This window comes from Prinia subflava, chromosome 5 (assembly GCF_021018805.1).
Source record: "Prinia subflava isolate CZ2003 ecotype Zambia chromosome 5, Cam_Psub_1.2, whole genome shotgun sequence".
Classification (NCBI taxonomy): Eukaryota; Metazoa; Chordata; class Aves; order Passeriformes; family Cisticolidae; genus Prinia; species Prinia subflava.
The window spans coordinates 53,510,516-53,571,463 of NC_086251.1; the positions used below are offsets into that span (position 1 = coordinate 53,510,516).

At 46.8% G+C, this 60,948-nt stretch overlaps 2 protein-coding genes across 2 annotated transcripts; both read left to right on the forward strand.

The window, feature by feature from the left end:
• Positions 1–194: 194 nt before the first annotated feature.
• Positions 195–22,412, forward strand: EXOC3L4 (exocyst complex component 3 like 4). Its single transcript, XM_063399425.1, has 12 exons — positions 195–546; positions 2,069–2,459; positions 5,468–6,119; positions 8,670–8,787; positions 9,757–9,882; positions 11,119–11,219; positions 12,582–12,677; positions 14,681–14,795; positions 16,775–16,897; positions 17,161–17,313; positions 18,791–18,912; positions 21,052–22,412. The coding sequence occupies exons 2-12, from the start codon at positions 2,126–2,128 to the stop codon at positions 21,212–21,214; spliced, it is 2,103 nt and encodes a 700-aa protein (XP_063255495.1). The 5' UTR covers positions 195–546; positions 2,069–2,125; the 3' UTR covers positions 21,215–22,412.
• Positions 22,413–35,554: 13,142 nt separating this feature from the next.
• On the forward strand, positions 35,555–53,247 carry TNFAIP2 (TNF alpha induced protein 2). The gene is made up of 12 exons (XM_063399426.1): positions 35,555–35,661; positions 41,323–41,674; positions 43,312–43,939; positions 45,215–45,329; positions 46,583–46,708; positions 47,443–47,543; positions 47,632–47,730; positions 47,921–48,044; positions 49,013–49,135; positions 50,000–50,155; positions 51,225–51,346; positions 51,774–53,247. The coding sequence occupies exons 2-12, from the start codon at positions 41,335–41,337 to the stop codon at positions 51,913–51,915; spliced, it is 2,076 nt and encodes a 691-aa protein (XP_063255496.1). The 5' UTR covers positions 35,555–35,661; positions 41,323–41,334; the 3' UTR covers positions 51,916–53,247.
• Positions 53,248–60,948: the final 7,701 nt, after the last annotated feature.

The window sequence follows — 60,948 nt, forward strand, 5'->3', positions numbered from 1 at the left end:
AGATAAGTGGGGCTTCAGCCCATCAGGACAGGACCTCATCCTGAAATCCTCCTTCTCCTCATTGCCCCAGGCCATCTCAAGGCAGCAGCTCACCCCATCATAGAACCTCTGGTTCAAGGTCCCATCTCACTTGTAGAGTAATAATTAACCTGGAATTTTCTCCCCACCCCTTCTTTTAAATGCTCAGACGCAGTGAAAGTGAAAGAGTGTGAGTCTTTTCCAGAGATCAAACAGGTGAAGGTGCTGGAGCTCTTGGGCAGGAACAGACAGGCCTTTTTTTCTACTTTTAACAGCCATTTTCAGAGGGTGAAGGAGGATGGAGAGCAGCACTGTTCCCAGAGGGAGCCTCTCAGCCAGCACATGTGTGAGGGACAGTGCCCCAGTCAGCTGAGGTGGGTGAGCTGGCCTGGACCTCTGTCCTGCAGAGCTGCTCACCTGCACTGCACTTCTGCACTTCCTGCAGCACGGAGCTGCTCTCAGTTTCTGTGGATCACACCTGTGCTATCCCAGCTTGCTGCGGAGGGGATCACTTCAGTCACTACTGGGGTATGTATTCCTTTCCTTTCTCATGGGCTCACATCTTTTATTACTTTCGCCCCTGGCTCTCTCCACCATGTAGGTCACCCCTTTGACCATTGCTTCTGCTCTGCTCTGTCTGCAGAACCCCCAGGCAGAGTCTGAGGTGAGATCTCAGCCTCCTTTCACTGAAATCCCTGGGCAGTGAGGTGCCTTCCTCTCTCCTCCACCCTCTGTATGGCCTGAGATACGTGAGCTCCTGAGCAAGGCAGTGAATGGGTAAATCCTCCCTCCCATGTGAGTGTGTGAGGCAGGGTCTGAGCCCCACAGCCCAGCAAACCCATGGGAAGATGCCATCCCTGCAGTTCACAGCCTGTGAAATAACCATGCACAAGGGAGCCAAACTCTGACTGAGATCTATTTCCAGAGTCCCAACATGTCTATTGACTGCAATCATTTCTCAGTCACTGGCTTCTGTGGGCTGGGCAAACCCAAGACAGGCAGTTCCTCTGTCACCTCAAGCAATAGCTATTTCTAATAATTTGAACTGTTCACTCAGCTGCCCTAAGCCTGGAGAAATGTGGCATTTTCCATCCTCAGAGCACTGCAATGTACAGTGGTTCCATGAATGGGCTCTATCATCTGGAGGTCTGATGGGAGCCCTTTGCAAGGGAGGGAAGGCAAAACCTCTCTCCTCCCTCTTCCCAAACACCTGGGCCAGCCCTCAGGGTGGGCAAAGGGGAGTTTGTCTGCAGCAGGGCAGGAGCTGAGCAAGTGCAGAGACCGTGACCGTGACTGTGACTGCAGCCCAGCACTGACAGGAGCACTTCTGCTGAAATCTGGAATCCCCTGCAGCTTGTGCAGAGGTTTGTTTGGCCTTGGAGATACCCTCCTTGGCATGTTGGGATGTAGTGCTCTGCAGGATGAGTGATGTGAACCCTTCCTGCCTTGTACTGCCTGCTGTGCTGTAACCATGACAATTCAGAGTGCAGAGATGGCTGTGGCTTTGGTGGAAGGGGCTAGGGCAGAGCTCAGGCACCTGCTGGGAACCACTCACCCCTGGGCCACCTCCAGCAGCAGCAGCTCAGGGCTTGAGCAGGGCAGAAGTAGCAACAAAACCCAAAGTTGCCATATTCACATCAGAAAGTGGAAACAACCCAGTGAGATTCAGGAAGATTATTATTCCTGCATGGCTGGAAATCTACCTAGAAGAATGGAAAATAAAACCATATCTGGTTACCCACTGAAGTGGTATGTTTACACAGATTTCAACATCTCTGACATCTCGTGATTCCTTGGTGCTGAAGAAATAGTTGCCTCTTGCCTGGTTTATGGAGTTAAGAGAAGCTTTCCAGAGCACCAGGTACAGGCCAGCATCTGCTGTCTGTGGGGAGAGAGATTGTTTCAGCAGGTACAAGCTACAACATCTTGCTCTGTCCTTGTATTTAGGCACAGGAAAGGAGTGGGCAAGATTTTGAGTCCAGATCTGACTTTGGAGACATAGTAATACCCTGTTAAGGAATCTCTAATTCTGCTCTTTTATGCATTTCAGTGATTGCCGTCAACCTGTTTGATAAACCTCCTGTTGAAAGACAAGATAAATAGAAATATGGAGTTAGACACAAGGAGTGTGACCTCAGAACCAGCCTCTCCATTGAACAGTCCAGGGGAGGAAAAGATGGAGGTTGCTTGTGAACTGAGCAGCTCAGATTTTCAGAGAAGGGACAGCGGGTTCTTTGAAAGAGGTATTAAAACAATGCTCAGCATCCGGAAATCAAAACAAAGTCTGAAAAAAGAGAAAGGGAAGGAAGATAGTGGCACTTGGAATGCAAAAAGACTTCTGCGAACACTCAGGACCTATGAGGAGAACACATCCCTGGCCTGTAATGGCATGGAGAAGGTTGGTGAGTTATGTGAGCCCATTGAAGCAAAACCTCTTTCAGGTAAGACACAAAACCACCACTGCCATTTTCTTGCAGGATAAATGTAACATTAATTTACAGTGTGCAAGGCTTGGGCCCAACAGAGGTGCTAAAGAACCAGGCATCCTTTCACAAGCAACTGCACCTCTTGCATGCACTCACTGGGTGTGTTGCCTGGCCCAGCCTGGGCAAGGCTCTGTCACTGAACCTTCTGCTCTGTGGCCTCCTCTGCTTTAGTTTAGCCATATCAGCAGCCTACCTGTCAACCTGTCAGTGTGATATTGCCCATCACACCTATCAGTCACCAAACTGCTGAGCACAGGTTGGGAACTGCTGGTCTGACAATACCTACAAGTGCAGTGTGCTATTGTTTGCATTGCCGTCCTGGACAATTTCTGCTCTTCAGCTCTCACACTGATGGTCCTCCAACTGTGCTCTGTGTGCTGCAAGGCCTAGAGGGGAAGAAAAATGGTCTGGAAGCTCCACTTTGGTTCCTAATCTTAGAGATTGTCTTGCAAAGACACATCCACAGATATTTTGCTCTCTTGCATTGACTTTCCACCTGTCCTCACAACAGCAATGCTGCAAGTATTTGCTTTTTGTCTTCCTCAGGCTGGTTACTCTCACGTGTTTTGTCAGCATTTTATAGATAGGTCTCAGACAAATCATAACAATTAGCTTTGGAACAGCTCTCACCTTTCCCCAGGTGTGTGCAGACTGCAATGACTTTGATCATGGTTTGGGCACTGCTGTCCTCCACCTTCTCAAGGCAGAGGTGCTACAATGCATTCACCTGGAGACAGACTGAGGTGAAACAACATGACTTGGCCTTTCCTCAGTCTAAATTTCTAGAAAGAAAGTGTTGGTGCACTGCATAGGGTGCCACAGGGATCAGATGCATGGGCTGACACTGCCTGATACTGCCTGTAATGTGCTCTGCTGTGCTGGGAAGTGATTTACTGCTTTACATTGATGCATTGCGAGCTTGGTAAACTGGATCTGAGCCCATCTCATAGACTTTGGTAATCTGATATCCAAGGGTCATAGATGAGGAGTGGCAGAAAATGTTATCACAAGCTTTCTGATCTCCTGAAAAAAACGAGCTGAGAAATTGCATGAATAAGGTCCATTCTCTGCCCAGTAACTTGTGTTTGGCCTGGACTAGAGCAGCTCTGTTGGAAACACATCCCATCCTGGGATAATATGGCAAGTGATGGAGATTCCACCATGTGCACCATTAAGCTGTATAATAGTTAATTGCCTTTCAATTGTCTTCCTTCAACCACCAGCTGGCTAATCTTGTATTGCTGAATTAAAGATCCATTTAGCACCCAACATCACCTCCCTGAATAATTATCCTAGATGGCGATTAAATGGTGTTTTCTCACTTTGATAAACAGAACAGAATGTATTCCTCTAGCCTCTCACTGGAAGCATTTGTGTAAACACAGGTTTTATATTAATTTATCTAGAAGAGACTAAGTTAATTGGTAGAATTTCCTTCCCTTCTGAGTGCAGAAGCAACTGTAGCACCATATAGGCACTCAAAGATCTATGTATTCTGGGATGCATCAATAGTTTGGTTATTTGGCATATTTTTATCTTCATAGAGATACTCTCATGCTACAGAGATTACTTGGTACCTATGGTATAAAACCTGTGTGCAGAAAACCTAAGGGCAGAAATTATGTGTTATGAACAATTCCTTCTTTGAGTGCTCTCCAATTCTTCCGTATCATTTTGTATGTGTATGTCCCAGAAGCAGTGGCCACACATGCCTAAAGGACACCCTTTCCCTTCCCTTTAATATTTTTCTTAGGCCCACTGTCAGAGTGGGATCTCCTGTTCTGAGCATCTTTACAATGCTGGAGACGGCAAGAGCTTCCCGGGGTCTCTCAAAAGCTAACAGTGCTCTGGGATCTCCTCAACACATGGCAAATACTTCTTATCTTACTGGCAAATAGGCAGTGGTTCTTGCACGAGCAAGACTTTGCAAAACAAATGGGAAACTCTGTAGACCTCAGCCACTTTGGGGGTAGAAGTATTGGGTGACTTCCCCCCAGCCAACATCAGCCAGTTCTGGCAGTGGGTGCCAAAAGCAAAGGAGGTGGAGAATGCCCATGTGAGACCTGAGTACCAGGAGCACCACAAATCCACAGGTTTAGATGCCCCTACAATGCCCACACCTCCCCAAACCACTGAGGGACAGCAGTGCTCAGCACTTGGGAAAAAAGCATCACTGGTGCAAGGCTGTGCTTGGCACCTGACTGTGAGCCTACATACAGGAGGCTCTCTCAGGGCCCTGGTATCTCTGAGTTCATGCTTGTGGGTAGGCTGGGACATGCATAACCATCAAGAGAGAGACCTGACCCAAGAGCTCAGGACAGCCAAAGGGGTCTGTCCTGCTGAGCTCCCTCCCACTACCCCAGGCAGAACCCTGGGCACTCTCCCTGCCCTCTTGGGCAGCACACTGAAATACCCTTTCAGCCAGAGAGGCCTGAGCTGGGCTACACCACCATGGCCAACACAGCAGCAGAGCTGTGCTGAGCACAGTGGTATGCAGGGAAACAAGGACATCCATGCTAAAGGAAATCCTGCTGGTGAGGTATATCCTGAACCATTCCTGCTGCCAGTTCCACCTCATCTCCACACCAGCAGAGGGGCAGAGCCAGAGACACTTTTATGCAGCCTGAGTCTCCCTCAGTGTCCCTTTGTGCAGCCTCACCAGCCATTGCTTGAGGCCCTCCTGCAGGGCTATCAGAAGGTTTCTGGTATTTCCTGTCTCTGCAATCAGCTGTTCAGGGATGTGGCTCAATTTGCAGATTGCTTTCCCACTGTTTTCCTCTCCTGTGTCAAACAGGAGCTGGAGAGATCAAGAAGGCCCAGGGGCAGTCTCAGAGGCACTGATGGGATCTTACTACTCTGAACAGCCTACTGCGAGTCTCCCTGTTGGGCATCTTGTCCTGTTACCAACCTGTCAATAGCCTAATGCCTGCTTTGTCCCAACCCCTTCCCCCCTGTTTCTGCAGTAATGGAAATCAATGAACTTATTCAGAAAAGACAACTTTTGGAAGCATTTGCAAGTATCAAGTTAATGGAAGATGAGACTATCTCTGAATGGGATTCTGAGAAATACAGTGATAACCCCCAGGAGTTTGTACGGAAATCCAAGGATGTGGATTTGCTTTATAACTCCATCACAAATGCAATCTGGTCCATAGTGGAGGGAACACTGGAGGATCCCACTGTACAGCCTACCATGCTGACCTCCATGGTGACTTTAATTGCCCATGAAGAAGCAGCTCATCGCAACACGGACAGTGCTGCTCGTCCTGGGTCAGATTTGCTCGGCAGGCCCAGAAAGTGGAGGGAGCAATGGAGGGAAGCTATCAACGAGAGTGCAAGAAAAAGAGTCCGGAAGGCACCCATGGCATCAAGGGAAGAAGAAACTTCTTGGCTTGATCTCCACTTACATTTCCTCCAGGAACATCTGAGGAAAGATTTACTGAAAATCAAGACATCAGTAAAAAAATGCTATCCAGAGGAGTATCAGGTGTGTGACACATATGTGGAAGCTTTTCACAATGCCATTGCCTCACATTTGCAAGAACTCTCCCGGGAACCACTGGACTTCCACGAGGTCTACACCTTGCTTGACTGGGTGGCCAACACCTACCACAGGTGAGCTGTGTTTGCCACAGTGCCTCTGCCTCTTCCAGGGAGCCATGGGGCTGTGGGGCACTCCAAAAGCACCAAGCCATTCTCAGTTTTCCAAGCAAGCAAGCCAGATGCAGTGACTACAGTGAAGCCAGACAGCAAATCTGTTAATAGCTGGGGACAGTGGTCTGTGGATAAAGCACTTGGTGCTTTTTACAGATCTACATCACCCCATTTCCTCCTCCCTCTCCCACTTGCTGTTCCCACGTGCCAGGAAACTCCTCTCTGCATTTGATAAACCTGCTCTGATAAACCTGCTCCTTTCTGCATGTATTTTGCAATATCCAACAGCTGGTCAGTGACTTTTCCAGGCACAGGCAGGGGCCTGTGGGGGAGGCCTTCTTCCTGTTTAATTAAAATTGTGATGAATTTGGAAATGGGCCACATTAACCCCTATGCATGGGGTCAGAGTCCTCTTAAAGAGGAGCCAAGACATCATCGAGGGTAGACACATGAAAACAAAGGCTCTGTCTCAGGTGTCTGCTGGTTGAATGGGAGGGGTTTAAGACATAGCTCCTTGCAGTTCAGGGGTCTGGAAAATAAGCATGTGAAAACAGTTATGTCAAAGCAAAATTGTGTCTGTCCTAGTGGCTGGCTTCCAGGTATGGCCTGAGCCAGATGTTCAAGGGAGGGACCTACACAAACCCATTGTCAGCCCTCAAATAAAACAAAGAAGGAGTGAAGGCAGGAGTACTAGCACTGAGCCAAACACTGGGTCAAAATGGTCAGAAAGGGGGCAGTGACAGAGCAGAGCAAGCAGCAGCACACTGTTGCCCAGAACACCCCTAGCCTGATGTAGCCTTTGGGTAAGAAATATGTGCCAGTGGTCTTTGTTTTAAACAGCCCTCAACAAGTTTCTTTTATGAACTTATCCAGTTGCTCTTAAAACCCCACCTCGAGTGTGGTGACCATAATGATGTGTGTAATCCTCTCAGCATCACAAATCCCTGCAGATCTCACCTGAAGGGAAATTCCTGCATGGCCCCACCCCAGCACTGCAGGATAGAAATGAGCTTCAGCAGCCAGATTGTGTACCAAAAAAATTGCCCCTGCCATATTTCTCTGAATTGCTGAGAAAGGGTTTATTGAGAGTTTGCAGTTGTTTGAGGCACTGCTTGCAATCACCTGGCTGTTCTGGGCTGTTTTCATTTGATTTTCCCATTCAAAAAAACTTCATTGTCTCTTGGAATAAATAATCAAAAAGGAAGATATTGACTGACCCAAACTCATTATTGATGTTACAATTCAAACAACTTTTAAAAAGAAAAAAAAAAAAGAGGTGGGAATAAGCCCCGTGAGTATACATTTGAGACTGTACTTTAAGTTGTGGTGGAGAGTCTATCTTTAAATTTGTGTTGTCCTTTAGAATGTGCAGCAGGCTCTGGCAGCAGCTGGGTTGTGCAATGCTCCACATGTGGAGATGTTCTTCTCTGGGAAATCTGAACCATGACCACGGAAGCATTGACTCCAGGACACTGTCAGCAGGCTGAACTCATTTTCTGCTGAGCGGTCACTCTGCAGCAGCCTGACCTTGTACATTACAGTCCTCACTTGTATCTGAACCTAACCGTGGGCACAGTGCTGGTGTGGCAATGAGAACCCATTTTGGTGGCTGAAAAATGTGCTGGCTGTGTGTAGGACACTCCAGCTGTGTTCCCAGATTAACAAGATGACAGCTCAAAACTTATGCCCCACCTTCACCAAGTACATGAATATTTTCTTCTTTCTCTTTTCCACCTGCACTGCCCTGCAAGATGCAGTGCCTCCACAGTCTGTGGCCGGTTGCAAGAGTAGCACATTTGATTTTACAGGCTAATAACATTTTTCCTGCCCCAGAGAGAGGAACACAGGCGTTCCCTCCCTTCCCCTGCTTCTGTGCTAATCAGCTGGCCTGATTACATGTCAGTCCAGAGGAAAGTGAGCAGCAAAGTCGTGTGTCAGCTGAGCCCTCTTTGGAGTCAGACTCTGTAGCTGCCCGTCCACCCAGCACTTCCATCTGCAGGGGGGCATGGCTGGTGTCCCAGGCACGGGAGTGCCTCCAGGTCCTGCTCTGCCCCCTCCCCTGGGTCAGGATCATGCACAGAGACAAATCACAGGCTGCCATGAGCTGAGATGTGACACCACAGCGGAGGCAGGGAGATGGGCTGACTCCAAAGCATCGCGCTACTACAGGAATTACCCTGAAAGGCAGTTTGCAAGCTTCTAGTAGAATGAATCAGCTTCATGTTGTTTATTTTAAAAAGTAAAGTCTCATAGCACTTTTCATGTCCAAATAACTCACAAGTCTCATGATTTCTCAAGTGGGCTGGAACTTTAGATCATTTTGGGGTTGGATAATTAGGATTTTGAATAGAAAGGAAAATTTTCTTGTTAAACCTTGAAAACAAGCAGCACAATTTAAGCTTTAAGTATATTTCTCATGGCTTAATAATTATGTAGCTCATGCTGCATGAATATTCCATCAGTTTATTCACACTCTGAGGCATTATAATTTGTTCATTTGATTCTTTCCAGTGAACTCTTTCTGGGTCATCCTGAGCTCAAACCAGAGGTTAAGACAGAAAACTTGTCCTTGCTGTTAAAACCAGCTGATTGGGATAGACTGAAAAATGACTACATTGCTTCTGCAAAGGTAAGAGTTTTGACCTAGTCCCCACAGGCCCCCCAGGGAAGGTAAAGGAGCCTCAGCCTCCCAGACAGAGGTCTTCGATGACTGCATGGTGGTTTCCAGCCCCACCAGGTGCTGAATCCTACTGGCCTCACACAGTGGACAGGCCATTCTAACGTAAAAAATTCCTCAATACCACCTTGTAGACCCAAGCAGAGCCAACAGGACTGTACCAGACCCAGTCACTATGGCAGACACTTTCTGAAAGGTCATAGCTGAGCTTCAGCAGATTGTACACACTGCAAAGTTAGGGGCAAAGGCATTTTAGCAGCTACTGTCACTGTGTGGATCTCCTCCAGCACATCTGGTGTTTGCTATTGGCAGACTTTGGGTACCCCCACTAGAGGACACACTCATGGTCTGTGGCCACTTCCCAGTTGTCTTTCTGCAGTCCTTGTCTGGCACACTGTGTAAGACTTTCCTGGCTCTTTGCTGGGCTCAGACATTTTCCTGCAAATCATTTCTGAATCAGGGCACAGCTCAAGGTGAGCTCAAGGTACCCAGCTGAATGAAATCAGTATTGCTCCACCATGCTGGTGAAAGATCGCTTTGTTTCACCAGCAACAACATTGATTTATCAGCCAGGAGTGAGCAGTGCTGCTGCTTACCTGACTGGCTGTACCCTAGAAGGGACTGGTTTGATCTTTAATCCTGACCCCATGCATTCCATGTGCTGGAGGACTTTGCAATCAAACAAACAGCTGACCCACCGTTTCCCTGCCAGGAGAATGACTCTCCTTTGACTTGCACACACATAGCACAGATCCTGATTTCTCCTGAGGTCTGGAGCAAGGCCTGTGACTCTGCTCACCTTTCCACGCGTGAGTGGTGGCTGCACCCACGTGCTGATGGAGTAGAATGCAGTGAGGTGCTGTATTCGTGTTTGCTTCATTATCCTGAGCTGCATGTTTCCTTCCTATGTTTAACATTTAGGGGAAAATCAAAAGTTATTTTGGAAACATCCTGAGACTAGAGGGCAAGGAGAAGTGGGAGAAGGAAGTTCATTCAGAAGAGATGGAAAACCTCTACCACGCCTCACTCTCTTTTGATATTCAAACGGTATTTAATTAGCTGGGGGAGGGGGGGAGGTCTCTGTGGCTCCAGGGAAACTGGATCATTTCCTTCTGGGGTGGAGGTACCGCCTCCTGGGATAATTTATGTAAGTCACACACTGGCAGAATACATTAGAGCAGAAAATGCCATTTATTACAACTTTTAGCTCTCCCGCTTGCCTCCAAGCTGCAAATTAAACCTGCTGTCAATTGTGTCAGCAACATAATAGGCAACTGATTTTAAAGTCCCTAAACCTCTTTGATTAGGAAGAAGAAAGAGAATTGGAAAAAAGGTGGAGCGAAAAGGTTTCTTTGAAAAAACCTTTGGCTTAAAGAGCAACTTTGTCCCAGGGCTGTGGAAGCTGGGGAAAGGCCGTAGGCAGTGACAGCCACTCCAATTTAAACTGTACAAAAAACAAAAGCCCCTACTAGTTTAGGGACTACAGGGTAATAAAGGCAGGATTAATTCTCATCACTCAATTGGTTGAGTCACTTCAATTAAATAATACTAACAGAAAAAGAGAGGGAGAGAGAGAGAGAGAAAGAAAGAAAATCAAAGAGTTTTGCCTGCTGATGTGACTCTTTTTCCACAGAGGAATAGTACACATTACGTGATCACAGGGAAGGAAGATCTGAATTGATTTAGCAGATGGATAGGATGCCATGGGAAGTACCAGAGTAGGACTGCAACACACCTGAGTCCTGAAGTGTAGCTGGGGTTGTGGGAATGGGAATCTGGGAGGAGTTCCAGTGCAAACAAGAGTTCAGGGTGATGCCTGACCCTCTGTGCTGCCCTGGTGTCACTCCTGATAAGGGAGCTTGTGTGGGCCCTCAGGGATGGGGCTCATAGTCCCCCTTATCATGGGCTCATACACGAGGACAGCTCAGCTCCCCTTGGGCTGGGGGTTGATCCCTCCAGCAATTCCCCCCAAAAGAGGAGGATGACACCAGGACAGCTCGGAGCTCCAGCCAACACCGCCTCCAACCCACACTCAGACAACAGAAGGGCATGAGGCCATTGGGGGTGAATGGTTATATCACAAATCATTTGGTGCTTCTTAGCCTATTCTGCATTATAATTTTTTAAACTGACAGAGACTAATGCAAACCTGGCAATGAGTTGGCTGTTTGTCCCTTTGCTAGGTGAGCCATTCCTACAGACCAAAGCTGCATGAGATCCTTGTGAAGGATGTTTCATCAGTGCTTGTCCCACTCACTGGAGTTTCTTCATTCCCTTTTCTAGATCTTCGGGGAGCATATGAAGTTATCTAGAGATATCAGCAGAAGCCTGGAAACAAAAATGCTTGAGTTGTGCATGGCAGAGCTGCTTGAATTCATACCAAGGTCAGCACTGTTCTGGGCAGAACTTTCTTTCTGAGTCCCACATTGGTAAAAAAAAAAAACAGGGAAAAGACACTGGCACTGAGCAGGCACAAGGCTACCCCTGGGAGAATTAGAGGTCACAATGAGCCCAGTAATAAGCAAGCTGCGAAACAACTTGCAGGGAGTCATACACAGACCCAGATGGGACTCTGTGAGTCCAAAAATCTACTGTCAGAGTTCTGGGAAGTAGCTGCTATCTGGAAAGGGGTAGGACCACTGCGGTCCCATCCACCCAGGACTTTTGTGACATTGGATGCTGGTCACTTGCAGCTTCAGTCATGAGCAAGCAGTGGTTAGGGATCCCTCACACCAAAAGCCTGTTTGCCCAAAGCATCATCTAGGTATCCTGGGATGAGTCCTGCTGGGTGGTTTTCTCTGGCATCCCATGGCTATGGCCATAAAAAAATGGCTGGTGAGACCCTCTCTGCTAAACCCTGGCAAAACACACAGCTGGGCTGCCTCCTGAGTCCATTAAAATTTACCCAGTGTCCAAAGGAAATTGCTGAAATAATGTTTTGCTTTTTTGTTGTTCTTCTTCTTTTCCCTTTTCTTTGTTCTCTTTTTAATTTTTTTTCTTATTTTTTCCTTTTCTTTCTTTCTTTATATTTTTAACTGTGTAAAATGCAAGCTGGAGCAGCCAGGACTCTCAGACTAAGGGAACACAGAAACTTGAGTTTTACTTAAACAAACCTGAGATGCAAGTGGCTGGGGCCAGCTCAAGCAGGTTCCTTTACCCTGACAAAGAATGGGACCACTAGGAAAAGCCTGCCTGAGCACACAGCCTCCTGTCTTCAGCACAGATCTGGCTGTGAAACAACTGTTAACCCCATGAAATTGGTGCTACACAATAAACAACTACCTAACAACCACTCCGAGGTTTTGGGGGCAGGAGGGAAAGTAGGTGTGCTGCCCTATTCCTACACATCTTCTGTTATAAAATCAGCCCTCTGTGCTTAAAAGGCACATAATATATTGCTCCAAAAGCCAGAGAAATGAAAGCTCAGACTTACAAGCCTGTGTGCCACACCTGCAATTAAACCCTCAGTGTGAGGAAAAGTCAGAAATTTGGCCTCCCAACATCCCTGGCATCTTTCCAGAAGTGCTGTGTACCTGCTCAGGCGAGCGCATCCTAAGCCCATAATTATCTGCCATCTATTCCCCTCCACTGCACACACATGTTATGGCAGCTGGAAAAACTCATCTGCACACAGAGAGGACAGGTTGGGCCAGCCACGGGTTTTTCCTGACACCACTATGTACACAGAAGATGAGGCATCCTTAGTGCACCTACTGTTAGTGTTAACTGGGTGTATTTTCCTACAGGTTTGAGCAGGAGTTCGTGGCGTGGAGCACTGCCCAGGACAGCCCCATCTTTGTGCCCCATCTTGTTGCCTACATCAACAGCTTCCATGACCTGGTGTAAGTCTGCTCCCCCAGAGCTGAACTGCTGCATTTCTGGGGTCTGGGAGGGTGGCAGGATCTGGAAAGGAAAGACCAAGCTCTCCTTGGGGTTGTCCTGCTGGGTGCTCAGCCTCCAGCCCTTCTAATCTCATGGGAGGATTTCCCCCAAAGGATGCAAATAAAAGCCACAAGGGTGAAGAGACAGAAATATGAATGGATGGATGCAGTGCTTGCATGAGAGTTTTGAACTCATTTTCAGAGCATCTTTTTCATCCTCAGTAGAGCTTTTTTCCCTTTCTCTCTCTCTTTTTTTTTTTTTTTTTTTTTTTTTTTTTTTTTTTTTTTTTTTTTACTTCTGGAGGTTAGCAGAATTAACTCAGAAACATGGCCTCAAGGCTGCCTTTGGCACTGGGCTAGAGGAAACTCTATGAAAGCACTCAACCCAAAAATAAATGCCTGCCATTGCTGCTGGCATCTGGAACTTCCAGGGCTTTGCATGAATTGGTTATGTGTCGGAAAGCGTCTCTGATGAACAGGTATCATCAGGCTGACTGTCAAAGATCCATCACTCACCCCATAAATAGGATGGTGCCAGTGAGGATGGTCCCAGAGCCCCGTGCTGAGGCCCAGGAGCTCATCAGCATCTGGAGACATCTCTGCCATGCAGATGTGGTGCTTCTGTTTGTCAGCCCGGCAAAACACCACAGGATTAGTGCGTGGGCTCTGCCCACCGGAGAGACCGGGTGGTGATTTCCAGCCCCCGCTGCTGCACCGCTCCGGCAGGGATGCACATGCCGAGTACATCCAGGGGATGGAGGGGATTTCGTGCTCGCTGTCTCACAGGAGCGGGCGGCTCAGCCGCAGCGAGCACTACCGCCAGTGAGTCTCTAGATGGCACGGTCTCTCCAGCAATGCTCGCCTCGCCGAGGAAATGGCTTTCCCTGCCTCCTGCTGCCCCTGCGGGACATCGCTGCCCCTTCCCCGCTGAGCAGTGACAGGGGATGAAGGGAGATGTCAGCCCCAGGCGGGGAGCCGGCAGTGTTTGGGTGATAGGTTTACTCCTAAGTTAAACGCTCATCAGCCTGGGGTGATGAGTTGTGGGGCAGAGGTAGGTGTCCAACAGCAGGATTTTTTTGGATGCTGGACCCAGACTTCAGGTGTTCAACTGGAGTTACAGTCCTGAGCTCCAGCCTGGGATGACAGGGATGGTGTTGGGTGCTTTACAGCCCTGCCAGGGCAGCCTCAGCAAAATAAGTCTGGGCAGTGACAGGAACCTGCTGGTCTCTGTGTTTGCTGCAAAGGATGTGGCACATCCAGGGATGCTCAGGCATCACTGCTGATGCCTTTTTTTTTGTGGTGGTGCTGCCTCAGTTCTCCCCTCACCAACACTGAGCATGTTACAGTGGGACAGGGATGGAAAGTGAGAAGAATGCCAGGAGGTCACAATGCCCCTGAAGCACACCCACACACACACTGGCAATTTCATTAACCTCTCAGCAATTTTCTTTCTCATAAGGTAAAACATTGCAGAAGTATGCACTGTCCTTAGGAAATTCCACAGGTTTCCATCTCCATAGTCACCACAGACATTGTGCGGTGAATCAGACAGGCTCTGGGGGACACAGGGTCAGCAGCTTTCCCTTCCCTGGCATTATTATTTGCTTTTCCCCCAGAGCCCTCAGTTTTCTCCCATGTACCTGGAAATCATTTAGCAGAAGTGTTGCTCGAGTGAAAAAGCACCAGCCTACACAACTGCTTTGCATGGCTGCACTGTCCCAGCTGATGAGGAAATATGAGGGGGTTTTTAACCACGGTTACTCATCCATGATTAATTTTCAGTGTACAGAATTGTGCAAAAAGAGCCATTACTTTGACTCAGTAAGTGTTTCCAAGAGGAAGTAATAGAAACACAAGTTTATTTTAAAATAATATCCAACATACCAATCCAGATAACATGCTTAGGGCTCTGTAATAGTTTACATTTTAACATTAACTCGTTGCTGATCTCTGTCTCTCTCTAGGTCAGGGTTAGAAACAGCATTTCACGTCAATACTGAGCAACTGCAGAAGATTTTGGCAGCTCTGACAAGGAACTTCACAAATATTTTTTTAACGAAATTAAGAACAAAAGCACAGGTAAGAGGATCTTGGCCTCATTATTTCCTCATTATAAGGGTTATGTGCAGCAGCTGAGGGTCATTGCCCTTCCCTTGTCTCACCAACTAAACGTCATTTTCATTTTGCAGCACATGACATTATGATCCCTCCAAAACATATTTAACACTTGCAGAAATCCCCCTTAAAAAGCAAAACTTCCAGCATCCTGGGAATTTTCTGGCATGAGCAATGATACATTTTTCAAGCTATTAATAACAAAGAAAAGAAAGAAGAAAGGATATTTAGCAGCTTCCAGTCTCTCAGGCAAAACAGTGGGGAAAATCTTATCCAAAGTGAAGCACCGGAGAGGCCAGCTGAACACAACCACTTTTCCTTCTATCACCACACTTTTCCTTCTATCAAATAATTTGCATTTTTCAGGACTTTGACTTACTGATTCACAGACCTACCATCACAGTCTGTCAGAAACCTCCTCAGACAGGACACATTTCATTCTGGTAGGGGTGGTTTTTCCAGGCTGTTCCCATGGTGACAAAAGACTGATCACTCCAGAATGAGAATGCTAAAGGTCTTGTATCAACTGATAAAACTCAGATAAAATTGGACTTGTGTTAAGAGGCCTAAAGGCAATGTGCTGCAATGGAGTTTGTGCTTCTCAGCTGCTGTAGATGAGCCTTTCTGCTCTTAGCCAGCTGGGCTCTGCTAGCTTTAGCTGGTATTATAGAAGGGATGGGGGGAAATCAAGCCTTTGGTCCCATCCCTTTTCACTTACCCTAATTCACTTTCTAAATCCCCAAACATAACTTCCAGAAACCAAGACAGTCATGGAACTTCTCCAATCTAAGCCAAGCCCTCCTGGCCAAGGGGACTTTCCAGTGACTGCAGATCTTGTCTTGGAGCCTAAGCAGCAGGAGAGGAAAGGCCCTGAGCCAAAGCATTGAGCAAGAGAGCTGAAATGTCGTGAGAACTGAGAGAGGCCGAATCAAAGCATTTCTAAACAGCTCTCCAGCAGGCTGGGAGCACAGCAAGGGGGGAAATAATTGGGAAGGAGATTGCCAGGAGTCTAAAGACAGACATCATGAGAGCTAGGAAGAGAAAAGGGAACATGCCAGAGGAAGGATGTTTTGCATTTGGCCTTTAGGGAAGTCTCTTCTAGGTTCCAGAAATCTTTAGCAGATATTGCTGTTTCTGTATGAAGGTACATTAGCTCTAGGGACCCAGCAAAGGAAAATAACCTGTTGAGGACACTTGATCAGAGTACCTTGTACCCAGGACAGATGGGAAACAGTGCCATCACTCCCATGTCATCACTAACCATGAGGCATAAAGCTGGACATGCTCCCAGCCGCCATTCCTCCCAACACCACATCAGGGTAAGGAGCAGAAGGTCTTACAGGTCTGCAGGAGTACAGACAGCCTCTTGGAAGGGCTGTGAACACAAAGTGCTTGATTTACTTATAGAGAAGGCTGTAGAGGTGGTGGATTACTGGGCTAATTTCCAACAGATTCACTCCCAAGTGACTTCTTGTTTCCATAGCTGATGCAAACCCATGTAACACTGGCACACATGGTTGCCCACCACAGCCTGTTCTAGTCATGCCTGAGTTGCATGAGACATTCTCATCTCTTTCTTCCCCAATACATTAGTGAAACAAATTTATTTACCTAAAGAAATAGAGTTGGTGGATCACAAGGTGGCACAGAGCAAGGAAATGAGGTATCCCAAATAAGCCTTCAATGCCAAAACATCTCCAGCTCAGGGCATGATGGTTCTCCTCTCTGCACTGGGAGGCCTACGCAGAAAGGGGAGATGTGTGTGAATTCCCTGGGGTGGAGGGAGAAATCCAGCCTGCTCCTCATGTGTCTTCATGCAGGGGCAGTGCTCTGTGCTTTCAGTTCAAGCCTGAGGTCAGGTGTAGAGCTGGGTGCCTTCAGCTAGGGCACCATCAGCTGGTCTGAGTATACCTGTGCCATCAGCGAGCTGGTCTCTTTTTCAGCCACTCCTTAAGAAAATCCTGACCAAGAACTGGATTTTGGAAACAGAAAGGCCGGACTCGCTGGCATTTGCAGTCTCGCAGTTCTCTGAGCACCTGCAGCACATGAGGGAGCCCCTGGGGCAGGTAGGCAGTGGTCCCACACCTGGAAACAGGGATGCTGAGGGGTCACACCATCATTTTCAGGCTGTGGTAAGACCTGCAGACTCCTCTTTATAACTGTGGGGGCTGCAGATATGAGTGAGTGTGTGCTGATGGTGTGCTGCCTTCCTGTACTTCCTCTATGCCCTCAGGTGCTGCCAAAGACCTGAGGGCTTTCCCTGCTCTCTCTTACTGCCTTGGCCTTGAATGGACAAAAAAACACATGAGGTTTGCTTCTTTTTAACCAGGAGCTTCTACATGAAGTACATAAATACGTGGTGAAGGAATATGTCACACAGGTCATCAAACCCAGATGGAAAATGAACAGGGAGACACGTCAGAAAGTGAGCAGAAAGATGAGCCAGGAAGCTGCAATCATTCACAACATACTCATTGATCAGGTATGTGAGTTGTCTGCTGGCATCCCCTGGCTGCCCCACTCCCAGAGGTGCAATATTCCCACCTGGCTTCACAGAGACCAGGCAGCAGGCTCTTGAGAAGGACAAGCCTCAGGAAATATAGAAGTGCTGAAAAGAGACTAAGCAAGGTGGCTACTGCAGGTTCATGGTGTGGGTTTCCAGCCTGGCAGCCTCTCTGCATTGGCAGCTTGAGCATGTTCAGCCAGCAGCTCTCTGATGGCAGCACCTTGTGTTTTAACACGTTCCCAGGGAGCTTTGCATAGGGTAGTTCATGTGCAGTTAGGATCACACTCATCCTGTGGCAGCTTCTTCCTGGGCCTCTTCCCTCAGGCCATGAGGTGCACTTTGTCACCAAAGGATCCTTGCCCTGGGTACAGCTTATGGAGTTGAGTCCCATGACAAGTTCCATCTGGGTACACAGTCTGTGTACAGCAGGGTGTGGGGAGAAAGTGGTGGCAGTCTGGGTGTTTTGTGACTGGACAACTGTTGAAATCCACCCCTGAAGGTGGGGTAATTGATAATAAATCCCTTAGCCAGATTAGAGTGGCACAACACTGAGTGACCAGTGTGAGATATATAGATGTAGAGAGATAGAGAGATCGATAGAGAGATAGACAGAGAGAGAGAGAAAGAGACAGAGATATAGAGAGACAGAGACATAGAGATAGATAGATAGATAGATAGATAGATAGATAGATAGATAGATAGATAGATAGATAGACAGACAGATGTGTGTGTGCATACGTATGCACGTGTATGGCTGGTTTATTTTAAAACAATTTGATTACAACGTAAAGAAGGTATATAGTCATTTTGGTTATTACCTATAGTAATATAATAATATAAAAGTATAAAAAATCACTTAAGAAAATATATATGGGAAAGAAAAGATAAGAGCAGATAGCAGAAAGGAACGGTATCACCACCTGAAGATCCAGCAACAAGACTTGATTGTTGCAGTTTAGGTATCTGTTGGTCAACACAATAGTTGCATTTGGTTGAGTCATTAATTAACCTTTAACATTTCCATCTCTCACAGCAACATCAGTCTGGGATTTTCAGGGAAGTCAAAGTTGAATTAATTGGATTTTGTGGAAAGTCAGGCATCCAGGGCACTAAATCCCATTTCAGATATGAGGCACGTGAAACTATCAGGCAGCAGGAGGTGAAGTCTCTGGCATCTGCTGCTATGCTGGACCACAGCCACAATGCCCTGCTCAGGGTCTGGCTTGCTTGGGTGCTCGTGGGCATTGGGAAGTGCAGGATCAGGCCTGGGAGAGCTCCTGGGGATGCCTTGCCATTGCCACCCAGCACCCTGCTGCCTGCCTGAGGCAGCCTGTCCTGCCTGCACCAGTCCTGGCTCACTCCAGCACATCCCACTGCGTGTTCTTGCCATTGGAAAAAGGCATTTAGCAGCTGCTGCTGTCCCTGATGACCCCACATCATTCTTTGTCCACAGGGCTCTGATGCCGACTGGCTCCTCCCTGCCATAGATCACATTGCCAATATCATTGGGGAGAAGAAGAAAGACAAGATCAAGGCATATGTCAAGGAGCTGTGCCAGGATTATCCAGATATCAGGTACATGAAGCAGTAGATGCCAGAACTGTTGGGCTCCATCCCAAAAAGCTTGACCTGTGCCTGGGACAAGCTCTTCAGCTTCTCTTTGCTGAGAAGAAGGATGCCAGCAACAGTGGAAATCTCAACTTATTTTTCTTTCTTTATGGCTGCATATGTTTTCTTTTTTTCCTCTGTGGGCTGTATCTTACAATGCACACAATTTACCTTCAAAGCCTTTTAATTTTGGAATGGAATGGAATGGAATGGAATGGAATGGAATGGAATGGAATGGAATGGAATGGAATGGAATGGAATGGAATGGAGGTATTTCAGTCTGTTAGGAAGGAACTTACACTGATAATCCAGTCCAACTTCCTGATCACTTCAGGCCTGACCAAAAGTTAATATAAATTATTAAGGGCATTGTCCAAATGCCTCTTGGGCACTGATAGCTTTGGGACATCACTTACCTCTCTAGGAAGCCTGCTCCAGCACCTCATTAAAAAAATGCTTCTTAGTGTCAAGTCTAGAGCTCCCCTGACACAGCTTTGAACCATTCCCATGTATTCTATCACTGAATTCCATTTTATTGCTCTAAATGAACTTTATTTCGCAGTAAAGTTCCAATTTTCTTTCCACTGCATCACCAGTATCAGCCCTGTTTGCCAATTTGCAGGTTCCAGATTTGGAGCAAATAGTTTGTCTCCTGTTCCCAGGCTCAGACTTCAAAGTGTGGCAGTCATTGACACAGTTCAGCTGCAGTTTCTGAAACAGCCTCAACATAACAATTAAAATTTGGAATAAATTACAAATTCTTTCTTTTCTACTTTCCGTTTGCTGTTCCAAGGCTGCATCTGGAAAATTTAAAACTCCTGGAAAATTAAAGAGAGTGACTAGCTCTGTGCATGGCTAAGCAGCTGCAAATCAGAAGTTACCTTCTCTTCTATGGCTCTTCTTTCAACCAGTGAGAATGAATATCAGTGGTACAGATTGCAATAAACTCCATTTCATCGGAGTAATTTCAGAAAAAAAAACCTCCAAAACTTTCAGCACTGAACAACATTTATGCAATCAAAATATTGCATAAGATTTCATTAATTGCTAGAATACTGATGCGGACCCTTAAATATTGAGAAAAAAAGAACACATTAAATATATTCACCTCTCCCCAAAACTGAGGCTCAAAATTTTTCATAACTAAATTTAACATGGGTGGTTCAGATATTCTTCAGGCTTATCTTTGTGAGGGAATTCAAAACAGGGACGTGTAAAGGATCAGTTGTTCCTGAGTAATTTCCTAGGTGAGCATATGTATCTTACAAAAAAAATCCCTACAAACAAAACCAAACAAATAAACCCCAATAAGGGTTTCATCCCAGTGGCCAGACTAAGCTGAGAAAGAGGCAGTGCCTGTTCTGGGAAGGATGGGGGAGGTAAATGATGGCTAGTCATCAACAATGGCTATTTGAAAACCATTTTCCAGTCAGAAAAGCAATTTACAAGGCTGTGATTTGTGGTACTTTTTCATCATTAGCCTCAGACCAAAGCCAGGTTTTAAGGCTTGTCCTCTTGGTTTATTTAATTTTTGATTTCCCATTATTGAGTAACATTATTTTTAACAATGAAGTTCAGAAAAGGAGGCGGAACCTGCTGGACCTGCATTGTTTCCTGTTCAGGTCCCTGTTAATTTTTCCCCTGAGCTCTCAGAGACATTGCTGAATTTGTATACACTGAGATTACTGGAACAGGTTATGTTTCCAAGTTGGCTTTCCAGCTCTAAGCTAATTAGTGCCTATCAGCTTCCTAAATATTAGCACTTCCATTACTCATCTCAAAATAATCACTACACAAAAGGTCCATAGCCTCTGTGGAAAACATGCAAAGGGCATCATGGGTGTGGAGAGACAGGAGGAAATTCCCCGAAGCACCAGCAGCAGGAGGCTGTCCCCCCAGTGTGGTGTGGCAGGAGCTGCTGCTCGCTGGTTTGGTACCTCCAGAGGCTGCAGACTCCCATCCTGGGTGGCTCCTCCAGAGTGGTGAGGGGTCAGTCCCTGGCACTTTGCTATAGCCTTGCTCTGTCTCCAGCACAGCTGTTGGTTGCTCACCTCTGGGCTGGTTGTGCTGGCCAGATCTGAGGCAGGTCCTGTTTGGTTTCTGCAGGAAGGAGCACGTCCTGGCCATCCTGGCGCTCCGCGGGCTGGGGCGCGCCACGAGAGCGGCGATTTTTCGGCAAGCGCGCCACGCACAGGAGAGCTCTGACAGAGGGGAGGGCTGCACACTCTTCGCTGAAATTGATGTTCCAGTAATCTTCAGCTGCTTCTAACAGAGGACCAGAGTCAGCCTCCCGCCTCCTCCTACACTGCCTCGACACATGATCCAAAATCTGCTAACCCACCTTGCTCCTCTGCAAACCCAAAGTTTTGACTGCTGTGGAGAAAGGAGTAGTTTCCTCAACTTGCTACCCCAAGTTCAGAACCCAAAGGCAACAGATGCACCAAGACACCAACCTCCTGTTAGAGCTCCTGGGCAGCAGCTCCAGCCCAGGCACAGTGTCCACCTCATGTTCCATATGGATTCTATTCTTAGGAAGCCACTCCACTGTTTGATTGAATGTATTTTCAAAGAACAGGAGAAAACCAAAAGCAGTTCACTCAGAACTATATTAAGGCCTCAGCGCTATAATAAGGCTTGGACTGTGCTCTGCATAATTATACAGCAGCAGAAAAAGAGCCTCCCTCATAATTAGTGCCCATGAGAAACTGAGGGGCAGAGCTTGGGCAGGGATGTGGTAGCACCCAAGTTTTATTTCCTCCCCCACGAACCAGCTGGCTGAGCTGGCATGACACAAGGTCATGACGTTGTGACCTGAGGCCACAAACCACTACCTGCCAGGGGAGGAAAACACTGGTTAACCAAACCCCATGGCTGGGACACAGCACATGGAACACATCCCCCTCCAGGGTGGCCCCCATGGCCCTTCTGGCATTTCAGATCTTCCTCAGTCAAGGGCTGCCTTGTAAAGCTCCTGTTGGACTGAAGATCTGCTCATGCCATCACGTCCCCACATCTACAGACATGTCTGGATCAGATATGCTATATGGAGGGAGGCTCTAAGTTCTCCTTGACTTGGGGAAAGTGCCACCATGCCTCTAGTCCATTTTCTTGTGTATTTAAATGCATTTTAACAAATCTGTTACAATCTGACAGCAGTATGAAACCAAATGTGAGGTGGACAGACAGTGCTACAGATGAGATCCTCATCTGGTGTAAACCAGCATCATCTCCTTGATGGGCACGGATCACCATAGGATTAACTCCACAAAGGATCCAAAGCATTACATCCAGCATCTGCAGGGGAGACTGAAAGAGACATTCAGCCTAAAGTTGTATAAATCTGATTTTATTTCACTCAATTTATCCTTTAGGTTGCCCTCCACAGGATTTAATCTAAGACTTTACAGAGATGCGTTTATGATCTATTAAAATGATTAATGTGGACATGGCATAGCCTTGAACACTATTTTTTTTTCTGGCAGCAGAGCTTACCGCATCAGCAGTGAGTCTCTTCTGTTTCCTTTGCTTTGGGTTGCACCAGTATAAATTTCAAGCCTGGGTGAGCAGCAGGCCTGGTGACAGGCCAAGGGAAATGTTCTGATGGATAAAGAGGCACAGAGTGCACCTTTAATTCACAATCATCATATGAAACTTTTTCTAAGGTAGACTTGTTACCTCCACAGTCAAGATAAAGTGTTTTTCTAAAGATGGCTTTAAAATATCAGGTATAAATTGAGAGCTTGAAGCAGGAAATCCTTAGAGGAATTTCTGCCCTGCATCATTCTTTAATACATCGTATGACAATTCCCACAAACCCTCAGCTTGGTGATTCCCTGTATTTGCTACAGAGAAGGAGAGGTAAAATATTGTCTGATACTCCCATTAGGTGTGCAGAACACATGAACACTTTGGAGCTCCTCTCCCCTGTCCTGGGGACATGGTGCAAGCAGGGAGCCCTGTGATTACACTCCCCGTGGGTCTGTGAGCTACATTTCCCCTCTCAGCACCAGGGAAGGGCATCAGTGCTGAGAGACTTACATTTATTGTTAGAAGGATTGACTGAATGGGAGAGATACAAAGAGGATTTCAACTTTTGCATGCTAGGTCTGAGACTTCTAAACTGCACTTCTGGAGTGCAGGATTTGAGGCACTAAAGCCTCAGCAAGAGATTTTGTGCATCAGAAATTTCCTTCTGTCATAAATGCATCTCTCATCCAAGCACCTCACGCAAGGCAGCTGTGGCATTTTCCCAAGAGCATTATTTAAATGTATACTGGGGTTTTCAATCTCATTATTTTACTGGTAGACCCTCCACAAAGCAACTGCCTTTCCTCAGGCTCCAGCTGCCTGTCCCTGGGATTAGATAAGGTGCCTGGTTTCCGTTTTCTAATAAAAGCAAGTTGCTCCCCTGAAGTCATGGAGGAAAACTGGGCACAATGGTCTGCCTTTTGTCACAGCCTCTCCTGGGACACTCAGATCCTGCAGCCTGGCATCCTGTGAGCCAGTGGCAGGCACACAGCCAGCTTCCTCTGGGAGCTGCTGCTCTGTCTGCTTGCTCTTGAGCAAACCAGTTTAAGGTTAACCCCATTATGGCAAGGCCAGGGTTCAGCCCTGCCCCACCAGCTGTGCAAGTGGAGAGGGGGCTCCAGGGTGGGTGGAGCAGGGGGAGCTCTGGGCAGGGGATGCTCGGTCTGGGCTGCAGAGCAGACCCTGGAGCCAGCTGAGCAAGGAAAAAGGAAGGGATGTGCTTTCCAAAGTGAGCTTCTGCTGTCCAGCTGTCTTCTGTGGAAGATCCGGAATTCATTACAGCCATATTTCACATTCCAAAACAGGGGAAGAAAGGCCTCCCTGGGCTTTTAAATGTGGAATATGCAGCTCTTGTAGGAAAGTGCCAAGAAGCTCAATTATTACTGTTAATTCCTTCTGCTTGTTGTTTCTCTGTGAAGAAAAACACCATCATCCCTATTCCAGCACAGAATTACATTCCCTCCAGAACACACTTCTTACTTTTACCCCAAATGGCCCAAGCTACTATGTGCAGAAGCATCTCTGGTGAATAATGCTGCCCCAAAAGTGTCAAACTAAATGAAAAAACCAAACTCTTTCCAGACTTAGCTTCTCAGGAGTGAATGTTGCATTTGGGAGGTGGGGGGGAGGCAGATCTGGCACAGCTGACAGCGTTGTGTGGGTGGTGAAAAACGTTTTTTTGTTTCAGAGGTCTCTGATGTTTCACAATACTGTTTGTTTCTGGTTTGGGGTGAAAAGCAAAGGACAGTGACAGCAGCCAGGGTGCATGAGCTGGCATTTGCCATCTGAGACCAGCCATTGGGTGCCACCATTTCACCAATTTTACTCTGTGAAGTTGTTCTTTCCTGGAAGGAAGATCTGGGAAACAGACTCACTTGAAGCAACAAAGGAGAGTACCAAGACATTGCAGTGAATGCTGGAGGCTGTCCCTCAGCTGGGAATCATAATCAATCAGTCAAAATATTCCTGAAAAGATCCTTTTAGTGCAGCACCTCTATAATGTTTAGCTCCCTGTCATGTGGTATCTTTCAGAAATGATCTCTCAGTTGGTTTAAAATACTAAGGATGAACAGTAAGAAGAGGAACAATGTATTGCATCCACTTTACAGGCAGGGTGATGTGGCCTGGCACCACCCCAGCACACATAGCTGGGATGACAAGAGGTGCCAGGGCATTATTATCTCAGGGATGGCTGGAAAGTAAAGTTATATTAGTTTTAGCCTTCACTACTTTAGTAGATATATATTGTGTTTCTCCCAAGTACCAGTGTTTAGCAAATGTTTATCTTCTGTATTTTGCATCTTTCTCCATGAAATCTTGTTTTGGTTGGATTTATTGCCCCAAAACCAGTCATTTTGGTTCTTTGGTACTGGGCAGATACAGCAGTGCTCTGCTCAGCATCACTGTGCATTTCCACCCCTTGAGGACAATTTTATGTAATACTGCTAATGACACCACAACATTATTACTGGGATTGGCCCACCTCCCCCATAAACCCTGAGTAAGAGAGCAGTCAGGTTGCTGGAGCATTGATTTAAACTATTTGCTATCTCTGTTACAGCAAAAAGGCAGTACTGGGAAAAAGTGAAGGCTGATATACATTAATGGGTAGCAAAAGCAGATTAACTTTTAAAAAATTACTAGAACTTTCTCCAGTCCCAGTTTGAGGACACTGAGCACATGAACTTTGCCTGCCTGCCTTCATCTCTGTCACACAGAGCACTGCAAATAGCCTCTAATAGTCTTCCAATGTAGTACTCTCAATCTGTATTTGTAAATTCATATGATGCCATTAGAATACATTTTCCCAGAAAAGAATATGCAAGGCAGAGAAAACTCTGGAAGAAGGCTGTTGTAGTATTTCTGCTATCTTCATACTACCTGAAAGTCTTGAATTGTCAGTGTAAGGCTTTCCTGCAAGCTGCACAGAGATTGTAGCTCCTGCTAATTGAGGCAGAAAGAGTGACTGGCAGATTAAAGGTGAGCACCTAAGTCCCGAGACATTTAACCAGGCATAGTTTATGTTTGGCCAGGCATGAAATTGTGCCTGGCAGCAGGAGTAGGCCCATAGCCTGCGCTCCATAATGACTGTGGGACTGGGGACATGCCTTGGCTTCACTAGAGGATGCAGGATTATGCCTCAGTTCCCAGGACTGTGGGTAGACTGGCATAAGGCAAGACAGAACTGCTTTTGTGCTACACAAGTGTAGAAAAAACAAACCAAGCCAGAAGGCAGAGAGGGGGCTGCACTCAGCCCCTGGGATGGCAAACTGCAGCTGAGAAAGAGAGGCTAAGAATCAGAAGAAAGCCCAGAAAACAGGAATGATTTCACAAACTGCATTCAGAGAGAAAGTGAGCTTTGCTTAATATTGGCTAGTGCAAAGCAGTGGCCTTCAACTTTTTTCTGTTGATGGACTAAGGAACTACTTCCAGGGGAGGCACAGAACACAGATATGATAATTGTCCTTCAGCTGGTTAAATAATGGCTGCAAAATGGAAGGAATATGTTCCTCTCCATTTTCTGTGGGGGTCAGGCATAGAGAAGCTTCTGCTGAAATAAACAGATCCAAGTTGGCAGCAAAACCATCTTTACTGCTAGCAGGGCTGAACTGCTGAGGACAGTGTTATCCCTACCATCAGGGGCTTTTACAGAATCACAGAATGGTTAGAATTGGAAGGGCTGCCAAAGATGAACTCACTCCAACCTGCCATGAACGGGGACACCTTCCACTAGACCAGGTGGCTCATATCCAACAGCACTTCCTGTTGTAGCACGTCATCACAGAACTGAAATGAAGGCAAAATCAAACTAATCACACAAGTCCAGCACCTTGTGCAAGGCACAAAGTGCTGGGGATCACTTCCTGAGTGAGGGAGCTCACAACTTTTCAATACTTTTTACAAAACTTGGGGGAAAAATATTTCCTGAAAGAACTGTGCTATGAATGGAAGCTCATTGAGTGGATAAGTGGCAATCATGGCATTAATCATCAGGGATTCATGAGGAGGCACAAGGCCAAAAGTCTGGTGGCTTTTGTCTTCAAAAGCACGTCATGCACTCGTGGACCGTCATCTTCCCCTCACAGCCCCAGCTGGAGCAGGAATGAATTGCTCATGCTTTCATCTTGAGAGCTCTTTAAACAAATGGGCCTTGAGCCTCCATAGCACCAGCAAAAGCCCACGGTGCCTCTTTCCCCCGTGATCTCAAGGCTGAATCCACCCTGAGCCTTGCTAAGCAGCTGTTAGTCACCCTCTGAAACAAAGACCATTCCCCAGGATGACGTGGAGAGAAACAACAGCCCAAAGGCCAGGCTGGATTTGCCTGTGGTAAGATGTTCTCCCACCAAGCTCAGGGAGGAGCTGCTATTTGGAAGCACCACACTGAATTCCACATGTGACATTTCAGCACTGCCTGCAGGCAGGAGGCTGAACCTGAATGCACTATTTCCTCTGCTTTTGGCCCTGACTCTTGGGTCTGGGATTTCTCATTTCCACCAAAATGCCTTTTGCAAGTGATTAAATACTGGGACAGCTCAAGGCTGTTTCTCCTAAGTGAATGAATTTTTTAAAAACGAAATCCTCTTTTGGATTTTTTAAAAAAGAAATCCTCCCTTGCAACAGGGCAGGAATACTTGAATGGATGTCTAATTTTGTTCTATTAAACATCCAAAGCAGAAGAAAATCTTGAGTTAAAAAACTGCCTGCAGGCAGGCATGACAACTCACAGCAATATTATTCTATTTCTCAACATTATTCACAATCCATTGCAAACAAGAATTGCTATGTCTCCACAATCAGTCGACCTTCAGCCTTGGAGTGTGGATTTAGATGCCATTGTTTTAGTCACAGCACGAAAAACGAATTGCATTGTTGCTGTTCCAGCTATATTTCTGGGAAAATGCTTGCATGGGATGTACCAAACAGAACTCTCAAAGGACTATTATTTTCCTTAGTTAAGAAATATAAAACTGCCCTTTCAACCCCTGATGAGTGAAGCAGCTTCTTCCTGATGCAGGTAGAGAGAAGCCTGAAGGAGTTAAAAACACACACATGGGGCTTATATTTACATACTGCACCCAAGTTATTGAGTTTACATCACAGCATTGCCTTTCACATCCAGCACTCATATTTATTTGCTTTAGATATTTTCTTCTTTTCTCTGAAGGTGATGTTTACAATAATTATGACAATGCCATCCATTTAGGAAGTGGTTTAGGAAGGATCCATGTCTGGCCACTGTGTTTTTGGGAAAAATCCTAGAAGCAAAGCACCTTACCCAGTCCTACGGTGCGGGTTGTGCCAAGGCAGGGAAGGCAAAAGAAAAGGTTATTGCCCTAAAGATCCAACAAGATTCTCAGATGTTTTTTTGGGAAAGGGAATATTTCACTGTATGATCAATGGGAATTTCAGTCATCAGGAGAACCGTACATCTCATTCAGAAACATGTCCCTATTTACAAAGGAATGAAGGGCTGTTCTCTACTGCCAGAAAACTTGGCAGCAACAACTCTGTTGATTTCAACAGTGAAATATAAGCAATGAGCTCCTTACTGAGTCAGAGGGTTTGAAACACAGGCTGTCCTTATGGCTACTTGGATTTCCCCTGGAAACTTCCCTCTGCCACTCATCAAGCCCAAGTTTGCCCGGGCACATGAGCATAATGCCACAGGAGAGAGACCAGGAACAGGAAGGGGCAAACCTTGAGGACCCATAGGGAAATTCAAAACAGAAGAACTTCTTGGTGTTTCACTTTCAAGACCTCAAACAGAAGTACTGCTTTTGCAGTTTCCCACCCTATGATGGGGAGTTTATGGGCAGACTTTCCTGCTGGGCAAAAAGAGAGGCCTCAAGGGAGAGAGCCCTTGGGAAGGGGAAGTACCTGGGTTGGTGTAAAATAGCTGTGGTGGAAAGAGCTACAGGCCTAAACATGATGCTGCTGCCATCATGAGGGCCAGCTGGGATTTGGTCCCATCCAGTGACCTTTCCAGTGTTGCATTCCCTGCTCTAAAATTAGGCCTCTCGTCCCTTGCACACAAACTCTGTGCCAGCCCGGATACAGCCGTGGGTGACAGGAGAGGATCCACCGGCTGAGCACTGGTGAGGAATGGCATGGCCCAGCCCCAGCTCTTAAATATGGATAAGCACACCCCTCCCACACCATAGGAGCTGCTGACACGGCTGCCACAGGGTGGTTTTGGCAGTTCCTGGGCTCAGCTGACAGAGCAGGTCTGTCAGGACACCCAGCCCTGTGCTGTGCAGCGCAGCTGTGCTATCACATCTGGAGCACTGAGTCACATTGCAGAGAGCACAAGTGTCTGATGCTGCTCAGGATGTGGCTCTTTGCATGATTTCTTGTACCTTAACTGATGAGGCAGTTCCCATTTGCCTTCCCTCAGCCCATGGCTATGGTAGCTTCTGAAAACATACAAGTAAAAAGCATTCCCAACTTAGAGACCCCTATTTAATGCAGGGGCACTGTAAGAAGAGCAACTTGCATCTTGGAAGCACACATGTAGATTTTTATGGCTTCACAGAGAGCTGCCCCTTGTGTCTTCATGCTGAACCTCAAAGGCATTAGGAAGATGTAAACAGAGAAGCAGTGTTATAGAAAGAAACGAGTAAGCTGGTGTAAAGAAACGACTATGGGATGCTGGAATACCTTAAAAATGGGATGCCAAAAATAATGCTGCTTTTCTGGCAGAGGATCCCTGAACTGTCTCCAAAGCAGCCATGTTTTTCAGAACATCTACAGGCAGTTGTGAATCCCCTACAATGGCCCCAGCCAAGAGCTCTTCCAGCTCTGCTCTGAACCCCAAGCCCTGTGCTGTGACCCCACAACAGGCCCTCCCTTTCCCAATAGGAGTGGGATAGCAGGAAGTGTGAGCTCCCACTCCTCTGGGGTGAACTGAGCTTAGATGACTGAACTTCCACACAGGAAGAACACTTCTGGTTTCCTTCAGGTGAAAAGAAAAAAGCCTTCCCTCAGCACCTGTTGCTCCTCCCCAAGTCATCGCATGCCAGATGTTGAGGATGCCCATCAGACTGCAAGCAGCATCAAACACAGAGACAATCTCACTCCCTCCAATCCACAGGGGAGGGTGACCTTTCCCAGGCTATGAAGATGCCTGGCTGAAAGTCCAGGGATAGCAAACTGGGAACAGCAGGTTGCCAGGTCAAGGGGACTTCCTTCCAGCACGAGATGTCTCCTGCCCACTGTGAGCATGTCAGGGACAGCTGCCCCAGCCAGAAATCTCTGACATGAATCCCTCCTCCCGCTCCATGTCAGAGCAACCACAGAAATGCACACCTCCCTCGCTCAAATGCCAGGGGAGGGTGCCAGGGCAGCCTCAAGGACTGATGCCTCTTCCACCAGAATATCACAGCAAAGTTGTCAGCAGCCCCAGCTACAACCACTGCTGAAGTAGAAATACCAGGATGAGGATGCAGACCATGCTTGAATACAAGCCCTTCCTTTGACGAAAATTTAGGACATTCCTGTCTGGTTTGAACTCCTGGCTCATTACTTAGGCATGCAGCATCTCTAATGCCAGAAGAAACCAAAATCAGGAAAGCTCTTTGTGGTTAGCTTGGCCCAGATATGACCAGAGAGGACAAAACTATCATCATGTGAGGCTGGTACCACTGGTAAAGTTCCCCAGAGGGGTTCATGTGGCAGTGTGTGAAATTTAGTTTATTAAGTTTGTTATATGTTCCTTTGTTCCCTCCCTACCACGTGTACCCCTGCGGCAAGTTACGTAACTGTCAGTTTTCTGTCAGTCTTGGAGCCCGCGAGTTTTGTATTTCTCCCCACTTCCCTGGTTGGCAAAAGTTGAATATCGCACCTGTGTAACGGTCCCTAGAATTCCTTTTATTGGTTGTTTTGCCTTTACCCCTCTCTGACACCATCTGTATAAAGGTTTATGCAGAACTGCCCCCCGGGGCAGTTGCGAGAGCAGACGCAGGTGCGGAATATCGCACTTGCCCGCACAATAAACGCTGCTACCTCACTGCCTCCCATCCTGCCTCTGCTTTGTCACTTTAAGACCGCTGCCAAGGATCTCTCGAAAAAAAGAACCCACAGGAATCAGTATCGTTGCACTGCATATGAACTGATCCTCGTCCCGTGTCACGGTGTCCCGGGCTGGCCATGCGTGGAGACGCTGAGGTCTCAAAACACAGCACCGTGACAGGTTCACACTGTTGAAGTTACCAAATCACAGTTTTGCTGTGAGTCAGACCTCCAACACCAACCTCCTGCAAACAGACCTAGGAAAAAACATGTTTTCACCACTTGGAGAGAAAGAAAACAGAGTCAGAACTATGACAAGAGGATGAAGATAAACTGCTGCCATTTACGTTTCTGCAGAACATGACTCTGCTTGGCTTTCAAACCTGGATTCAAAAACTCACAGCAGATCAATCTTCTCAGCACAAGGTCAGGACACAAGGTTCTACCTGTGGCAATAGGGTCCATATTGGAAAGGACAAAGTACTTTGCAGGAGGAAAGAAACTTTTTAGATCTGAGAATATTAGGTTAAGGAAGTGCTTTAGTACCTAAAAATATTCCATATTGGTTGGCTTCAAGATCTTTGGTTTACATGTTGCTCTCAAGCAGTAATACAATACTAGAACTGGCCAACTTGATGGTTCCCTTTAACCTCAGACTGAGCTTCCACAGGTGTGAGTGAAAAGTCTGCTCCCTGCCTACCACAAAACACAGCCTGCACATGGAATTCTTTGGAAAAGGCCACAGGCAGACTTCAAAGACAGCAGAGATCCATCCCTTGGCATGCTTCTGTGATAATTTTGAAAGCCAAAGGATAATGTACTTAAAAGCATATAACTTAATACGTGCATAATTATCAAGGGTTGTGAAACACAAATGAAAACAAAGTTGGGGCAGGGAAGTAGTTCATTAATAAGAGAAAAAATGAGAGGTTGTGTCCTGTGGTCTCACAGGTGTCTCAGACTGGCTAGAAACAACAGTCCCCTCAGACTGAAAGGTTTCAGACTTGGACCCCAGGAGGTACTCTCCACTCACTTGTGGGCCCTAGGGCATCTAGAATTCCAGTTGGCTGCAGTTTAGGACATTCTGGAAGAGGAAGTGAAACTTCATCCTAGTAACATCTAATATTGTCTGGGAGAAGTAGTCCTGGCTATCCAATCTTTGCCTATCACTCCTTGGTTATGTCTCTTACACAAAGCATGGCCTGACAGGAACTTTTCTTTGGTGGTAAGCACTGTGTGACACAATCTGCTGGTGAACTCAGAGCCCCATTGCCAGGGCTCTGCTCCTGTCCCTCACCACTACCCTGTTCCTGTGCTGTAATGGCAACATTTGGGTATACACACATAGCTCTTCTCAGCCTGGTTGCTGATGGAGAAAAAGAAATCCTTTTTATTACTTGTAGTCATGATAAATAGGAGTGCCTGCTTACCCAGAAAGCTGCTGCCAGCCACCTGCACCAGACCTGCTGCTTTTCTACTCTGAAATATTGTCTTAGGTTGAAAAAATGTAACCAAAAATGTGTATTCTATTTTCATCTTTTGAAATCAGTTGGGAGATATTGTTATCTCTTGTAACTCTAGGGGTGGAAAGAGGGTGCATGCCTTCTGTTAATGGGACACCTGATAACACCAGATATGGCAGTGCCTTCTTATCTCTTCCTCCACCCAATCTCCTCCAAGGGACATCACCTGTGAATGGGCCATTTAAGACTTTTCACATGACTGATAACATTACTTCATTCCATTGTGAGATGCTCCACCCAGGGGGAGGAGCCAAAGCCTTTCCACCGGGATAAAACAAGCCATCCCGAACACCAAATTAGCTTGTTTTTCTACTGATTTTTTGGAGGAAAACCAGATCCATCTCGCCAGCACTGGACCCCTTTTTTCCTACAGGATCATCTCTACTTCATAGAACAAGTGAACCAAGAGAAAAGACCCTCTGAATATTTAAAGAGAGGTTTCAGTGGGTCTGAGATGTGTCATTGAGCCACTTCCCAATGCAGATTCCCAGCACATCTGTGACAGACACCTCTGCATCCTTCAGGGATCACATAACTGAGGATGTGAGGGACCAGCCCCAGGTTCCCCCCTGCATCCAAAACAGCATCCTCTCCTTCAGACAGTCACAAACACTTCCTTCCCAGCCATGCCCAGAGCTCTGTGTGTGTGTGTGTGTAACAAATGGCCCCCAGACACCCTGGTTCCTCCCAGGAGCCATATCCCTTCACCTCCTGCATGGAAAGGTCACTGGAGGCAGCATCAAGCTCACCTCCAGCTGTCCCCAAACCAGCTCTAACTGCAGATTTCAAACTTTGCCTCCTCTCCCTTTTACACTGGCATTAGAGGAGGTGATGAAATACAGTTTCAGCACTTCAGGGCCAAGTCTTGCACTGTTTCAAATTATTTTCAGGCTCATGTGGCACCCAGGATTTCCATCCCATGACCATGGTTATTTCTGGTCACTGGTTATCAAGGAGTAAGGGGACCCAGCCCTGGAGCAATCCCAGAGGGGAACCCTCCACCCAGCACAGCCAAAGGCTAGCATGACATGAATCAGTGTTTTCAAGAGACCGGAGATCATGGGTTTGCCCATCAGGGCGGCCCCTTTCCTTCTTCTTCCTGTCTTGGCAGGGTTGCTGAGGGTGAGGTTTTTCCTTGCTGCCACGAGTGTCTTAGAAAAAAGTTCCAGAGAAGAAAGTGGCAGCGCCAGCAGATAGTATGCCTGCCAAAAAGCACAGATCAGCAGAGGCATCTATTCCCCAGTACTGTGGCAGTTCAGCTGGGCACTTCCTTCCAGCACGAACCATGGCTGCAGACCATGTCTGCTGCTGGGGGATGTCCCCACACAGGACCTGAATAGCCACTCCAAAAGTTGTGTGGCCACACCAGTGCTGAGTGTGGGCATCAGGAGCACCAGGTAAGCTCATCCTTCACACTCAGCTTTAAATCCCTGGACCATTTTTTACATTTTGCACTGCACCAAAGCTATCAGATGTAAAACAGAAACTTGTTTGTCCCAAGCACAGTAACCAGGCACTTGGACTTCCTACTTGCCCCACTCCCTGCCCCACAGCAGCTTCCCAGGATAGGGGGAAGAGGTAGGCTCTGCAGGACCACAATATTTCGATTTTCTACTGCAGGGCAACTGCTTCAACCCAGATCTCATCCATATGTGTGCAGAAGATGCTTCCCATTGAAGCTATCTAAGCAAGGGACAGCAGAGCCCTCACAGCCTTCACAGAGCCTCTGCAAAGGCTCCCCACAGCCATTGCCAGGCATCCCCTGGCTGCCTTCCAGTCAGCCCCTGCTGTGGCAGCATGCTTTCCCACATTACACACTCACCACTCTCCATGGCCAGGGGTGCCATGGCCAGGGATGGCTAGAAATCAGAAATAAAGAAACAAGTCATAGAATCGTGGAATAGTTTGGGTTAGAGGAGACCTTTAAAGGTCATCTAGTCCAACCTCCCTGCAATGAGCAGGGACATCTTCAGGTATATCAGGTTGCTCAGAGTCCTGTCCAACCTGACCTTGAATGTATCCAGGGACGGATCAACCCTCACCTCTCTGGCAACCTGTACCAGTTTTTTACCATCCTCATTATAAAACATGTCTTCCTTTTCCATAATCTAAATTGAACCTTCTTCAGTTCCAAACCATTACCACTTGTCCTACTGCAACAGGCCCTGCTAAAACCTTTATCCCCATCTTTCTTATAGACCCCCTTCAGGTACTGAAAGGCTCAAGAAGGTCTCCCACCCACAAGTGGAACACAGAGTTTCAGAGGGTTTGGGGTAAGGAAGGAAGCCTGTCTCTTCCAGTCTCTAGGCAGGGAGTCAATCCCCACTCTGAAGGTGCTGGAGGGTATTCATGTCTCCTGGGACTGCTGTGAGCCCTGCTCTGGGGAAGGCATCATGCAGGACCCAGATACAGGTGGCTGTGCTTTCAGGCATGCACCTCATCCCCAACAGCCTGCTGGTGGCAGTACCCTGCTCAGAAAGCAAAGCTTTCAAGAATCATGGAATATCCTGATTTGGAAAGGACCTACAGGGATTATGAAGTCTAATATCCGTTTCTGCACTGGACAACCTCAAAAGTCACACCATGTGTCTGAGAGCATTGTCCACATGCTTCTTGAACTCTGGCAGGCTTGATGCCATGATGAATTCCCTGGGGAGCCTGTTCCTGTGCCCAACCACCCTCTGGGTGAAGAACCTTTTCCTCATATCCAACCTAAGCCTCCCTTGACACAGCTTCAGGCCATACTCTTGGGTCCTGTCATTGGTGACCATCAGGAAGAGATCAGTGTCTGCCTCATCTCTTCCCCTTTGTGAAGAAGCTGTAGGTTGTGATGAGGGTCTCCCTAAGTCTTGTCTTCTCCAGGCTGAACAAGTCAAGTGACCTCAGTTGCTCCTTGTTGGCTTCCCCTCCAGACCCTTCATCACCTTTGTTGCCCTCCTTTGGACACTCTCTAATAGCTTTATGTCTTTCGTATATTTTGGCACCCCAAACTGGACCCAGCACTGGAGGTGAGGCTGCCAAAGAGCAGAGCAGAGCAGAACAGAGCAGAGCAGAGCAGAGCAGAGCAGGACAGTCCCCTCCCTTGCCTGGCTGGCCACGCTGTCCCTGATGCCCCCAGGACAGGGTTGGCCCTTCTGGCTGCCAGGGCACTGCTGGCTCGTGTTCAGCTTGCCATCGACCAGGACCCCCAGGTCCCTTTCCTTATTCCCCAGGCTGCACACCCAGAGATGTCCACCCCAGGTGAAGAACGTGGCACTTTTGGAGGCACCTGCTCTATTCCTGACGGTGCGTTTGCAAGCCTGCAATGGGACACATCACACAGCCAAGCCCTGGGGCGATGACCCCAGGTCCCGCATTCACGGGTCTGTCAGGACAGAGCCGGGGCTCAGCTCCTCTGCAGGGACCGACCCTCGGGACCACGCACTCCGCTGCCGGGCTCCTGCCCTACCGGAGGGGATTTCTCGGCTCCCGGGAGGGAGGGAGGTGCAACTGGAGTTTCCCAGCAGCCGGGTCCCGCCCCGCCCTCCTCCCCTTATAGCCGGGCTGCCCCCGCCCCGGTGACAGACCCTGTGACAGTGCCGGTGGCAGTGCCAGTGCCGCTGTCCCCGTCCAGCCCCGCTGTCCCCGTCCAGCCCCGCCGCCCGGGACCCGCCGCACAGTAAGTCACCCGGGGCTCCGCTTCCTCCACCTCGGCTCTCCCCTTCCCTCGGGCTGGCGTCTCCCGCTTCTCCCGAGCCGCTGTCCCGCTCCGGGCTCACTTGCTGGGGAGCTCGGGGGCTCTCTGCTGGGTCTGAGAGTAGGGAACGAGATGCTGAAGGGTGGGTTGCCGGGCATAGGGACAGCTTTCAGCCTCACCTTGTAATTATCAGAATGGGGAATAAATCGGACCGCTGGCAGGACAGCAGCTCCAGGCATATCCCAGGGCTGGGCACCGCAAGGATATATGCCTGATAATTCCATTGTGACAGCTGGGTCTGATTTCTGCAGCTTTTCCCCTAAATTTCAGGGCACAGGCTCAAGTAGCGACTGCTGTAAATCATTCCCCCTTCCTACCGCTCTGTGTTCTAACACCTTTCCCAAAATCCAGATGTAGGTAGGTATTGGACACCGAAGTGTCCTAAACCCAGATCTGGCACTGGTTTCCAGATCCAACGTGGCACTTCTACCCTCTCCTCTTTGTATTTAAAGGAAGTGGTTTTCCCCCAAACCACAGGAAAGTAATTGGATTGTGATTCACTCTGTTTGGCTACCCTGAAAAAACACTATTTCAGAGCCTGGACCCTGGATGGCCCCGGGCAGCCCCTGTGACTTGCACCCTGCCAGAGTCTCTGTGCCAATTTCTGCATTGCTATGCTTGCCCTTTTGTGACTGCTTTTTCCTAGTCAAGGATGTCCCACAGCTCCTAGGATTTGCCTTTTCCTGGAGCACGGAAAAGCCTATAGAAATTCCCTTGTAGAAATATGTGCAGCAGCCCCATATCCACTGCATCAGCTGCTCGGCCCAAAGTGAAAAATTCAGCCCCGGGGTTAGGATCCTTGGTGTGTTCTAAGTAGAATTTCTTTTTGAGGCTGCTGCAAAGTGAGAAAAAGACTTTCTGTGACTGCAGCATATGGCTGATCTAGAATACATGGTGCCTCACTTTGACACCTAAGTTCAGAGCAAAAAACCTGAAGAAACATTCATTCTCCAAAGTATCAGCTGCCTGCCCCCCAAGGGCTTTGAGGCTTTCCAGCTCTGATAAAGGGAATCACAAGGGAGCAGAGGGCTCAAGTTTGGGTTTGCTTCATTCACCCTCTCTTACGAAAAGATGCCTGGAAAGCCAAAGAATTTGAGAGTGCTGAGAGAAACTCCCAGGGAATCTGTTTATCTTCTCAGTCACTGTTAGCTCTAGCAGTGAACTTTGCAAACTCCAGGCGTTAAAGAAGGATTTGGCGTTGGAATGGTATTATGAAAACAAAACTCTAGACAGCAGCAGCTGGTTGCTCTTTCAGCAGCAACAGTTCAAAGTTATGCTGCTCAGATTTGGAGCAAGAAGAAAAAATGAGGTTATTACAGTGCATTCTCTCTGCTTTTTCCAATAACAGTGAATATATAGAATTTTTCTCTGTTTGAAAGATTCTCACTAACAACAGGAAATGATGGTTTACCAGACAGCTTTCAGGTGTGTGTCAGTAATTTAGGGAAATCAGATTCTCATTTGGAAATGACTGCTGCACTGCACAGCTGCGCATAAAACCATGCACTACACATGGTTTTATGATGGTTTAAAGCATCTCTCCCATGCCAGGTGAGATGCCCTGGGGTCCTCTGCCTGCTCTGCCACTACCATTCCCCTGAGTCCCTTGGGTTCCTCATCATCCCCAGCCCTACAGGGGTGCCTGGTGATGCTGAGGCACGTGGATTGAGTCCTTTGGGGAGGTTCTGCTCCTGCCTTGGCTTCTCTACTGGAGACAAGTTTTATTTTCCCTCAGCTCCCCATTAGGAGCAGAACTTGGCCACTGTCAGGATGCTGCTGGACCACATATTGGGTGGTGGATGTCTCACAGGGGTCTGCAGACAGGACTTTGGATGTGAGCAGCACAGTAAAGGGTCAAGGTGAGGCTCTGGGTGGCCCAGCTCTTCTAAGGACTGGGATTTCCCAGGCAGAGCTAAGTGGGAGTGCCCAGATTCACGCTGTCTCCATTCAGTACTTAACCCAGATAACAAAAATGGTAGGAAAAAAACCCTCACCTCCTAGGAGGGCTCCCAACTTGCACAGATTGGATCTGGCATCTCTGTGGACTCTTTGCTTTGATGAATGAGCAGTTTGTTTAGGTGTCAGCACATGGTCTGAGGTACACTGAACTCAAAATGTCTGCACTGCTCTACTGCTTCAAAGATGGCTTGACCCAGTGCAGTTTTCTTGTGTGGGCAGGGATAACCATTTTTCTACAGGGAACGGATGGGGAGAGACATGGCTAATGCAAATGCAGAGAATAAACTTTGCTAGATAATTCTGGATTTCTGAGAGGCTGTGGGAGAGTGGGAGATATCCACTAAAATGAGATATAAATCCTCATGACCTAGGATGTCAGCAGGCTGGAGAGGACCAAAAATCCAAACAAATGTTTGTTAATACTGGCAGCAGCTCAGGAAAAAGAAGTTGAGAAAAAGTTCAGCAAAAAAATTCAGAATAGGGATAATTAATAAATCTCTTCCCCTGAGGGCTCTCTGGCACACCATGAGCTGCCCCTCACCAGTGAGATCATTCTGCATGAAAGCTGTTTCCTTTGAGGAGGAAAAGGAGAAAATGGAAAGCCACTGTGCCCACAGTCCAGGCTGGGTCCTTCTGTGTCTTGTCTCTGCTCCAAGTGTTTCCCTTGCCCTTGCAACCCACCGAGAAAACCTCCAACTTGGACGTAGGTGCTGTGATCAGCAGAGAACTCATTGTATCCACTACAGCCACACCAGCAGTCACAGCACCACAGTCCCAGTGCTGCAGGGCGTCTGGACAGGGTGGCAGAGGATGCTCTGTGAGCTGTGCCGCTCTTCTGGTTCAAAACCAGAAGCTGAGTATGCTATGTCAGAAATAATTGGAGCCACAGGCTCCCCTGGCACAAACCATGTTGCCATGCAACAATAATGAGGATGACGATAATAACAGCAAATTTGTAATAATACTGAGTTGGGAACAATGTCAACTCTTGACCTCAAATCATTACATTTCCCAAGACTTGAAATTGAGTTCTGTGCCTGGGAAATGATTTAGCATTTCTTCTGCTAAAAAATTAGGAGCCTGCTGGAGTTTTAGCAAGCTTTGATTTGTGGGAAGAGCACAGGCATAGAGAAGCAGCCTGCAGCCATCCAAGCCAGAGCCAAGCTCCTGGCATGTCCTGTCTGCTGCATTGAGCAGGAGTACATGCTGATGGAGGCAGGAGCTGCAGTGCTAGTGTAACCAGGACCACCTCCTTTTAGCTGAGTATTTCTTGTAGAAAGTGTTGGCTTTTTTTCCTATAAGTTTCTTCCAAGCATTTCTTACAGTAAGACTTTGGGTATCTAACAATAACAAGAAGAGATGGACAGGGAGTATTTGGTACCCTTTAACATTAAGACTGGAGCTGTATTTCAAGGCAGAAGTGGGAGCTGGGTTTACTGGTATTTCCTGCTGCAGACACAAACACAGGCCAACCAGCAGTGGTACATGGTAATCACTGGGCAAGAGTTCAAGCAGGGCAAATGTGAGAGAGCATGGCAGGTTTTGCATCAACAGCCTTACCTAGGTGCTTGAGGCTGAATTTTTGAGCACTACCAGGACAAAGTTCTGGCAGATGTTAAAAATTCAGCTTTAACCAGCTTAATCATTCCCTTATGGACTCTTGTACGTGTAGTGTCACGTTGATGCTTTTCAAAGATACATTGCATTCATCTTGGCATTGAAAAAGAACCAAAACTGTTTGAAGTGCACCTTTGTGATCATCATTCATCAAAATGAAAGGGAGAGATACTTTTGGAAAGGGAGAGATACTTTCTTTGCTTAGAAGACAAACAAACAAAAAACCCAATAATGTTTTGTTTGAAATAATAGGAGAGAGAGAGAGAAAGGACTCAGCTGAGTCTGAGTCTGTGCTTGAAGAAACAGGAAGGAAGGGATTTGGCAGAATTAATCTAAACACAGTGTTGTATTGGGAAATGCAGGTTACGAAAAGAGCCCTACAAAAATTAAGAATGTCTAAATCACAGAGCATGCCTGTTGCCATGATTTTTTTGTTGGTTGGTTGTTTTTCTGGGTATATTTGTAGTGGAAAAGTAACAAAAAGGAGCTCTTTTCCATTGCTTTCAGGATTCCAGTGGGGCATCCTGACTATCATAGCTGGAGTAAACTGCAGGGAGTTTCCTTCCCCCTCCCCTCCTCAGTACATGTGCTAGGGAGACATAGGTGCACAGATTTAGCCATGGCACAGCTGCTGGCTAACCTGGCATGAGTTCAGTTAGTTAAGAGTATGGTGCTAATAATGCTTTAGTTGTGGGTTCAATCCCTGTACGGCCATTCACTTCAGAGCTGGAATTGGTGATCCTTGTGGGTCCTTTCCAGCACAGACCATTCTGTAACTCCTGTCGGCTGAGCTCTGGTGCTCAGGCCCCCTTTGCTTCCTCATGCAAACAGAACTCCTTCCCAAATGAGTTTTCATATTTGTTGTGTTTAGAAGGTAGTAGCATTACTAATCCTGAACACGGCCTGGCATCCAAAGCAGGGAGAAGGAAAGCTCTCAGCTCTCACTGCTCTCTGTACCACTCTGCTGCTGCCACTAACTTGATGCTTCTAAGCTCTCCAAGCTGCCAGGAGCCAGCAAGAGGAAACACTTAGAATGAAAAGCCACAGTCTTCCAACTTATTTTTCCCAGAAATAAGTAGCACATTTTGTATCAGCACGACACATATCAACATTATAAACTTAACAAAGATATTTGAAGATCACCACATTGTGGCCTTATAACTGAAGCCAAATTCTTTGTTTATTTAAAGTCTAATTTTTCTACCATTACTCAGTACAAGTAAACCAAAACATGCCTGAGAGTTCTTCATACTGATGCACTTCAGTCTCCTAGAAGGTCACTTTAAATAAAGGATTGGAAACTATCAGTCTTTATTTATTTATGATAATTGCACAATTGTAATCATTATACAAATCGTTATAGGTATGCAAATAAATATTTTGCAATATGTTGAATTATAGAGGAACATAATTCTAAACATGAATTCTGAAAAGAAGTTGTAACAATAACAAGTTTCTGTGGTTAATTATTTGTAGTGTAGGAGTGTTGATGGTAAGGTAGGACTCTGGCAGGATCATGTCTGTTTAAACAAGGCTAAACTACCCTGATCCTCCTGCCTTGTTCCCACTTACCTTGAGCACAGATGAGGAAAAAAAGGCTCTGAGTAAGTTGGGAATTGATCCCAACGCCATATATGAGTATGAGAGTTTTGGGGTTGCTTTGAAGGCACAGGACTCTTACCCACTCACATCATTCATGTGCCCATCCATGCTCATGTCCATAGTCACACAGCATCCCATGGGAGAGCCTGACAAGCTCAAGGTCTCAAACCAGGACATCTGAATCACCCTCAAAATGGCTTTGATCTTCTCTAAGTTAGACCAGAGAGCTGCTTCCATTCTCTGCATTACCTGGGATGGTGTTGGTCAGGAATTCTCCTGCGCTCACACCAGACATGTAGCCCTCTCCATGTTGCCCACACATATGCCTTGCCACATTTGTCCTTGGTATTTTTCTTCCTAATTGTTAAAAGCTGACCCTTTTTTTTTTTTCTCTGAAATTTACAGGCTAGAAGGAAAATGATGAAAATGTTACCTTTTTTCCAAAGCAGTCCTTTTGGAATACGCAGTGGATCAGAGGGTTGCATTGATGCAAACAGGCCATTTGAAAACACTTCAGCATCAGTAGCTGAGCAAGTCCCTGCCTGTCCTGAACCTTCTGCAGATGAAATCTGGTCCAGGGACCAGGAGAAGATGAGAGAAGTGCCGGGGGCAGCCTGCAGAGCTTCACGTGCCTCTTCCATCACGAGCAATGAGAGCTGCATCTCTGCCGGGGACAGCCCTGAGAAGGGGAACAAAGGAATAAAGGGAATGCTTAAAAGTGCATTTAAAATAGTTAAAAAGACCAAGCCACCCAGTGGTAAGTGCTCCTCCATCCTCCTTGCACTACTTCATGGGCCATAGTTACCTCTAGAGGGACTGTATGAGGCAGGGGGTTGTCCCCTAGGGAAACAAAGGTACCAATAGATCGAAGTGACTTTTTCAAGAAGCCTGGGGAAAATTGGGCTGAGGGAGATGTGACCTCAAGTCCTAGTCCTTTAACACCAAGGGCACAGTCCTTGAGGAACTGTCCATTTGCAGATTTTCTGTCCAAAGCAAAACTTATTTCTACCTCTCATGGGGGCACAGAGAACTGTGGGTGGGTGAGAACCAAAGTGTAACTCTCAGCTCTGTTCCTCCATCTCCTCCCATAAAGTTTCATTGTTTTAGTACAAATTATTTCATTTCCAGACAAGACTTTACCTGTCTAATTAGCATCTCTTTCTCCATGTGTCAAATGCTTTCCCTAACTGGTGGTTTTCCTTTTTGGCCTTGAATTTGCTGCTGAAAATAAGGCCTTTTGTACTTTTGTTCTTATCTTACCATTGCCCCATCCCCAATGTCTTTTTTATTTTTTAAGCAACCAGATTTTTTAAAGCAACCAGAACTGCAGAAAATATTCCACATAAGACACCACCAATGTGTGGTGCAATATATTCCTATTTTCCCATCTCAACTGGATATTTCTCACCGAGTACATCCTGGGATTGTAACTGACATGTTCACTATCACCTCTCAGTAGGAATTTATTAATTCTCTGGGCATCTCTCTTCCTCCTCCATCTCAAGCTGATACACATCCAGCTTGCAGCAGAAAATCTTATTTGTTGCTAAGTAACTTTTGTTCTATTGAATTTGTATCTTGTGTTTTGTGCCCATTAAATTTCAGCCCATTTACTATTCAAGTTATCCCATTGTTCCTGTAAAATACACCAAGCCCTCAGTTTCGGTAATGTCTCTGAACTTTGTGCAATCAGCAGATGCCAAAAGGGCACTCCCAGCTTTTGTGCCACAATCTCTGAGGACAAATGAAGTAAGATGAGTTTCATGAATAATGTAAGCTTTCTCCACCCAGGGTCCTCCATGCAAACATTACACACCTAACAAATCTTATTTTGAGATATAACTGCCATTTTAACTAATAATTCCCCAGGTTTCCCTGTCACAAGTAACTGACTGTAGTTCAGATAAGACAGTTCAATTGTATTTGTCTTGCTTGCTAAGTGTGTCCTCCCAAACAATTTCACGGGTCAGGTTGTGCCAAACCTATTTCTGGAAAATCCATGTGGTATTTCCTTTAGCACATCTTGAGTTACATCTTTCCATCGACATTATTTCTAAAGTCATGCTTCTGACTTGAGATCCTATTAATGGGAAGGGGGATGAGCAATAACTAACTAACTCCACAAGGCTAAATTTTTGGAAAAAATTATAGCTGGCTCATGAATAGCTGTCCATATGCAACACACTGGTGATGGGTATTCAAGTTTCCATTGCCCCAGTTACAGGCAAGATAGATAATAATCTGATCTTTAAATTAACAGATTTTCTATATTGTGTAGGAGCCCAAGAGCTAGTGTTTTGGAAGTATAAGCATTTTTTTTAAATATTCATTTTTTATAAAACAAATCTAAATTGTCACTCTTGGTTAAAGAAAGGCTGTTCTTTTTTTCACCAGTCAAACAAGTCATGGATCTCCTTGGAGAGCAAAAGCTTTGTGATGCCATTCAACATCTGTTTGTCCTGGAGAAGAGCCTGTCTAGCAAAAGTGAGGAGGGGCTGACCACCAGTCAGAAAGACATCGAGTCTGTCTATGAAGTTCTGAAGCACAAAGTCTTCAGCACCTTGAAAGACTCTGTGCTGCTTGCAAAAACAAACCCAGACCTGCTGCAGCAGGCAGTGGAAGCTCTGAAAGAGCAGGAGAAAGAAGATCAGAACTACATGTCAGAGAATCCACCTGACCAAAATATGCAATTTAGACCTAGAAAATGGAAAGAGCTTTGGATGGCTACAGTAAAGGAGTCAGTAGAGGCTCGAATGAAAGACACAAGCCGTACTCCTAGAACTGAGAACCTCTCTGCAGTTGGCCAGAACCTCCTGCACATGGGAAAGACAATGAAAGACGATTTGACAGTGGTTGCCAAGTACATTAACAAGCTTTATCCTCCTGAGTTTAATGTGTTCAGCACATATGCAGAACTCTACCACAATTATTTTGCCTCCCAGGCAAAGAAAAATGCGGAGTCTCATCTGGAAGACAAGGATATTTACCTCCTTCTCTCATGGGTGCACAACTTTTATCCAAAGTAAGTGGTCTTTTATACATGTTTACCCCTGGCAATCAAAACAGGCTCATTGGCTGCAAACCCAGGCATTTGCTTGATTTACAAATTGGTATTACTGTGATGCAGTCCAGCACCTGGCTAAGTTCTGGTGTTGCTGATGATGTGCTGATTTACACTCCTCTCCAGAACAGCCAGAAGGGACACTAAAGGCTGCTAGTGTGGAAATGAAGGGCTGTTCCAGCATTCTGGCTTCTGAGAACAGACTTACACGCAGATGTTATGGGCTTCATTTGTGGGGTAAATTGGTCAAGTTCATTGCCTTGATATCTATTCCAGTTAGACCTGGGCTCACTCTTGGAAAATTTGGACATTTCAGCCCTTTGTACCAGAGGGCAGACAATAGATAGAACAACCTGAGATGCAATTATCCTGGGCATGGAGGATGTTGCTTTGCTGTTACCCACAGTCTATGAGTTCTTCACCTTTAGGAGAGCCAGGGGTGCACCCCTGTGAGAGGACACCATCAGCCAAGGGTCCCCATAAACCCTGTATGTTACCAAACTGAAAATATTGCTTGTTGTGGCTAATAGTACTGGGTGACAAATTGAGGGCTTTCACTTTGTTGGTGGAACCAGTAAAGACACCAGCAATGTTTCTTCTGTTCTAAAATCATTCAACCTTCACCTCCACTCTTTCCTTATCATGTTTCACTGATGAGTAAAATGATTCAGTGTTGATCCTGGAAGTTTTCCACGGCCAGTGTTGTGATCAGGGTCAGGATATTCAGGCCTGAACCAGCCCATGTTTGAAAGTGAGCAGTTGTGAGGAGTAGGGCTCAGCCCAGCACTGGAGACAGTGTTAGTCAGGGTAGCAACTGCTTTAAGAGTGTTACCAGAGGCCACATCCAGGTATCTGCTGAGGCACCACCTCCCAGCCATCAAACACCAGCTTTTCACTGCTCACCTCTCTGTATTGCTGGAGAGAGGTCATGTCCAGGGGCTAGACTCCCCTGCTTGCTTCACATCCCCCATCCCCACCAGAGCACAGTGACTGGTACTCAGGAGTTTGACAGACCATGACTCCATTCCCAGGATTGCTTGTGGTCCCACCCTCACAGGTCTCACCCCTGCCACGTATTTATTCAGCTTCTCCAAGTCCTGCCTGCACTAAGCATAATGGACATTTCCATCTGTTTTTTCACTGATATCCTCAAGAAGTGTTAGTGATTTGCATCAACAACTGTCTTGAATTACACTGCCCTTGGAAAATGCAATTGTTTGGCTTTTTTCATTCCAGAGACATGAGGAAAGATCACGCTTTAGCCATGGAGTTGGATAAAGTTAAGCTTGGAAGCCTTTTGCCTTCAAATCTGAGCAAACAGCTTGAAAATAAATACCTTGACAGTGAAGAGGTAAGAAAGGTTCATGCACTCCTCTTCTTCCTTTCACTGCTCCCATATGACTCCTCAGAGAAGCTGTGACTTGTCCTGCACACACACTTACTGATGAGCCACACACCCTACACACCCTTCCAGGGGAAAGCAAAAGCTTTTGTTTGTCTTTGGGGAACAGGTCACCTTTCTGCTAGATGGGACTTGCAGAGCAAACTTCTGCTTAGCCCTGGGAGGCATGAGAAAAGAACTGCTCTGTTCTTATAAATCATGTGGTAGGAACAGGGGGAAAATCCAAAAACAGATCATTATGGGCAACTTTCCAATTGTCTGATAAATCTCCAGAGGGATTTATGATCCTTCTCACAGGAATCTCTGAAGGATCTTGGGAGCATTCCTGGTCTCTGCAGAGGTGCCAGACCTTGGATGAGTGCAAGGCATGGAGATCTGGTTTTGACAAATCTGTTTCTTTGATGGAGAATCGCCTGGTCTGCAGAAAATAAAAGTTGCTCTGGTTTTTGTATCACCCTTCCCTTAATGGGAACAAGAAGCCACTTTTACAGTACTCCCATAGTTTAGTGCTTTTGGCATTTGGGGCTGGAATTCCTGGAAAATGAGAAGATGAGTTCCAAGTTTAGATGTAGTCAGCGATGGTTCACATATGGGAGAGGTGGTGTGAGGTCTGCAAAGCATATGAACGGGGCACTGGGAAATCAGCAATATGTACCAGACACTGCACTGCAGATTCTTTCCAAAGCCTCACTGCAGCACAGAGGGGTCAGAGCAGAGAAAACCTGGGAGCACTTTGTTCCCCTCTCCAGCACTTGTGTGGCGTCAGAAGAGCTCATGAAAAAGGATTGCAAAAGCAGGTAGCTCTGAGTGTGACACACACGTAGAGTGCGTGGTTGGGGGAATTTGGGCTCTGGAACATGTAGCTGCTGCAACCTTCCTACCCACTGCTCCCACCTTCCTACTCACTGCTCCCCTTCCTGCCCTCCTGATCCTCCTGATGTGGAGGTGTGATGGGGATCTTCACTCCTACCCTAAAATACTCAACTCACTATTGCATAGGTGGGTATTGTGAGGGGGTGGTCCTTGTTGCTGTGAAGGCATGGATCAAGCATCTCTTAACAAGGAGCCTTTATTTCCCAGCCAGGGCTGAGCAAAAAGTCTGCTGAGCCAGGCAAAAGGTGGATGGGCAAGTAAAACCTGCAGAAGGCAGGAGCTGTTGCATCCATGTTGCAGTAAATGCCATTATTCTTCTTTCCCTAAAGGTTACTGTCAAAAATTCACTGAGCAGATGTTTAGATAAAGAAATCCAAAGATGGAAAGAAGACAAGGAACCAGAGAAGCTAAATGGGCATTTTCAGAGTGAACTACTAGGAATATTTGTTATCCAGGTAATCCAGAGCTATATTAAAAACAAACAACTGCATCCTTTACCTACTAAGGATTTGAGAATGACTATGGTTCAATGCAGAAAAAGAAAGCTTCAAGTCACTTGTATAGAGTCGTAGCAGAGGTGGGTGGTACAGGGAGGCTCAAAACCTCTGGTTTGTCTGTCTTGGGCCTGGTGCACCATCTGATGGAGGCAAACGTCTCTATAAGTAAAATAAGACAAAAAACTGCCTTCATTCTGCCTGTGCAATGTCTTCGGCATCCCCAGCAGCAGAGAGACAGGAGACAGGCTCAGCTGATTGAGAAATGGGGAGTCTGTTTCTTCCTCCCAGGGAACGTGCCACAGGCAAAGCTGCCCCTTTCCCTCCTCTGGCTGCAGAGGATTAGTTGAGTTTATTTTTAAAAAATAAACTTCTCATATGTTGAGGTTGTTTTGATTAAATTGTTTATTTAAATGCAATCTAACGACATTCAAAAAAAGAAAAGAAAAAAAAAGAAACAAAACCAAGTGTCAAATTGCCTACTTTCTCAGCTGTTTTCTAGATGTTCTTCATGCTCCTTTTGAACCTCTCAGCTAAGTACAGCTGCTCTATATGGTCCCTGGCTCAGTTGCAGGGGGGGGATGCAGGAGAGCTGGGTGCAGTTACCTCAGTAAAGGATCTGCAGCCTCTTTACCCAGCAAACGTGGCCTTTTTGGAGCAGACAACATTTCAAATTGATTCTGCTTGTTTGTTAGAGTATCTACAGCAGCCAGAAGCGAGCTGAGGACATCAGCAAGGCCGTGGGTGAGGAGCTGTCCCGTCGGCTGCTGAAGGAGCTGCCAGCCTACCTGAGGAGGTGAGGTGGTGAGGAGCTGTGGGCAGCAGGGCCACCCAGCATCTGGGCAACCACTCACCCACCTCTCCTCTTCCCATCTCCCCTCCAGCTACAGGGATGCCTTTGAAGACTTCAAGGAGAAAAGCAAGAAGCACAGATACTACAAGCCTATACTGATTGCAAATATTAACAACTGCTGGAATTTTAGGTAAGGGTCCAAGAGAAAAGGTTTTGATCCTTCCTCTGCAGGCAGTGTATAGAGGGGAGGTACTCCAGAGTGAGCAGAGGTAGGTCCATCTGGTCCATCTGCCTGCAGAAGGTTTGGAGACCTCTGACTTTCTCTCTCTCTCTCTCCTCTGAGGACAGACTATTCTGACCTTGCTGGTATTTTCTTGCAGAGAATACACAGAGAAATACATGGCAGAGAAGGATGACAGTAAAGCCGATATCCTCAGCACTCTCACCTCTATTGAAAACAGCGGCTTTGAAGTGCTGCTTCAACAGCTCTTTGCCCAGCTGAAGGTACCATACCTGTGCCCCACACCCTCCTGCCCCACAGCTCAGGTGATAACAGGGCAGGGCACGTTCTCCTGCTGTGCTATCTGTTGCTCAAATCTCTGATTCCCATCAGCCAAGTTCAGGAGGGACAGGATCAGTCCTAACCCACACTGCTGCCAGAAAACTCCCACTGAGCTCTCCTTGAGCTGCTCCTCAAGCCTGCAGGCAGAATGGGTGCAGTGACACATGCATGACTGTGCAGGGAACATAAAATCTGCTGATCGCATCTGAGACAAAGGCTGCAGCAGGCAGAGTCTCAACCTGCAGCTGTTTGCTCTCCACACTGTAGGACGCAATCACAAATGGCATAAACTGCAATTACACAGCTTTTGGCTTCCTCATAAGGGTGACCTGAAGGGCATTTTTGCACTTTTGGCCTCCTTTTTTTTTTTTTTTTTTTTTTTAATTTTATTGATTATATCGATGTATAACAGTCTTTTCAAGATAAGCAATTTTGGTGGAGGAAAAGGAAATGTAGGAGGCAGGAATGTTAAGCCACAATCTCTCAATCTCTCCTGCTTTCTCTGTAGAGCCTTTTGGAAGGCACGAGAGAACAGAGGTGTGGTTTTTTTCATATTTATTTACTGTGGCTGAGAAAAAGTATGATTGAAAACATCTCATAAGGATTCATTTTTTTTTTCCCTGATAGTACCATAATTCTTTAATCAGACAAGACAGTGAGGAAAAAAAGCAGAAATAATAAAAACGCCTCCAATATGAACCTTTCAAGCCCTTGGTCTTCTTCACCATGAGGAACCAAGAAGGGGACACAGGCCCTTGTTCCCCCGTCCCTGTCAGGCATCACCTCACACCCCTGCACAGGACTACACACCATGCTCTTGCTACATGGGATTCTCTACACATAGAAAAGACAAATATACACATGCATAGAATTTGTTTGAGGTAACTTAGCAGATTTTCTTTTTTTTCAGCCAATGTTCAAGAAGTTTACAGAGAATAAGTGGGACTCCAGCAGCGAAATTATGAATGAGATCATTAAAACTACCACCAACCATATTTCAGACTTCCACACTTTAAAGGACCCATTTTACCATGTAAGTCTGAGAAATACTGGAGGAGTTCTGGGGTGCTGAGGCTGCATTTTCAGCTCTGATCCTCTGTGGCTTGAGTTGCCTTGACCTCTGGTGAGCTGGCCTGGCATCAGGAAGCCTCCCAGGCAGGGTTTCCAATCAGCATGCAGATTAGGCACATAAATCTTACCCTCCTCTGACAGAAGCAGACTCCTGCAGCTCTGCTGCACTGTTTGCAGAGCAAACCACCCCTGATGCTTTAGAGACCACCCAACATGTGGCTTTATTTACAGATTTGGTTTAGCAGTCTTGAAACAGAGATGCAGTTGCACTCTGGTTCAGTCTCATTGCTCCTTTGATTGCCCTGGGGACTGGAGCATGTGGATGCAAATGGGACAAATCCCAGAGAACTGAGCCAGAACCACATCCTCACTGGTCCTGGACTATATATGAAATAACATCATATAAGACAATATTTGATTTCCTGCCTTTGCCTTTTTAGTAGCTGAGACAAATGATGTTTTATGTGTTAGAAGAACAGGAAAAGCAGCATGAATTCCTGTTTCTCTGGAACACTGTTACTCCTCTAGCACATGGAGATCTTTTCTGCGCTTTAAACTCTTCCCAGAAGGAAACAACATTTGGAAATTCCCATACTTATTAGAGCACAAAGAAATCCTCAGGGATGTGGATTTACACCATCTGGGATGTGGTGTAACCAGTCTTGGCAGGTTGGCAACCAGGGTTGTTCCTGCTGTGTAATCAGCAGCAGGCATTGGTGGGGCATGTCTCACTGCACCCAGGATAGTTGGGTCCTCCATGCATGGTTTGTTCTGTCCCCAAGCAAAAGAGACATGGATGATGATTCCCTCCTCTCCTTCCCACCAGGATATTGTTGAGAAGACCCACGCCCGTTTGGTTAAAGAGTACATTGCGAGGCTGCTGAAGAGGAAGGTCAGCCTGAAAACTCCAGCACAGCAGCAAACTCTGGCCCAACACATCTCCAAGAATGCTGCTGACCTGGAGGCCTTCTGCACCAGCAATGTACGTGAGTGCTTGCCACGAACACGTCAGCACAGGGCACAGACACACTGAAAAACAGGAAAATAATGCTGGGAACTTTTGTTAACTTTCTTAACTCAGCCTAATTTCCTGGATGGCAGGACCTTAGGCAGAAAGAGGTCTCTAAGTGCTTGTTGGCAGAAAGACTCCCCTGTCAGCAGCCCGCCCCTCCCTGCTTGGAGAGACATGTTTTCATCCTCCTTTGTCCCACAGTCAGTTTCCTTTTGAAGGTTTATATTAATAGGGTCAGAAGATTCAGATAATCTTTTCTGTTTTCAGTACAGTGTCCATAGTGTCTGGGTTCCCTCTCACCCTTGATTTCCTCCACACTTCAGCTTTTAGGTCAGCCAGGGGCTAAAGCAGGCAGTGTGGGGGTCTGTGGTATGCAAGGAATTTCTTCACAAGAGCCACAGCTGGAACACGCCTCTCTGTGCATTGAGATCATCTCCCTCCTTCCATGCTTCTAATTTTACCTGCAAAGCAAGCTAACAGCTAAGCCAAAACCTGTCCTCCACCACCCCATGCACGTTTGACTGGAGAAGGAACAAGTCTGAATTTCACATACAGTGGGTAGGAGGTGAGGCAGCTGCACCTTGGAAATTCCAATAGCCAAGACAAAGCTCCAGCTGGGGCTTCTACCCAATTTTGGCAGTACCTGGAGATGCTAAAGGCAGGCTTGTGTTTGGAGCTGGGGCAGAGCAGCAGTGACTTAGCTGGCCCATCAGACCTTGTACACACACCAGGCAGTGCAGAAACCCCAGGAAAGGGAAGTGAGCAGAGAGAATCTGCTGAGGTGGATGTGGAAGTCTCAGTCTTAGGGCAAACCACACACCACTTGTGTAGGAGGATTAAAAGCCATTAAAAAGCTAATCTAGTTTTTCCAAGGCTGCCTCAGGCAGAAACACGACTGAAAACAATGAGGCACCTAAAATCATTACGTGTGTGATGTGTCCTTTCCACTTGCCAGGAAACAGCCTCAGGAGGCCGCTCCTGGGGTGGGAGGTGGTTTGCATCCCCATGATGTCCTGCTAACCATTTTCTCTTCTCACAGGGATCTCAAGCCACGTGGCTGAATTTAGCACTCCCCAAACTGGCTGAAATAATCCGACTTCAGGATTTAGGTGCTATAAAAATTGAAGTTGCAACACTCGCCAAAACATACCCAGACATCCGGTAAGAGATGCTGAAAGAGATTTGCTAATACTCATAAAGAATCTTAATTGAGCCAGAAAGCAAACTTGAAAATAGCAAATATGAATATAGGTGAGGCTCATGTAGCCTGAGCCTATAAACCTGGGTGGGGGCTGCCTTCCAGGCTGTGGCAATCCCAGTCCTCTCAGAAAGCAAAGGAAGATATGAATAAAAGTCTATTGATATATTCCAAATTCTGGCCTGATTTTCTCCTTTACCTTGGAGATTCCCTTCCCTGCCCCAAACATCCCAGAACAGTGCAGGGTCTTGTGTAGATGCCAGATGCTGAGTTGGCACCTACAGAGGACGTCAGCATGCGCCACAGGGTGGGAGCCACATCCTGGGGCAGTGGCCGTGACATGTGGAGGTGTGTGGGAGGAAATATGACCTGCCTGTTTTTTTTCCACAGCAAAAGGCACCTGGAAGCATTCCTGCACATCAAAGCCAATTTGTCACGCAGTGAACTCAAAAGCATCCTGGGCTACTTGGCGGACAGCACATCATCCACACAGCCCAGGGCCCCGCTCTTCTCCAACATAAATGTGTCCTAGACCAAGGCATGCCTTGGCACCACCCTGTGCTGGACTGTGGGGTGAGCTGGGGATGGAGACAACCTCTGGAGCAATGCACAGCACACACTGCCACCTTTTCCTATGGAAAGTGCTTTGTCCCAGCCTGGTCCCAGCTCAGCATCTCTGTGGGAATCATCGTCCTCCATGTGGGGCTGGGTGCAGGGTGCACCCATGGGAGGTGCAGTGCCCAAAAAGACCAGGGCTGCTCCTCACACCAGTCATGGAATAACCCTGAAGTCTCCTTGGTGCCACCACTTTCTCTGCCTGGACACTGCCCTGGTTCTCTGAACTCCATCTACCTCTCAGGGTGCCACAAAGACCACATCACAGACCAAGCATGCACCACCTGTGTAGCTTTTTGTCTTCTAAGGAAATTAAGGGAAACAATCTGGAACCAAAATTAAGAGATGTTGGAAAAGTCCTATGTGAGCATGCTTGGAATCCATCTGCCTTCCTCAGAGCTGGGCAGGGCAGCTGTGTTAGGCTGGTGGGAGAGGCGTGAGGCTCGTGGTGAGGAGGAGCTGCAGCTCAGCCATGGCAGGGCTCCTGCCAGCCCCCTTGGAGCAGCTCCCTGCTCTGACCCAGGGCAGCAGCACTGCCCAGGGCCTTGGGGTTTCCAGTGGAGAACTGGCCCTGGAGAGTGTGTGCTTCCTTCACCTCTGTGAGGTGGGAGCACCCAGGCCGCTGGCAGCCAGCCCCTCTGCAGTGACCCCACCCAGTGCATCTGCACGGAGGGACTCCTGCTAACAGGGGCTGGGAGCAAGCTGCCCACTGCAATGGATTGTGAGGGCTAAGCCACCATCTAGTAACCACTATCTAGATATTACTGAAGTCCTCCTCATAAAGGAGGGGACTTTTCCAGACCCCATTAACAACATGGGCTCTTAATAAGGCGTGGAACTGGTGTCAAATGGGATCAATATGTACTGAGCACCCTGTACTGTCACCATTCTCTTGCTCACTCTTTTCTCTCTTGCTGTGAGGTAGACATGATGTGAAAACACAAATGGGTCTCTTGTGAAACAGTGTTTTGTTTCTTACAGCCCAGTTTTTTTGGGGAACCTAATCACTTGCCAAAACAACACTGTACATTTGGAGACCTTTCCCTTCTGTTTTCCTGTATTTGAACTTTTGTGTCAGTCTCTGGAAAGTTAGTCTGGAAGGAAGATGACTGATGACTGTGCAAACAATATAATGTATTTATATGTCTATGCAGTATATCACCGGTGTATTTTTGCACCCAATTTTATTTTTTTCTCAGTTAGAGATACTAATTTACAATGTTTATAATAAACAGTATTCAAATATGCTAGAAAAGTGACTCATTTATTCTGTCTCTGGCTGTTGTTTCCTGTGCTGCCACAGCTATGTCCTTCAAAGGGCCATTTCTCCCAGCCTGCTCTGGTGAATATCACCCACTGGTTCCAAGCTGGGGGTCTTGCTGGACTCTAGACAAGCTGGAAAAGCATTGCTGCTGCCCCTGTAAGACACTCACTGAGCATGGTGGGCTGCTCACTAGCAGTGGCCAGTGGCACATGCTTAGAGGAGTCTTCTACCAAGAAGACTCCTCTGTGGCAAAATTGTGCCCTGAGTGAAAAACAGTGCTTTGGTTTTAGTCTGCTGCCTGGCCACAGGCAGCACAAATCACCCTCTCCTTCCTTAAGCACACTCACACAAAACTCATATAGACACATGGGTTAAAGAATTATTATTTAAACATTTGTCTCAGCTACAGTTTAAAGCCAAATGCCAAAGTGATTTCTGGCTGTGCTGAGCACTCATGACAACTGTCACCTATTGGGTAACATTTTCTTTCCCAATTAGTGAAAGGTCATTTTATTGCTATAAAAATATGTATTTTGATTTAGAGATCTGTTAAAGGCCTACAGAAATGCATCATACAAGTGATTGCACTGATCTTTAAATAAAGAAAAATCCATCTAAGTAAGGGTCCAAAGGAAAACAGTATCTATTTATATATCATAATTAGCATGGGTAGGAGAAAATGGTTTTCATACACATTTCATAAGCCATATGGAAGTGCATTGTGCAATTCTCTTCATCCTGCTATAAAACCCCGGCTTTCATCTCTAATGAGCCCAGGAAACTAATTTATTTATCTTCCTGTATGACTCGACATTTACAGTGGCATTTATTTATAGGTGGCGTATGACACATAGCCAGGTAGTTTCAGGAGGTTGCACAAATGTCTTCTGATAACAGTGTTAGTTCAATATGATAAATATTGAACTTCTAAAAACTAACTAAATAAAGTTTTCTTTTTCTGAGGTCAGCGTGGCTCGATTATCATGCAATCTCTGCTGATGCTGATGCCTGCCCCTCCTTGGAGACAGAGCAGATAGCCAAGATTTAAAAAATGACATCAATTTTACAGAACAGTTAGGAAAGCTGGTTCCTGAGCACAACTGCTGTGGCATTACCAGCTTTCCCTGTTGTCTTTAATCTGTGTTCCCAGCACATCAGTGCACAGCAGCCACCACTGGGGAAGGGCTGAGCTCACACATACACTCACACACACTCCTGGTTCCCTACCCATCCATCCTACCTGGCACTTCCATCATTTGACAGAAGAGTTGCAATTTGCAGTGCAAAAGACGCAAGGACACAAACCACAGCATAGCAGGGGGTGGTCTGAGGCATTACTACCTCCTCTGCTCCTGCAGGAGCCACCTGTGGTGTGCCAAGTCCCCAGGGACATCTGGGGAACCTCTGCCCTTTCTGCAGGGGAAGCCAGGACCTCCAGAGAGCTCACAGACTCAAGTGTGAGAGTGAGGAAGAAAATTAAAAAGCGGCAATGTTTTGTTAGTGACTGCTGAGAAACTTTGGGAACTGCTAACCTGGAAATGAAGGGTTAAGAAGCCAGAATGCCAGCAATTCCTTCCCTTTCAGCCTGGATCCTCTCTCTAAAATCCACTGAGAAATGACAGCACTGGACTAAAGGCCACAGGATTTACTCATGTGCTGATTTTAATAGAGAGTGCACTAGAGCAAAGTGGTTTGGCAGGTGGGCTTTTCCAGGTGGACAGTCCTGGCTTCAGTGATGTGCCTGGGTGACACATTCCCCACCTACTAATTGCTGTAAAGCAGGAAATGTATGCACAATTACATCTTTACCAAGGATGTGGCAGCAATTTGCCAACATCCATTTTCAAATCCTGCATTTAGCATAGCTAATATGAACTTTATTAGAAAAAAACTTGGAAACCCTGATCCAATGGGAAGAGACCTGAAGCCTGGCAATGTATGGAGCATCCCAGAGGAAAGGCACACCAGCAGAGCGTCCTTCCCAACAGGAATTAGGGCACACAGGTTGCAAGTCCTGCATCTCCCAGAATGGTTTCACTTGCTGCTCCACACCTGCCTCCTGCTTGAGTGAAAAGCCAGTACTGGGGACCCAACAGGCGGGAGCACCAGGAAGGAAGGATATTTTGGAAACGGGCTAGAGGTGAGTTTGAGTGTGGCTCTAGCAAAATTATGCTTTCCCGTGCTGTGGATTGAAACCCACGAGAGTAATTGCTGCCTTCCTGCATGACTTGGAAGAGGATGTGGCCACACCGCTACATTGATATCCTTGAAACACAACACAGCTTTCCTGTAGCCACAATAATAGAGATGGCAGCTAATGTTGGGGGATTTCAGGAATTACTCATCAATGCAGGAAACACAGATTTCCATGCTAGCAAAGAAACGAGTCCATAGTGATGGGAAGAGAGGTGAATCCCACTTCCTAGGAGGAAACCAGAGGAAATGCAATCCAACAGACACACACATGAGGCTGTTCATATCACAGCGGAAAAGTTACTGTGTTTTTCTACAACAGTATGAAGTTTTTAAGGTTACCATGAATATTCACACCTGCTGGGCACCATTTCTCCTTGCTACCAGGGGATTTGAAAATCAGATTTTTAAAACCCCTTTGAAATTGACCTGCTTGGAGTCTTCCTTACAGAGACATTTTTCTTCTCTTCTCTGGGTCTTGTCCTCAGGTATTCAGTTCCTTCTTTTCCCTCTCCACAAGTCTCCTGGTATCTCCCAGCACTACTCAGTCAGGCCCTGGGACCACATTCTCCCAATTCTCTCAACCTTCCAGCAGATGGGACACACTAGGGCAAGTCATGTACCAGTGCCCAGAAAAAGCATCATTTGAGATCGAGGAATTCAGGGCTATTTATCCAAGTAGTTTTTATCCAAATAGGACAGAGCACTTGAGTTGTAATAACATTCATAATGGACTAATAAAAGAGGAAAACTTATTATTTAGCAGAAAAGCTGAGCTCTCAAAAGTACTCCTCTCAAATGGGAGGAGGTTATAACAAGCCCTTAGGTAGAACAATATTGGTCCTGGAGTCGTCAAGAGATTTTGAGCCCTATCCCAAAGGCGTGAGGCCAACCCTCAAGTCCCACTGGCAAGAGCAGTGTAGCTGAGAGCTCAACCAAGTGCACAGTTTAGAGAAAATAGCAGGATAAAGTTAAAAGTGCTATGTCCTAGTTAGCAGAGGGCCGTTTCTGCTCTTTGGTTTCATTGCAGGTCTCTTTACACCAAGGCAGTAAGAAGTGGTGCAAACCATCTGAGCTGTGGGACAGGGACTGTTGTCTTCACGCTGCTGCACAGCAGACCCATTGTCTCAGCCAAGGCCCCAACCCCAGCTTCTTTCACTGTGACACAGCCCCTTCCCAATCTGCATGGGGCTATAGAGAACCAAAAACCTTGGCTGAAGCTACCCACTCCCCCTGTTCAACATGTGGAGAGTGCCAGAGGTATTCCTAATGCCCAAGAGAGGCACTCAGCCCAGCAGGATCCTGGCAGCCACCCGCTTGTGACAAGCTTGTGCAGACACTCCTGGACCACACCAGCTTTGAGGGAAGTGGGTGTGAAGGAATGTCACCTGAAGAGGTCACACTGCATTCAGAGGTGTCGTTGCTGTCCTGCCTGGACATGGGTGGTTTGCAGAAGGCAGCTTTGAGCAGCATTGTGTCCCTCCTCCGGGATGCAAAAAGAACCCTCCTAAGATTTCCTGGAAAAGGGTTACTGAAAAAGGGGAGGAAACTCTTGCCCATGCTGTGTGAGCTAGACCTGGCAGCTTGCAAAGATATCCCAGATAAGATCCTCAGGTCAGTCCTGGAGTTGGCTAAAAACCCCAGCATGAGTAGTAATCCAGATAACCTTAGCTGTATGTAAGAGAAACACAGGAGGCTGCAGAAGGCGGGAGAGCAGTCTTCAAGTATCTGCCATGCCTCTGGCCATGTTCAAAAATCTTCTGTAGGTCTTTGTTTAACTGTCCAGCTCAGCATCCCATTCAGATCCATTAAAAATATCACCAAGACTAAAGTATTACTGTGGAATGCATGAACTGCCCAAGCTCCCATTTTTGTTTGATTTGATTTCTCTACGAAGCTTCTCTCAAAGGGCTCAGATTGCATTTACTTGGGGAATATTTTGTCAGATCAGCACGTACAGCTGAAATCAATAGCAGCATTTGAAGAAAGACCAGATTTATGCATTGTCCAGAACAACCTCTTCAGCCAACTTTTCTTGGGTGGAAACTACACTTCAAAAAAGGACAAGTTCTACCTTCCCTCAGCCTTCCTCAAAACCCTCCCCTCAATGTTCCCTGTAGACCACAGGCAGAAGCCCATCTCTCCATGTAACATTATTGTTTTATAAAAGCCTATTTCTGTACAAAATAACACTGCATCTATCCAGATATGATGTTATTCTTTCCAGTGTCATTTTCTACTATCTCACATGAACGACTCTATACTGCAAGCTTCAGCTTATTATTCAAAATTATAAATTGCCCATTTTCATACATTTCAATATAGCTTGAATTGAAAAGCAAATTCCTACTTTCAGTAGTACATGAGCAATGCTTCCACGTTAATGTGCAAATTATCGTGAAGAGAATCAACACACAGCAGATTTCTGCAATCTGTTTACCTCTCTATACACAGAAATATCCTCTATAGGGGTGCTTCCCAGGCAGAAATGGAGGCAATACAATCTATAGGTTTCTGAGAGCAGATAACTGGAGTTGTGATGAGTACATGGATAATTTCTTAGTCAAAGGCTCATGCATCACACACGCACACAGTGCCCCCACACAGACGCTAATGCCATAACAACTGTTTTTCTTACAGACACTCTGTATCAAGCCCTTTGCCCAGTTTCAGCCCTTCAAAGAACAGTTTTCTGGAAATTTAACACTTTTCCTCCACAGAAACTGGGCAAACCAGGATATTTGGTTTGGCAACTCAGACTATGAAGTCTGTGACCCCAGAGCTGGTTGTGCTGATGTGGGAAATAATCTTTCTCTTCCCATGCTCTGCCACAAGTGAGCTTAGATGAGTCTCAGCATGGGTTTTGGTCATATTCCTTCTGCTAACTTTCTCTGCAAGGAAAATCAGAAAATTCAGGCCATAAGAGATCACAGAGTTGCAGGAGCATTAACATATTATGACAGAAATGCAAACAACGTGCAGAAGACTTTTCTGTCCTTCCAAGTCCATGAGCCCTCAAGAACCTCAGTGGTCCTGATGTGCAGCTTCTGCCTAATGTAAAAAATTACTCAAAAACCAGAAACATGCTATCATCTTACAATCTCTACTATTGCTACTTCCAGTATTCAGGACTGTAAAATGTGCAGTCCTGGAATTCTGAATTCTCTGCATTCTGAAGCTTTTGCTGTACAAATATATGCAGGGTATGCCCAAAAGGACAAGGTGGATGTCAGTCACTCAGAGGCTGAGGTGGCTGCTCTCTTGAGCCAGTGATGAGCTATGTGGCCAGTTTTTTAGGTGTTTCACCTGTGTGTCATTTGGGCAGCCTGTGAGGTCTGGTGCAGGAGGTGTTCTTCTTTAGGACAGGCTGAGAAGTCACCAAGGCCAGGGGCAATGTCACCTCTCCTAGCAGCAGAGCTGTTTGTCAGACAGCTGCTGCAGGAGGGAAGTCCCTGCCTACGTGTGCAAGATGGGAAACAAGCAGCACTGCAATCAAGTGGCTGTCCATCTCCTCCATAAGGAGGGAACAGGAAGTGTTCCCAGGACAAAGGTGATACATGTCTGGAGGTCCTGGGAGGGATGTTAGAGGAGGATGGCTGTGCTGTGGAAAGGAAGGGTGACCTAGCACCAGCACCAGGAAGGGAACCCAGATCTGGTCTCTGAGCAAAGCTCTTTAAATACTGCCTCTGTCAGACATTCCCGATGGGCACACAGCACAGGAGCAGGAAGAGGCAGGAAACCTCTCTGGTGGAGCATTCATGCAGATTGTGATTCTGGCAAGCCTTGTGTGCCTTCGTTTCCACCTCTCATGAGTACAAGCCATAGAGTTCTCAGGTGCAAGAACAGATTATGAACTCCTGGCTGTGCTTGTGCTCTGACTTCCACCTGGCTTGGGAGACTGCAGCATGAAGTGACTGGGTAGCAATGGGCTATCCCAAAAAGACCATGGCATTCCATCTCCAAAGAAACAGCAAAACCACACTCAGGGGCTGAAGCACTGTAACACAGTGGCCCAGCTCCCCCAGACACTCCTAGCCCAGGGCATGACACATGAGGTCAGCAAAGGTATCTCCTGGGGGCCTGGGTGTGGGTCTCCAGTACACAGCATGAGCTGGGGGCAAGTGTCTGGACACATGAAGAGCCACAGGAGGGACATCAGAACTGTGAGTGAAAGCCAGGGAAACACAGTCTTCAAGGTCAGATAATGGCCAGCCTAGGACATGTGGGTCTATATTTGGCAGTGATGCAATCAGCTGGAAGCATATACTCATTTTCCCTTGAACCATAGGCAAGGCAACGGCTGCCAGAGCTCACATGAGCACCGTCAGTGACAGATGATATGTTGTCAACATTCAGACCATCTGACTCTCCTGTGTTTCTGTTCTCCTTAATGTATTTTTTTTTCTCTTGGAAAAACACAAGTGCAGAATGGGTTATTTCTCTCCCCCTATATAGTACCAAGCACAGCAAGAAATGGTGAGGTGTATCCACAATGTGAGGCAGAGTTTCTTTTTCCAGAAAGAATTTCTTCATCAGCCTGCAAAGCTTCAGTGCTGTCAGCCACAGCTGTGCTATGCTGTGCTTCTGGCACAGAAGCCAGTCTGAGGCCAGAATTCTGTTGACGATGAAGATTCAGGTAACAGTGTGTGACAAGCCAAAACTGAGCTACATAGCAGAACATGGAGCAGAGAGTGCCCTGCCCTGCCCTCCACTGCCCCTCTGCCACAGGAGCCACAGCCCTGCAGATACACCTTCACCAATCTGTAAGTGATCAGTCCCACAAACAGCATCTTGTCCTAAACTCAGCCCTGCCTTCAGTGACAGCATCGAGAAAACAGAGACTTTTGTTGAGCTGCTTGACCAGAGCTTTTTCCCAGCCCTGATTTTAGCTGCCATCTACCCAGATCAAAGTATTTTCTTTAAAGCAGAGGCATGTGTTTCTCAGCATAGGACTGCTCTCCCATCTGTCCTTCATGCAGTTGAATTGAAATAATGCCATTAATGAAGGTCATCAAGCATCACTTACCACCTCTTATAGCCAGACAAAAATGTCTACATGCTGCACATTAGGAACATCAGTTGAGGGGGGAGCAGGAAGGACATGACCTCAGAACCAGAGAGTGTTCACATGCACTGCACTCTGCTGGGGCAGAAACGTTCCTGACTTACACCAAGCCAGAAATACGCTGAGCTGTGTCTGCTGGGGTCCCAAGGAACCACTCCCAGTAGAACACTCCCTGTTCCTGCTGGCACAGGATCAGCTGGTGGACAGGACATCATGGGGATCAGCAGCCTCCACCCCCACGGGGTCCTGACCACGGGGTTAGATGTTTCTAACTTGCTTACCTCTGACAACAACCCACCTAAGTCAAGAAGGACAGGAAACGGAGGAATGAACTGTGTTTGTGCAGCGTGGAGAGCTGGTCACGGGGAGCTCGGAGAGTGCCCTGTTGAGGCTTGGGGCTCACTGCCAGAAGAAGTGAGCACCAAGCC

Bases quoted from the DNA above. Each gene is read 5' to 3' on its own strand.
- TNFAIP2 (XM_063399426.1), top strand. From the start codon at position 41,335: ATGATGAAAATGTTACCTTTTTTCCAAAGCAGTCCTTTTGGAATACGC. The intron at 46,709-47,442 runs GTAATCCAGAGC...CTTGTTTGTTAG, and splicing joins TAGGAATATTTGTTATCCAG to AGTATCTACAGCAGCCAGAA. The intron at 47,544-47,631 runs GTGAGGTGGTGA...TCTCCCCTCCAG, and splicing joins CTGCCAGCCTACCTGAGGAG to CTACAGGGATGCCTTTGAAG.
- EXOC3L4 (XM_063399425.1), top strand. From the start codon at position 2,126: ATGGAGTTAGACACAAGGAGTGTGACCTCAGAACCAGCCTCTCCATTG. The intron at 6,120-8,669 runs GTGAGCTGTGTT...GATTCTTTCCAG, and splicing joins GTGGCCAACACCTACCACAG to TGAACTCTTTCTGGGTCATC. The intron at 9,883-11,118 runs GTATTTAATTAG...TCCCTTTTCTAG, and splicing joins TCTCTTTTGATATTCAAACG to ATCTTCGGGGAGCATATGAA.